At 38.2% G+C, this 64,857-nt stretch overlaps 3 non-coding genes and 3 pseudogenes across 3 annotated transcripts; 4 read left to right on the plus strand and 2 right to left on the minus strand.

Moving 5' to 3' along the window:
- Nucleotides 1-30,670: 30,670 nt before the first annotated feature.
- On the plus strand, nt 30,671-31,530 carry LOC111732439 (annotated as a pseudogene).
- Nucleotides 31,531-32,554: 1,024 nt separating this feature from the next.
- Nucleotides 32,555-32,673, minus strand: LOC111732451 (annotated as a pseudogene).
- Nucleotides 32,674-35,660: 2,987 nt separating this feature from the next.
- On the plus strand, nt 35,661-35,733 carry TRNAM-CAU. The gene has a single exon. It is a non-coding gene; the product is annotated as a tRNA-Met (tRNA).
- Nucleotides 35,734-46,683: 10,950 nt separating this feature from the next.
- TRNAM-CAU lies at nt 46,684-46,756 on the minus strand. The gene has a single exon. It is a non-coding gene; the product is annotated as a tRNA-Met (tRNA).
- Nucleotides 46,757-52,845: 6,089 nt separating this feature from the next.
- Nucleotides 52,846-52,917, plus strand: TRNAQ-CUG. Its single transcript has one exon. It is a non-coding gene; the product is annotated as a tRNA-Gln (tRNA).
- A 1,960-nt stretch (nt 52,918-54,877) lies between these two features.
- On the plus strand, nt 54,878-54,996 carry LOC111732450 (annotated as a pseudogene).
- Nucleotides 54,997-64,857: the final 9,861 nt, after the last annotated feature.

The following is a 64,857-nucleotide window of genomic DNA, read 5'->3' on the forward strand; positions in this document are numbered from 1 at the left end:
TCAGTCCTTCAGTAAGCAACCCCAAATTATTAACTTGAACTCCAAGAATCTTTAGATATTTCTTAAACATTTAAAAATGAACATCGAGAGAAAGTACCAAAGAAATGTCAGGTTTTTAACCTGGAGAAGAAGTCTGTACATTTAGAAGGGATCCTAAACTGAAAAAGATCTGCCATAATGTTATAAGTTTAGTCAGCATAGTATAGAAGGAATTCAAAGTTGAATTATAGAACACGTTCATGTTTCTTCAAACCTTAACATTCATGTAGTTCAAATTCTGAAGAGTTACTAAATGAGAGATTGAGTTAGTTACAATTTACTTAGAAAAATTACCAGGTAAAAACACTTTTTTAACCTAATTACATTCTAAATGCAAGGCTGAGAAAAATTTCATCATGAACATTGATATTATGAGATTGTTTCTCACAAAAGAAGTAGAGAATGCCCATTTCACTCAATGTTTAAAGGGGGGATAAGATACAGATTTCAGAATTAGAACCACAAATGTACAGAAATAGCTTTCTGTACCTTTACCTATAGTTTATTGCTCTAAGGCAATAATTGCAGAACAAGATTAATGCATTGCTCTAAAGATAGTTCTTCAAAATTTTCAAGACAAAAGCTAACTTTTTCACCAGGTAAAATATCTGAAATTTCTTCAGTCCTTCCTCACAATGTTTATTTTAAATGTTCCAAAAGTATCAAAAGATTCCTGGAGTTCTAGTTGTGTGGGGTTTTTTACTACAGAACTAAGAGTCACTTGATAGTTTTTAAAGCACATGTCAAGATCATAGCAACAGGAAGACAATAGTCATATTTAAGATGGGTTGGTAAGAGTAGAAACTAGACGTTTTGGCCATTCTGTTTCATTGCTCTATTGTCTAGACTTACACCAACGCCAAACTTCTTAATTACTATAGCTTTAAAGTACCTTGACATCTGGTAGAGTAAATCTTATATTTGATTAATCATTTGATATAGAAATCTAAGTTAAAAATTATTTTTCCTTTGTATTTCAAAGTTACTTCTCCATTGTCTAATATCTCCAAGTGCTATTTATCTTTTTTTTTCTCATCTGAAAACTTTGAGAATCTTTCCACATATTTTATAATTTCTTATTGAACTGTTTTGGTAAAGATGTTTTGTCATTCATTAATTTGTGTGCTTACAGGCCTTTCCCTCCAGGAAATAAGTTTCTTACTTTCCAGCAAATTTTCTTATATGATTATTTTAATAATTTCCTGCTGTTTTTATGTTCTCATTCTTTTGGAATCTCCACTAATTGAAATCCCTGAATTGCTTCTATAGATATTCTTTGTCTTTTTTAAATTATATTTTATACATTCAAAAAGATATGCATCAAGTATAAAAGTGTTGAAGCATAATATTAAACACTTTTGAACACATCCTTCAAGATCTAGAATTACACTGTCTAATGCAGTAGCCACTAGCTACATGTGGCTGTTAAGCACTTCAAAGGTGGCTAGAATGACCGAGGAATTGAATTTTTAATTCTAATTAGCTTAAATTTAAATTTAAGAGAAGATTCTCTAATTTATTATTGGAAAATTTTTAAAGATGTCTGGGACAATTATACTATGAAAATCCTTGTATATGAATCTTGGTGTTTACGTGCAAGAATTTCTCAGTGTATATACCTCAGAATGCAATTGTTAGGTTGTATAGTAAAGTTCAACTCTACAAGATAATATCTGTTTGTTTTCCAAAGTGGTTGTATCGGTTTATACCACCACCAGTAAATATCATAATTCCACACCCTCATCAAGACTTGGTAATGTCAGTTTTCTTACCTTTGTCAATCTAGTTGGTATCTCACAGCATATTATTGTAGTCTAAATTCCTTGATAACTGAGATTTAACTCGTTTTCTGTGTTTGGTCAACATTCTTTTTCAATTTTTTGTGAAATAATTCTTCATGCTTTTTGCCTATTTTTGAGTTGTCTTTTGTTTTTTGATTTAAAAGACTTTTTATATGAGGTTGAACCATATTAAGTTGTCATCATTTAACACCTAAATGTGACAATTCATATGATACAACCTATTTTAGATAATAATTATTTTCCAAGTATATGTGTTCCAAATAGACTTTTTCAATTCATGAGAAAATTGTTTTCACTTTTTTTACGGTGATTTTGATCAAAGAAATTCTTCATTGTAATCTAATTGAACTTATCAGAAAATTTTCTTTAAAATTAAACTTTCTGGTATCTTGTTTGAGAAATCTTTTCCTGACCTGAGGGCATACAAATATTATCCAAAACTTACCTGCAATAAAATATAATTTTGCCTTTCATAAGTCTTGACTATTCTTGGCCAAGAATTATATTACATTTCAATATAAATTTTAGAATCAAATTATCAATTTCCACAAAAATGCACTCTTAAGATTTTTACTTAAATTGCAATTAATCTATGGATCAATTTTTGGGGGGAACTGACATAGGTATAACACCGAGTCTTCCAATCCATGAACGAATATAGTCTTGGCCAAGAATAATCAAGTCAGCCTTGAAGAGGCAAAGGTAAGCCCCTGATTCTAACTGTGCAGCAACCAGTCCAGACTGGAGCATGATAAAAAAATCTGTGAGGAAGATCTCCAGGGAAAAATAATAACAAATAATTTCAGAGTCTCACAGTAATGTAGGAAAATTGGGGAATAATATGTAAAAGGACATAAAACTAATCAAATGAAAAGATAAGACAACTAACACAAAAAAGAAAATATCGTGGTGTAGTATATATCTCAGTATGAAAAAAATACATTGTACTGAGAGGTTGGAAGATGGGAATCAATTATGGGATAGTGAGTAGCAGAGGTCAATTCTCAAATTCTAAAGTAGAAAAGACAAGTGTCTAAAAGGACAAATAAGGAAATAGCAGTGAAGCTGGAGGACAAACAAGTCCAGGGGTCATGCAGCCTGCCTCAGCCTAAAAATCGAAGCAGGAGTTGGGTTAGATAGAATAAGCATTTATTATCAGAGAGTTGCCAAGTCCCAGAGACACAGGCAGGCTAGCGCTCAAAGGCCTGCTTCTCCCCTTTCTCCTCCCAAGTATCTTGGAAGCACAGATTATATAAGGAAAAATCAGTTGTTATGGAAACTAAGGGAGTTGGTGTTGTTGGTGCTACTGATTGGATGACGGAAGATGAGGTAACTGATCAGTGTGTCTGGTTCTGGAATCAGCCATGGTGCCATCCTGTCTGGTCCAGTGACCTGGTTCCTTTGCTTGTGGGGTTGTAGTTTTGCCTCGATGGGCCTGGGGCTGAAACACATCTAAAGCCAAGATGTTATCCTTAGTCTAAAATCCAACTGAAACCTATTGTCCTCATGATTACAGACGTGAGGCTCTGTTAATCTTATGTCCTAAGTTTAATGATTAAAGGAGCAAGCATACAGAGGATAGAGTAAAAAAAAAAAAAGTGCGATACAATGCCATTATCTGGGCAAAACCAGCTTGAATCAGATGAAAGAAAAACTATACTAAAAAAATGAAGTTTATGTGTGGTTACAAGCTATGGGGTAAGAAGAGATGAGACCAGGAACACCATGAAGCCCATAATATGGGGGTCCTTGTAACAGGTCCTTCTTCTGCAGTAGGATCATGTTATTTTAGCTGACACTTATTTTATGCATTCTAGTATCCTATATTTGTCTTCTTGCAGCACTGTAATTCTTAATTTTGAACTTCAACTTACATGAGTGTTAATTTAGAAACCAATATATAAAAGTGAAAATAATAGTTTATGTCTCCTTTTCTCCACCTGTTGACATGTAACTATCAAGAACTGTGAACAGTTTAATAGTTTATTGTATTTGTAAGGTAACAAATTAGCCTGTCACAGTTTCAATGTTGTTAGTGGAAGACAAGAGACTCCTGGGCCAGAGATATAGGGGACGCAGAATTTTACCTCTACCCTTTCGGGTTTTCAGCTGGGCTTGGCATGACAGATGAACAAGAAAAAAAGCATATAGTTATTTAATGTAAGTCTTACTTGACACCTGAGCTTTCATAAGGAAATGAATACCCAAAGAAGTAGCAAAATTGAAATGTTTTTATACTAGGTTGAACAAAGACAGGCAATAGTGGAAAAGTAACTCAAATAGATGAGGAAGTTAAAGGAAGATAAGAATTATTTTAACAGGGTACAGGATTCTCTCATCTTCAACTTCCCATCCTTAATGATAAGAATATTATTTTCTGGAATTTATGAAACATGGCGGAGTGAGAGGCATCCCCAGATCTCTCCCCTTGAAACAACAATAAGCCAAACATTTAAAACTCAATAAAAAACACCCAAACTGCACACTAGCACGTCTAAGTGTGAGATCTGTGCATAAGAGCTACCACAGATCAGAACCCCAGGTGTCGGGCAGTAAACTGGGAGAAATAAAGAAGCTACCTTTTGCAGCCACCAGAACTCCCTTTAGGGGAAAGGGGAGGGGAGAAGGTGCAGCGAGTTCCATGAACAGCCCTTCCTGAAAGTGCTGTGAGTTCCACGCATATGGCTGCAGGGCTTAGTCATTAGGGTAAAAAGCATAAAAGTGGGACAGCAGAAAGACAACAGTTGATTTTTACTGCCCGAAGTTGCAAAACTGAGGCTGAGCCACAGTCCCCATCCCCCAACCCAGAGGGCCCCTGCATACCCGCCGAGACCCAACACCGTGGAGCCCCAGGGGAATCTGAGCAAATGCTACCGAAACCGTTGGTAACACTGAGGGTAATGAACATGATTAAATATCTATAAGAAAATTAAAAGGCATTATTTAGGCTTTATATAAAGCAGGGATCCAAGAGGCTTAGATGCCACTAATTGGAAGCCAAAAGAAAAGTGCCTTCTTTGCAGCAGGCTAAAGAGAGAACTTTGTGTTGTAAATCTTCCTTTTAGAGAAAAAGCAGAATACATTTCCATTAATGCCCAGGCAGAAAAATAGTCAATTAAACACCATGAACAACCAAGGTGACAAGGCAACTCAGAAATAAAGAGAAAAATCTTCAGAAAATAAGCTTATAGACATAGAAGTATGCAACTAAATAACAAAGAATTCAGGATGGTCTTTCTGAAAAAAACTCAGTGAGTTCCAAAAGGAGTCATATTAACAATTTCAGGAATTGAAAAAACACTTAGTTGAGCAGAGCAAGGAGATTGAAATCTTCAAAAAGAATAGAATAGATCTTCTGGAGATAAAAAAACACACTGCGAGAGTTGAAAAATGAAATAGCAAGCTTGGAAAATAGAGCTGACCAAATGGAGGAAAGGATCAGTTATATCAAAAACAGAAATCCAGAAATAAATCAGAAGGAAGAAGAGAGAAACCTAAAAATGAAAAATAATGAAAGAGAAATTGAAGAACTAGCTGATACCATCAGAAGAGGAAACATAAGAATAATGGGCATTATTGAAGACGAGGAAAAGGAGCAGGGACTAGAAAGCATTTTCAGACAAATGACAAATTTTTCTCAAATCTAAGGAATGACCTGGAGCTTGGAATTCAAGAAGATAACAGAACACCCAATTATCTCAACCCAAAAAGGACTTCACCAAGACACATTGTATTAAAATTATCAAAAATCAACGATAATGACAGAATTCTCAAGGCAGCCAGGGAGAAGAAAACGATAACTTACAAAGGAAAACCCATTAGATTAACATTGGACTTCTCAGCGCAAACCTTACCAATCAGAAAGGAATGGAATCAAATATTTAAATCATTAAATGAAAGGAACTACCAGCTTAGAATAATGTATCCAGCTAAGCTCTCTTTTAGATATGAAGGAGAAATTAAGACCCTTCCAGACATACAAAAGTTGAGGGAATTCTTCACTACTAGGCCTGCACTACAGGAAATACTGAAAGGGGTCAGCTCACCTAAAACAAAATGACAAAAAACAAAAAACCAAAAAAACATAATTAGGAATAAGGTGACTAGCAGGCTGATAGAAGCAGAGGAGTGCAATACTTACTAGGAACAGGGCATTATAAACTTAAAAATAAGAAGAGAATTGCTATAGCAAGATAGTAATGAATGTTCAGCATATATAGGGAAAAATGAGACAACAATAACTGAAAAAGGAAGGATTCAAAGATCCAAATTCACAAAGGGGAATGGAGATAAGGCACGCGCAGAAGAAGATGGACGACTGTATATATATAACTATCCTTTACATATTTGTAATGGTAAACACACACCAAAGATTCAGAACTGAAGTATATAACCTAAAAGAAGGAGGACCAGAGGGAACCCACGAAAGCCAACCAAAATAAAGAAAAGAGAAACACAAGGACAAGAAAGCAATGGAAACACCGAGCTACCAGAAAGCAAAATTTAAAATGGCTATAAGACCTCATATTTCAATCACCTTAAATATAAATGGACTGAACTCAGCAATAAAAAGGCACAGAGTTGCAATTGGATAAAAAACAAAACCCAACCATATGCTGCCTCTAGGAGAAACATCTCATTTCCAAAGACAAATATAGTCTCAAAGTGAAAGGGTGGAAGATGATATTTCAAGCAAATGGCATTCAGAGAAAAGTGGGAGTAGTGGTACTAATAACAGACAAAATAGACTTCAGAATAAAATATGTAAAGAAAGATACTGAGGGACATTTCATTATGATAAAAGGAATCATGCACCAAGAAGACAGAACGCTTATTAATATCTATTCTCCCCAATCAAGGAGCCTCAAAATATGTAAAGCAATTACTAACAGAACTAAAGGGAGAAACAGACCAAAACACTATCGTCTAAACACCATCTGTCTAAGATCAGGAGCAAGGCAAGGCTGTCCACTATCGCCACTCTTATTCAATATAACTTTGGAGGTCCTAGTGAATGCAATCATGCAAGAGAAAGATATAAAAGGCATCCAAACAGGAAATGAAGAAGTCAAACTGTCACTATTTGTGGATGACATGATTCTGTATAGAGAAACCTTAAAGACTCCACAAGAACAGTACTAGAAACAATAAGCAAATACAGTAAAGTTTCTGGATACAAAATCAATGTTAAAAAATCTATAACATTCCTACACTTTAATAATGAAGTGTCAGAAAAACAAGTGGAAAAAAATAATGTCTTTTATAATTGCAACAACAACAAAAAATACCTAGGAATAAATCTAATGAAACATGTGAAGGACCCATATAAGATCCTATTAAAAGAAATTAAAGAAGATACAAAGAAATGAAAATGTATTCTGTATTCATGCATTGAAAGAATCAACATAGTTAAAATGACCATATTACCTAAAGCATTATACAGACTTAATGCAATCCTCATCAAAACCCCTTCGGCTTTCTAAAAAAGAAATAGAAAAAAATAATCATCATATTTATATGGAAGCATAAAAGACCCGAATTGCCGAAGCCATTCTGAGAGAATGAGGCTGGAGGCATCACTCTGCCCGACCTCAAATTATACTACAATGCAACAGTAATCAAAACTGCATGGTATTGGCAGAAAAATAGACACACGGACCAGTGGAATAGAATCTAGAGTCCAGAAGTAAACCCATATTTATATGGGCAAATAATTTTTGACCAAAAAGCCAGAAATATACAGTGGAGAAAGGAAAGCCTCTTCAATAAATGGTACTGGGAAAACTAGAAAACCACCTGCAAATAATGAAACTAGACTATTGACTATCACCATACACCGAAAGTAACTCAAAATGGGTTAAGGACCTGAATATAAGACTTGAAACAATAAAATGCATAGAGGAAAACATAGGAACTAAACTCAAGGACCTTGGACTTAAAAAGGATTTTATGAATTTGACCTCAAAAGCAAAGGAAGTAAAAGCAAAAATAAATGAATGGGACTACATCAATCTAAAAAGCTTCAGCACCACAGAAGAAACCATTAACAAGGTAAAGAGACAATCATCCGAATGGGAAAATATATTTGCAAGCAACACCTCTGATAAGGGCCTAATATCCAAAATATACAAAGAACTCATACGACTCAATAACAGCAAAAAAAGCAAATGGCCCAATCAAAAAATGAGCAGAGAGCCTGAACAGACACTTCTCCCAAAAGACATACAAATGGCCAACAAATATTTGAAAAGATGCTTAACATCCTTATCTATTAGGGAAATGCAAATCAAAACCATCTCGTACCTGTTAGAACAGCTATATATAATCAACAGGACAAGTAATAACAAATGTTGGAGAGGATGAGGAGGAAAAGGAACCCTCATACACTGCTGGTGGGACTGCAAATTGGTACAGCCACTATGGAAAACAGTATGGAGTTTCCTCAAAAAACTAAGAATTGATCTACCACATGTTCCAGCAATCCCTCTACTGGGTATTTACCCCAAAGGCTTGAAAATCTATATCCAAAACAATATGGTTTGCACACCCATGTTCATAGCAGCATTATTCACAGTGGCCAGGACATGGAAGCACCAAAGTGTCCTACAATAGACGATTAGCTAAAGAAGCTGTAGTACATGTATACAATGGAATATTACTCAGCCTTAGGAAGAGATAAAATACTGCCATTTGCAACAACATGGATAGACCTCGAGATAATCATACTAAGCAAAATAAGCCAGAGAGAAAAAGTTGAAAATCACATGATATCACTTATATGTGGGATATAAACCTAAAAGCAACAGATGAACAGGACAGAGACTCATGGACATGGACTGTAGACTAGTGCTTACCAGAGAGTAGGGAGTGGAGGAGGAAAGGGAAGGTAGATGGGGTAAAGGGGATCAAATATAAATATAGAGGGGTTGAGGGAGGGTAAAGTGGGTAAAGGGGATCAAATATATGATAGCTGAAGGAAACTGGACTTTGGTGGTAAACACACAATGGAATATACAAATGTCAAATGATAATGTACACCCGAAAATTATATAATTGTACTAACCAATGTTACCCCAAGAAACTTAATTTTTTTAAAAATGAATATTACTTTCTTCTTGGTATAGGGTGGACATCTTCTACTTGAAGTTTTCACCTCCCACGTTCCAGAAGAAAAAGGGGAGGGTTAGTATGCTCTTCTTGAACCTGTTTTTTTAAGTGCCTTTAGCTCAAAATAAACCTGATGCCAAAGTGGCATATTCTGCCACCCTTCAGAGACGAAGAACATTTTATTTATCACAGCAATAGCAGGAGCCAGATTAAGAGTCTTTGTGTAGATTCCTCAAGCACCAGTTTCTATCAGCATGGCTCAGAAGGGTCTAGATAGATGTCTGCACACAGAGTAGGCAGCATTACAGAAGAGGAACCCTGAGCACAGGGAAGTCAGTAAAAATTTCTGTCCTTTGCTCTGGATGGAGACACCATATCTTCCAAGGCTCTTCTTTATATAAATATTCTTGAAAGATTGTCCAGAACAGAGGGCAGTTAGTGACCCTGTGGGATAGTAAGAAATATACATTTGGTCTTTGTCCTAGTTCCTGATAGAGGTCCTAAATCTCTTGAATTTCCTTGGTGCTTGGAGCCCCTTTTGTTCTAATGAAGCCATGCTTGATGGATACCTACATAGTTTCAGGTCACCAGAAAGATCAAGCTATGATTAGAAGCCTAGAAATTTCATCCCCATCCCCATCCCCAAACTTCCCAGGAGGGGAGAGGAGCTGGAGATTGAGTTAATAATCTGTCACACCTACATGATAAACTTCATAAAACCCCCTAAATGGCAGAATTAGGAGAGCTTTGGAGCTGATGAATGCATAAAGGTGTTAGGAAGGTGGAACAACTGGAGAGGGCGTGGAAGCTCCATGTACCTCTGTCCACCCCCATACCTTGCTTTATGCATCTTTTTCATTTGGGTCTTCCTGAGTTATATTTATTTATAATAAACCAGTAAATGAAAGTTAAGTAAGTGTGTTCCTGGGTGCTGTGAGTGGTTCTAATAAATTATCCAACCTGATTTATCCTCCTAATTTATAGCTGGTCAGTCAGAAGTCAGAGAGGTCTGGGACTTGCAAATGGTGTCTGAAGTCAGGGACAGTCTGTGGGACTGAACCCTTAACCTGTGGAATCAGTGATAACTCCAGGTAATATTAGAATTGAATTGAATGGTTGAACACCCAGTTGGTGTGTGTGGAGAATCAGAGCATTGGTTGTTGGCGAGTGAAAACAACAGAGATTCTCAATACATTCAGAAACTGAGACTCATGAAAAATTGTCTCCCAACATGTGCATAAGGGTCTGCTCACAGCAGAGCGCCCTGACCTCAAGCCACAGAGACATGGGGTGCAGCTGATCCCCAACCGAAAAGCAGGAAGAGAGAGGGCACCTGGTGCTGGTGGGATGTGTCAGGCAGTTGTGAAACAAGGCTCTGGTGCTTTCTGTAGAGTGTCTCTTCTCAGATTCGCATATGGTTCCAAACATGAAAATAAGCACTCTGCAGAAAGGCTGGAGAAAGAACAGCAATTATTCCAAACATAAATTATTCCTTCAGAGGCATTGACAAGATCTGTTTTGAGTTACAAGCAGATTTCAGGAAACTGACATTCCAATTCCTTATTTGTAAAAAGGATTGTATGCATAAAAGCACTTTGTGTCTTTTACTAATTCTTGTACCTAGAATTGTGCCTAGAAAATATTGGCCTCTCAATAGTGGACGAATAGATTAGAATGTTTATTTTATTTTAGGTTGAGCACTGTTCTAGGGCAGTTATCTCTGACCTCTGCTTAAACAGAAATCAAAGGAGAAGAATAGGCCTGACTTTGAAGAATGTGAAAACTGTCCACAGTAGGCATGAAGAAAGGCGTCTATTAGGCCAGGCAGTTGTGAGAAGGAAAAGCCTCACTAGCTGTGAGTTTTGAACCCAGGTCCTCCAGAGAGGTTTGACTGCACAGAGACCATAATAAATCAATTGCTTGCAGGCTCATATCAAAACCCTATCAGTGATTGGCAAGTGACAATTAAATTGCATCTGGTGGCAAGTTTATAGTGGTAAGTGAGTTGATGTACTTCAATTGTACAGCTGCATCTGGTGGAAGGCTTTAAGTCAGAAGCCAACACTTATTTTAGTCCATACATGGCCTGCCCATTATTTTATTTACCACTTTAGGTCCACGCCTCTTTCCCGCACTGTGCACTTGTCTCAGTCACAGTTTTGGTAAGCCCACAAGCTAACTCTAGCCAAAATAATAAAAAACAAATGTCACTGGAGAGCTTCTTTGAAAAGGGAGAAAGACCCGATGATGAGACAGCAGAAGATTCTAAGACTGCCGACAAAAAGAAAGCTGCATTAAAAAAAAAAAATACCAAGAGTTCTACTTAAATTACGAGTACATTGCAACAGGTGATTCAGATTCTCCAAGCCTGCTTTGCATAATATGTGGTGACTGGCTATCCAACGAAGTCATAAAAACTTCAAAATTGTTTTGCCACACGGAGACCACCCTGCATTAGGAACCTGCATTAAAAGACAAGTCTTTGGAATTTTTCAAAAGAAAAAAATGTGAACATGTAGAGCAGAAGCAATTATTGAAGGCCACCACTTCATCAAATGTGTCTGCACTGAGAGCATCATTCTTAGTGGCTAACTTCATTGAAAAAGCTAAGAAGTCCTTTATTATTTATGAGGAGTTGATCTTGCCTGCTGCTAAGGACATTTGTCACGAACTTTTAGGAGAGGCTGCAGTGCAAAAAGTGTCCCACATTCCTCTTTCAGCTAGCACCATAACTAGATGAATTGATGAAATAGCAGAAGATATTGAGGCACAATTGTTAGAGAGAATTTATGAGTCACAGAGATACACAATCCAGGTTGACAAGTCTACTGATGTTGACAACAAGACAACAATGCTTGTTTTTGTGAGATATATTTTCAGGAGGATGTGCATGAGGATATGTTATGCACATGAGGATGTGCATGAGGATATGTTGCCAACTAACACCACAGCTGAATAACTATTCGAGGCTTTAAATGATTACATATCAGGAAAATTGAATTGGTCATTTTTTGTCAGCATATGCATGATGGAGCAGCTGCCATGACTGGACATTTTGCAGGATGTGATTAAAATTATCAACCACAAGTACATGCCCTTAACTCACATTTGTTCATGCAGCTCTGTGAGGAAATGGACTCAGAGCACACATGTCTTCTCTTATACAAAGAAAAGAGTTGGCTTTCTAAAGGTAGATCACTGGTCAGAGTTTTAGAGTTGAGAGCTGCTCCAGGTTTTTGTTTGTTTGTTTGTTTGTTTGTTTGTTTGTTTGTTTTAGAAAAACAGTCACCATTGGCAGCACATTTCAGTGACACAGAATGAATGGGTCACAAAACTTGCTTACTTGTGTGACATATTCAACCTGCTTAACCAACTCAATCTGTCACTGTAGGGGAGAACGACAACTGTGTTCAAGTCTGCAGATAAAGTGGTTTCATTCAAAGCCAACTGGAATTATGGGGGCGACAAATGAACTTTGGGATTTTTGACATGTTTCAAACATTAGCAGAGATTTTGAAAGAGACTGAGCCAGGGTCTTCATTCTCCCAACTGGTACATAATCACCTATCATAGCTTTCAAAAGAGTTTGAGCATAACTTCCCAAACACAAAAGATCCAAAACCAGTAAGGAATGGATCCCTTTTGTGAATAAGCCAGGCAAATCGACATAGTCTGTGCTAGAGGAGGATCAACTGCTTGAGATCACAAATGACAGCAGCCTTAAAAGTATGTTTGAGACAACTTCAAATCTCCATACCTTCTGGATTAAAGTCAAGGCAGAATATCCTGAGATTGCCACAAAAATATTGAAAAGCCTGCTTCCACTTCCAACATCCTATCTTTATAAAGCAGGGTCTTCTGCAGTGATAGTAACCGAAATGAGATAACGGAGTAACCTGGACATAAACAACACACTTTGGGTGTCACTGTCTCCCATCACCCCCAGATGGGACCTTCTAGTTGCAGGAAAATAAGCTCAAGGGTCTCACTGATTCTGCATTATGGTGAGTAGTATAATTACTTCATTATATATTATTACATATATTATCACATATGTGTATGTAATAACAATAGAACTAAAGTGCACAATAAATGTAATGTGCTTGAATCATCCTGAAACCATTCCCCCGACCCCTAGTCCGTAGAAAAATCATCTTCCACGAAACCAATCTTTGGTGCCAAAAAGATTGTAGACTGCTGCTCTACCACTTACCAGATGTTATTTCCTGGGGAGATTACTCTAGGAAAATGACTTTAAAAAAGGGTTCTTGAGAACAGAAACAACATAGTCTCCTCCTACTCTTCCTCCTCGCTAGAGCCTCACTTTTCCCTGTTCTTCCACAAATCCCAAGCTGGGAGCTTCTTTTCTCACTTGCTGTGTCTGTCTGAACTCTCTGCCAGTCCCTCACAACAGCAGAACTCTCCTCTTTACTATCAGGGCTATGTTATCCCCCAGTTCTGGATCTCTGAGGGCAAAATAATCAGAGATTGGTGAAGACTAACCACTTTGTGACAACTTTAAACCCCTGTCCCCCAAGGTACACAGAGCATGAGTGCCCTTCTGCTAGGTCCTAATTGGTTCAAAGCTTCATCAACTTCAATTTTATCCATCTCTAGTGTTTGCACTCTTTATGGTAAACTAAGGGAGGGGAAACGAATCGAAAAAAAAGAAGAAATAATTTGAGAGAAAGTGACTGAATCAACAAGTGGGCATCAGGAATCTGTTCAATAAGTATTGAATGAGTGTCTACTGTGTACCTGGGCACTATGCTGGACACGGGGTATTCAGCAGAAGCACTGACCATTGCAGTCCTCACACTCAGATCTAGCAGGTGGTAAGGCAAACATTCATCAAGTAATTACAACTCGGTGTTGTACAAAATTATATGTGAGGGGTGGGAGAGAGCAGGGAATGTATAATTAATTAGAGAGTTCCCTGCATTTAACATGATCATAAAACATCATATGCCCATCCATTAGTAAAGTAACATCAGGGTCAACATGGTCTTTGGAAGCTTGAGGAGAGGTCATATGCTCATTGAACTTTTATAAGAAATCAGTAGGAAATAATAAGCGATATATCTGTGGCTGCTATTTAGACAAACCAAGTAACAAAGATTCCAGTCCTAATACTGTCAGACTGAAGCCAATTGGCACAGAGGAACCAAACTTTGTTAAAATCAGGAGAATAACAGGGACTGCTTTTTCTCAAGTAGCTATCAATAAATTTCTCAGGTGTGCATTCAGAGATGCTGATCACGTCGTTGCCTGCTTCTTAGTTTTGGGACAGCACTTTTCCTTTGATGCTATGATCTTTTCTTACTCCGTATCTTGGAAACCCCAGACAAATTGTAAATTCATAGGGTAAGGCAGGAGGAGGCGCTGGAGAGGTCACGCAGTCACGAAACTGTTTTGGTTCAAGATTAACTTACTGTGTTTGCATTTCTATGTTATCCCCCAGCACCCAGTTGGAACAGTGAAAGGAGAAAATCCGGGGGAGAGCGAGTGTGTTTCAAAATTCCAGCCGCTCTCCGGGATTCAGAAACTCACGCACAACCAGCTAACGCAAACCTCCTGAAAATGACTTCCCGATTTCTTCTCTCTCATCTTAATAACTATATTTTCATTGTGTTATGCTAATTCCAACCAACTCGTAAAGTTAATCAATTGCTTCCAAAATTTCCCGCTCTCTGGATCATCCAATTAATGAGTTAAATTTTAAAGCACTTAGAACAGCGCCGAGCACTCAGTAAATGCCAGGTTATGAGCTCATTAACAAAATTCTAAAAATAATTGAAAAATACATTGCTCGTCATTTTGCACTTGAAATACCAACACTGCTTTAGAGTTTCTCAGCAGTAAACGCCTCATATGAAAATTAAAAATTAGTTAAAAGAAAATTAAAATTTAGACTTCAATAGTTTTCTTCTTCGCTGAAACAAAACAAAACAAAACAAAACAAAACAAAACAAAACAAAACAAAACAAAACAAAACAAAACAAAACAAACCAAACCAAACCAAACCAAACCTTCATTCTCTGACCGAGAATGGAAACCAGGCCGCGCCGGTGAGAGTGCCGAATCCTAGCCACTAGACCGCCAGACCACCAGCAAGGATTGAAAATGCTTTCGGAGATAAATTTATGAGTCAAATGCTCCATACGCAAAAATGTGGCCTCTTTTCCCTATTTCCCAATAAGTTAGTGCAAAATCATATTTATTTACGTTTAACAGCCTATTGCATACCAACCAATAAAAGCTGGATGAGGGGGAGGTGTGGCAACGCCAAAGAAGAAGAAATCAGAAGGCACGTAGCTGGATAGGGACTCTTTTTCTGCTCAACCCGGAATAAATTGTAGGTTTCACTAAAATGTTCCGGTAGTTCCTGTGACATTAATTTGTAATTGTGTTCTTGTCTTTCGTCTCACAAATTAGTGAGTCAAGACAGAAACCGTTTTTTAAATTTATTTTTGGTTTCCCCAAAATGCTTGTCGTGGTTTTTATTAAATAAATATTTAACATCTAGTGAATAAAAGACTTAAGTGATAAAGCCGTTAAACCTTATCTGAAAACAGCTGGGAGGAAACCAAAGTAGCTCAGATCGGCAAGCATCAGACTGAAGATCTTAAAGGGCCCTGGCTCTGCCGTGGAGAAGAGCGCAACGTTTAGATAACAAAAATAATCGAGCCGAAAAAAAAAGGGACAACGTCTTTCTCAAACTCGTAAAGGAAGACACAGAGAATTGTTCAATAAAACGACGATGGGGTTTCATATCTAACTAGATAAAAGAAGCAGAGCCAAATGTGCTGAAGAAAACACATTTTCCCTTCTTTATAATGTTTAATATCTTCTTTCTTGGTTCTTGCTCTGTTCCACTTATGTTATGTTCCTCTTTTTCAAACCTACCCCTTCTTCCTTCCCATGGAGTTACTCCAGCAACCCTAAGCCAAAGTCCCAAAGGACTCCTCTTTTTCCTGTTCATTTCTATCATTTCTATTTCATGATCCCCGTCCCCCTAATCTTAAATATTTATTTATTTTTTAAAATTTATTGCTGGTGACATTGGTTAATAAAATTATGCAGGTTTCAGGTGTACAATTCAATAATGCGTCATCTGTATATCGCATTGCATGACCAGAACTTCCTCAGGAGTGATTCCTCTCAAGTCTTGGAATCACACATCTTTAAGTACATAAAAGGTAACTAATTTACCTGCCTTACCTGACCCAAAGTAGAAGTTTTGTTTTAATTTTTATTTTTTAAATAATATTTTATTTTTAAATTACGGTGGGTATATGATGTTATATTACTTTCAGGTGTACAACATGGTGATTAGACATTTATGTAACTTGGTAAGTGATCACCCTGATAGATCTAACACTGTACTTAGTTATTATAATATTATAGACTATATTTCTTAGTTACTATTTTGTAACTAACTATTTGTACGTCTTAATCCCTTCCCCTTTAACACCCAAACGCCCCAACACCCCTCCCACCTGTAGGCATCAAAATGTTCTCTGTATCTATGAGTCTGTTTCTGTTTTGTTTGTTTATTTTGTTCTTTAGATTCCACATGTAAGTGAAATCATAAGGCATTCGTCTTTCTCTGTCTGACTTACTCTACCTAGCACAATACCCTCAAGGTTCATTCATGTTGTTGCAGATGGCAAGATTTCATTCCTTTCTATGGCTGTGTAGTATTCCACTGGATATATGTCCACCGATGCAGCGAATATATGGATTTTCATGGCCCTTTGAAGTAGTGTTTTGGGTTTCTCGAGGTAATTACCCAGAAGTGGGATAACTAGGTCCTTCTTTGTCTCTTGTTATAACCTTTGTTTTAAAGTCTATTTTGTATGGTATTAGTATTGCTACTCCAGCTTTATTTTATTTGTTTCCATTTTCATGAAATGTTTTTTTCTATTTCTATACTTTCAGTCTGTGTCTTTTGAAATGAGTCTCTTATAGGCAGCATATGTAAGGGTTTTGTTTTCTTATCCATTCAGCTGCCCTATGTCTTTTTTTTTTTTAGGGTTTTTTTTATTAAGTTTATTGAGGTAATAATGGTTAATACAATTATATAATTTTCAGGTGTACATTATAATTTGACATCTATATATTCTATTGTGTAATTACCACCCGAAGTCCAATTTCCTTCAGCTACCATATATTTGATCCCTTTTACCCACTTCACCCTCCCTTTCCCCCTATTGATAGGAGCATCTAATCAATTTAAATTTAAAGTAATTGTTGATAGATATGTATTTATTGTTATTTTATTATTTATCTTCTTTATCTTTTTTTTTCTTTTCTCTCTTTTTCTTAAAGAAGTCCCTCCAACATTTCTTGTAATACTGGCTTGGTGATGAAGAACTTGTTTAACTTTTTCTTGTCTAGGAAGCTTTTCATCTGTCCTTTGATTCTAAATGATAACTTTGCTGGGTAGAGTAATCTTGGTTGTAGATCCTAGTTTTTCATCATTTGAGTATTTCATGCCACTCCCTTCCAGCCTGCAAAACTCTGTTGAGAAATCAGCTGATAAACTTATGGGAGTCCCCTTGTAGGAAACTAACTGCCTTTCTCTTGCTGCTTTTAAGATTCTTTTTGTCTTCAGCTTTGGCTTTTTTAATTGTGATGTGTCTTGGGTTCATCTTGTTTAGGACTCTCTGTGCTTCCTGAGCTTGTATGCCTATTTCCTTCACTAGGTTAGGGAAGTTTTCTGTCATTATTTCTTGAAATAAGTTTTCAATCCCTTTCTTTCTCTCTTCTCTTTCTGGCATCCCTATGATGTGAATGTTGGTATGCCTGATGCTACCCAAAGGCCCCATAAACTATCCTCGCTTTTTGGTGATTCTTTTTTCTTTTTGCTGTTCTGATTGGGTGTTTTCTGCTACCTTATCTTCTAAATTGCTTTTTCAATTCTTTGCTTCATCTACTCTACTGTCGATTCCTCCTAAGGTAGTCTTCATTTCAGTTATTGTATTCTTCATTTCTGACTGGCTCCATTTTTATGTTTTCTGTCTGTTAAAGTTCTTAACGAGTTCATCTACTCTTTCCCTAAGTTCACTGAGCATCCTTATAACCATTGTTTTGAACTCTATCTGGTAGATTGCTTGTCTCCATTTTAGTCTAGTACTCTTTCTGGAGCTTTGTTCTGCTGATTTGGGACATGCTTTTTTGTCTCCCCAGTTTGGCTACTTCCCTGTGTTTGTTTCTCTGTATTAGGTAGAGCTGCTGTGTCTTCCAGTCTTAGCAGAATGACCTTATGTAGTATGTAGGAGTGGAATCTAATAATCAAATCATTAAATGAAAGCCAAGAATAATGTACCCAGCAAAGCTCTCCTTTAGATATAAAGGAGAAACAAAGACCTTTCCAGACATACAAAAATTGAGGGAATTCTCCACTACGTGGCCTGCACTATAGGAAATACTGAAAGGGGTCAGCTCACCTAAAACAAAATGACAAAAGAAATACATAACTAAGAGTAAAGTGACTAGTAGGCAGATAGAAGCAGAAGAGTGCAATCCTTACTAAGAACAGGACATTATAAGCTTAAACAATAAGAAGAGATTTGCTATAGCAAGATAGTAATGAATGTTCAGCATACATAGGGAAAAATTGAGACAACAGTACTGAAAAGGGGAGGATTCAAAGATCCAAATTTGCAAAGGGGAATGGAATTAGACTACTATATATATAACTATCCTCTATATATTTGTAATGATAACCACATGAAGTGTACAATATAAAACTAGAAGGACCAGAGGGAAAACCCACAAAACCCAACCAAAATTTAAAAAACCAAAAAACAAAAAACAATGGACAAACAAGCACAAGGAAGCAATAGAAACACTGAGCTACCAGAAAGCAAAATATAAAATGGCTATAAGAAGAACTCATATTTCAATAATCACCCTACATGTAAATGGACTGAATTCACCAATAAAAAGGCACAGAATTGCAGATTGAATGAGAAAACAAAACCAACCATATACTGTTCCAGGAGATACATCTCAGTTCCAGAGACTCAAAGTTAAAGGATGGAAAATGATATTTCAAGCAAATGTCATTCAGAGAAAATTAGGAGTAGCAGTACTAATATCAGAAGAAACAGACTTCAAAATCAAAAAGGTAAAGAAAGATACCGAGGAACACTTCATTATGATAAAAGGAATCATGCACCAAGAAGACAGAACACTTATCCATGCTCCCAATCAAGGAGCCCCGAAATATGTAAAGCAATTACTAACAGAACTAAAGGGAGAAACAGACCAAAACACTATCGTAGTAGGGGACCTAAATACCACACTGTAGGATGTGGACAGATCATCCAAACAGAAAATCAATAAGGAAATAACATTGTTAAATGACACATTAGACCAACTGGACATAAATGACATTTATAGAGCCTTTCATCCCAAAACAGCTGTTTATACATTCTTCTCTACTGCACATCTCTATGGAACATTCTCAAGAATCGACCACATACTAGGACACAGAGATAGTCTCAACAAATATAAGAGAGTTGAAATCATACCAACCGTATTATCTGATCACAATACTTTAAAGCTAGAGATCAACTGTAAAAAGAAAGCAGGAAAAACCACAAATACATGGAGATTAAACAACATGCTACTGAAGAATAACTGGGTCAGAGAAGAAATAAAAAGAGAGATCAAGAGATGCATAGAAACTATTGATAATGATAATAAAACATATCAAAACTTTTGGGACATATCTAAAGGGATAGTAAGAGGAAAGTTCATATCATTACAGGCCTATCTCAAAAACAAGAACAAGTCCAAATAAACAACCTAACACTTCATCTTAAAAACTAGAAAAGGAAGAAGAAAAGAAGCCTAAAATTAACAGAAGGAAAGAAATAGTTAAAATTAGAGCAGAAATAAATGAAACTGATAACAAAAAACGATAGAAAAAATAAATGCAACGAAGAGCTGGTTCTTTGAGAAAGTTAATAAAATTAACAAACCCCGGGCTAGACTCACTAAAGAAAAAAGACAAAGGACACAAATAAACAAAATCAGGGATGAAATACAAAGAATCATACAAGAATACTATGAAAAAGTATATAACACCAAATTTAATAACCTAGAAGTAATGGACCAGTACTTAGAAAGACACAACCTTCCTTGACTGAATGAGAAGAATTGGAAAATCTAAATAGACCAATCAGCAGTATGGAAATTAAAACAATCATCAAAAATCATCAAAAAGTAGAAGTCCAGGACCAGATGCTTTCACCAGTGAATTCTACCAAACATTCAAAAAAAATTTAATACCTGTTCTCCTCAAACTCTTCCAAAAAAATCAAAGAGGAAGCAATACTTCCCAACTCACTTTATGAGGCCAATATTACTCTGATACCAAAACCTGGTAAAGATAACACAAAAAACGAAAACTACAGACCAATATCTCTCATGAACACAGAAGCAAAAATCTTAAATAAGATACTAATGAATCGAATACAACAACATATTAAAAAGATTATATATCGCGATCAAGTTGGCTTCATTCCAAGGCACAGGGATGGTCAACATACACAAATTGATTAATGTGACACACTACATAAACAAATTAAAAAATAAGAATCATATGATCATGTCAACAGATGCAGAAAAAGCCTTTGAAAAGATATAGCATCCATTTATGATCAAAACACTTAACAAAATTGGTATAGAAGAAAAGTACCTTAACATAATAAAGGCCATATATGACAAACCCTCAGCCAGCATTATACTTAATGGTGAAAAACTAAAAACCTTCTAAGATCAGGAACAAGACAAGGCTGTGCACTATCACGACTGTTATTCAATATAACATTGGAGGTCCTAGCAAGTGCAATCATGCAAGAGAAAGATATAAAAGGCATCCAAATAGGTAACGAAGAAATCAAACTGTCACTATTTGCGGATGACATGATGCTCTATATAGAAAACCTTAAAGACTCCACAAGAACACTACTAGAAACAATAAGCAAATACAGTAAAGTCTCTGGATACAAAATCAATGTTCTAAAAATCCATGCGTTCCTATACTCTAATAACGAAGTATCAGAAAAAGAAGTAGAAAAAATAATTCCCTTTACAATTGCAACAAAAAGAATAAAATACCTAGGAATAAATCTAATGAAACATGTGAAGGACCTATATAACGAAAACTATAAGACACTATTGAAAGAAAGTGAAGAATATACAAAAAAAATAGAAAGATATTCTGTGTTCTGGGATTGGAAGAATCAATGTAGTTAAACTGATCATATTACCTAAAGCATTATTCAGATTTAATGCAATCTCCATCAAAATCCCATCGGCATTTTTTAAAGAGATAGAATGAAAAATCATCAAATTTGCATGGAAGCACAAAAGACCCCGAATTGCCAAAGCCATCCTGAGAAGAAAGAACGAGGCTGAAGTCATCACTCTGCCCAACTTCAAAATTACACTACAAAGTGACAATAATCGAAACGTCATGGTATTGGCCAAAAAACAGACACACAGACCAGTAGAAAAGAAATTTTTATATGGGCAAATAATTTTTGACAAAAGAACCAAAAACATACAGTGGAGAAAGGAAAGCCTCTTCAATAAATGGTGCTGGGAAAACTGGAAAGCCACCTGCAAAAGAATAACTGCGTCTATCACCGCACACCAAAATTACCTCAAAATGGATTAAGGACCTGAATATAAGACCTGAAATAATAAATTGTGTGGAAGAAAACATAGGAACTAAACTCAGAGACCTTGGACTTAAAGAGGATTTTATAAATTTGACCTCAAAGGCAGGGGAAGTAAAAGCAAAAATAAATAAATGGGACTACATCAAACTAAAAAGCTTCTGCACAGCATAGGAAACCATCAACAAGGCAAAGAGACAACCATCTGAATGGGAAAATATATTTGCAAGCAGCACCTCCAATATATATCCAATATAATATGCAAAATATACAAAGAACTCATACAACTCAATAACAACAAAAAAACAAATGATCCATTTAAAAAATGGGCAGAGGACCTGAACAGACACTTCTACCAAGAAGACATACAAATGGCCAACAAACATATTAAAAGATGTTCAACATCGCTAGTTATTAGGGAAATGCAAATCAAAACCACAATGAGATACCATCTCACACCTGTAAAAATGGCTATTATTAACAATACAAGTAATAACAAATGTTGGAGAGGTTGTGCGGGAAAAGGAATCCTTATATACTACTGCTGAGACTGAAAATTGGTACAGCTATTATGGAAAACAGTAGAGGTTCCGCAAAAAACTAAGAATTGATCTACCATATGATCCAGCAATCCTTCTACTGGGTGTTTACCCCAAAGACTTGAAAACTCATATTTGAAAACATATTTGCACACCGATGTTCATAGCAGCATTATTCACGGTGGCCAGGATATGGAAGCAACTGAAATGTCCTACAACAGATGACTGGCTAAAGAAGCTGTGGTACATATATATACAATGGAATATTACTCAGCCATAAGAAGAGACGAAATACTGCCATTTGCGACAACATGAATGGACCCCAAGATAATCATGCAAAGCGAAATAAACCAGACAGAAAAAGTTGTAAACCACATGATATCACTTGTATGTGAGATATAAACCTAAAAGCAACAAATGAACAGGATAAACAAACAGACTCATGGACACAGACAATAGACTAGCGGTTACTAGAGGGTAGGAAGAGGTTATTAGATGGGTAAAAGGGGTCGAATATGTGATGAGAGAAAGAAATCTAACTATTGGAGGAGAACACACAATATAATATATATAGATATGTAGATATCTATCTATCTATCTATCTATCTATCTATCTATCTATATATGCCTTACTGTTAAATTTTACACCCAAAACTTAATGGATTTTCTTAACCAATGTCACCATAATAGAAATTAATTTTTTTAAAAAGAAAGAAAAAATATACATATATCACTACCTATATATTGATGTTAATAATGTTAAGATATACAACTTTTCCATCACCATTAGAATCCCTCATGTTGCCCTTTTATAGCCACACCCACTTTCCTCCTGTTCCTCTCCCTCAATTCTGGCAAATACTAATCTGCCTTCCATTTCTACAGCTTTGTAATTTCAAGAATGTTATATAAATAAAAACATAGAGTGTGTAATCTCTTGAGATTGGCTTTTTTACTCACAATAACTCTCTGGAGATTCATCCAGGTTGTTGAGTGAATCAATAGTTCATTCCTTTTTATTGCTGAGTAGTATTCTGCCATATGAGTTTGAACATTCCCTCAACAAAGGACATTTGGGTTGTTTTTTACTATTATGAGTAAAGCTGCTATAAACATTTGCGTACAGGTTGCTAATCTAAAACTAGAAGACCTTTCAAAGTGAGAGGTAACATTTATTTAAAAATTTTTTAAATAGCTTTTCAGGAAGCCCAGATTAAGGCAGAAGCCCAGACAGTGTTTCAATTAGGAGACAAATATTTGTGAGAAAGAAAAGAGGAATAGTTACATCAATAGAAGGAAGACATTTCTATTGGTGCAGATAAGATAACATAGTGATGTTAATTGTAAAGAATGTTTTTAATTTTTAGTCTGGTAGTCATCAGTCTCCTTAGTCATAATATCTGCTTTCTTGTTATATTCTTGTTATGCTTGAAAATAATTCTTTGGGACACAAATTTATAGGCTTTGCTTAACCCACCTTTTTGCAAAGATCACGAGGACAACATACATGATAAAGGATACTTATTCACATCTCTTCCACTGTTTTCTGCATCTCTTCAGCTCAGTTCTATCCAGCCACTTCGGGCAATCTAGAGTGAGCAATGGGCTGGAGATACACAAGTCACTATGCGGGTAGAGCTACCTTGCTCTATGGTAGGCCATAGCTACCAGGCTATGCCGTGCTGCCAGACCAGGGACTAGCTCAGTGGTGCGCACCTGTAATCCCAGCTCGGAGAAGCCTGAGACTGGTGGTCCGTGGGTGCCTGGGAGATTCGGAGCTACAGATTTGTGTAGAATGGGCTCCCGTACCGGGCCTCGCACCAGCATGGGGTTCCTGGGGAAGCCACCAGTATCAGGTTGTCTAATGAATCGGGGACAGGGCCCAAGCCCGACCAGAGCAGGTCAAACTTGCCATGATGGGCAGCGGTGGGACCACGCCTGCGAGCAACACCTGCAGTTTCATCTGGGCATCCTACTGAGACTAGGTCTCTCTTCTTTTAATTTCTCTATTTTAAAAGCATTATTCCCCAGCACTAGTTTTGCACACAGCAAACCTGTGTACATACTAATGTTAAAAGACAAAGTGATACATAGTAAAACATTTCAGAGTTTATTCGACCAAAAATAGATTCCAATCAGGCAGCATCCAATCTAGCACATAGAAAGAAGTTCGGAGGAGGAGATGTAAAAAATAAAAGACTTATAGACAGAGAGTACGAATGAGGAAATTATGCTACTGCACAAAAAGCATAATGGCTATTGTAAGGTATTTTTCTTTAAGGGATGGCAGGGGTCTATCAGGCAATTCCTGATTGATTGGGAGAGCCAAAACTGTAATTAAGTCTTGGTTTGGTGGCTTGGGGCTTAGCATAACCTACTCCTTTTTGGGCTCATTGTCTTCCTTTATTTTCTTTCTTTCTTTTCTTCTTTTTTTAATTAAAAAAATAAACATTACCATATGCTTGATCTTCAGGTTTTGCACACAGGGAAAGATGGTGCAGGAAGCTGGCATCAGCAGAAACTCTTAGTGGCTTAGTGGCATCAAAAGAAACTCTATTATCCTGGGGATTTCTCCACCCTGTGCTCAGCCTTTCCCCAAAACAGTAAGACTATATTGCATTTTGAAAATATTGCTGCATAAGGATTGCATTGTATGACAACTATACAATTCAAGATACATTTGCAGCAGGTCTGAACTTCAAGTTTTTTCAGGGACTTTTCATACAAAAACCTGTACACAAATATTTTATTGGATTGAACAAAAGACCTAAAGAGATTTGATAAAAGAAGATAGCAAATAAGCACGTGAAAAGGTCTTCAACATCATAAGCCACTAGAGAAATGTAAATTACGACCACAGCGAGATGTCGAGATGTCGCTATATACCTATTAGAATGGCAGCTGATAAAGTTTAAGACCATATCCTAGTGGTCTCCTGAACAAGCAAGCAGATTACAGAAGTGGAAGTTGGCTGTTAGCATATCTTTGCCTGGAACAACACCCTTAATTAACAAGTAAATGAATTACCGAAGCAGACATTGGCCATCTTCATATCTTATACAATACACTTCCTAAACCACACACAAGCAAGTAGGATAACTTCTGATATCTAAAGATATTTCTTCCCTGTAGCTGAGTTAGCTAGTTGGCTCACTTGAAAATTTTCCACCCTTAACAGAAAGTTTATTAGAAAAGGGATTATTAACACTCCACAGACAGAGCATGGCCTTCTCACAGAGGCAGAGAGTGAGAAGGACCCTGAGTGTCCAGGGAATTCAGTTTATATATCATTCTTTAGTTTCCATTTCCTTTGATATGGACATACAGTGAGGAAGTGGAAGGAGAAGAGTATATAGCCTGAAAGACCTGCTGGCAGTTTCTAGCCTTTAATCCATAGCTTCCTCCATGGTTTTAGCCTTAGGGAATGAAAGATTTTATTGGTGTAGGGCAGCCACTTGAAGATTGTTTTTCCTGTTCCTCTTCCACAGGTATGGGGGAAATGGGTTGTTAGCAATCCCAGTAGAAATCTTCCTTTGTTCTGAAGGTGTCCTCCTGGCCTTGCTGAAGGGCTGATCAGCATATTGCAGTCTCTGAAAGTAGCTTGATTAACATTTTAATTTTCTTGCATCCTTCCTACATTATTCCCCCTCAGAGAATTTATTCCCTTATTCTTAAAGGGATGTTGACCGGATGGAGGTCTGCCCTTTGTAGCTTCTTCAAAGCTGAGATAGGGCTGTAGTTCCTGCCTTCTGGGAACAAAAAATCTCTGGATGCCTATCCTAAGGGCCCTGGAGGCAGATAACATGAGGTTGTTCCAGCCTTTGAAAGTTGCATGAAGCCTTGCAGCCTAGAAGATATAAATTTAGCAAAAAGATTGAAAAGGCAAAAGTCAAAATTAATGCTAGAAGTAATTGGCAATGAAGTTACTTATTCATGGCAATTTGTTAATTCAAGGTAAAGATATCTAGTGAAAAGAAATTGAATCATTTTGAAGAGAGTAGCGGTCTAGACACTGGGCTAAAAGAATAATTATTCAGAAAAGTTCCCTGATTCCCTGGGACATGTAGACTTATCTATTTTCTAGGACAAGAGCTTAAGATCTTCCATGGGTTCAAAGGAATAGGTTGCACTTCCTGTTTCATTTTCTGGAGGAACCTGTGAGGACTCATAAGAGACTGGTTTAATTTGAGACATGAAGAGAAATTTCCCATTTAAATGGCCAACATTTCTAATCAGTTCTTTGTTCTGCTTCTGTAAACGATGTTTGCTGCATTGGCCAAAGCTCTCGGGGTCAACTGAGACCTCACACTCCCCTTAAGCTGTATTGCTTTAGTGTTTGTTTGAAAAGATATATTGCTTTAGTGCTTTGCTTGTTTGAAAATCCCATGCTCTGTAACTGCCCATAGCCCATAGCAATTCCAGGGGTCTGTAAATCAGCCCATGTCAACTGTAACTGCCCCTAACCTCAGCGCCCAGATTTTCAGAGCACTAGCTCTTCTGGGACCGCTGGCGTAATAAACCTGAGTTTCTCCAACCCTCTGGGTACTGCTTGATTTCTCGCTGGTCTGAGTTTTTGCAATTTTTCTGCAACAGACATATATACCCAGCGGTTAATTCCTTGTAATTTGACAGCAGTTGGGGAACTTAACAAAACTTGATAAGGCCTTGTTTGCATTGAGGGCTTTCAATAGATCGTAGAAAAGGAGGTGCTCTGCTCTGTAGAAAACCCTGACATAGAAGCAGGTTGTCTACAAATGGTTTAGCCTTAGGTTTTCTACAAACATGCATTGTGTGATGAGCAAGGGGGCTGCACCCTTTTTGGCTGAGCCCCATTTCCTGGAATGAGGTGCTCTCCTCACTAGACCTTGGTCCTGACATGTAGTGGGGAATTTCATCACTAATCTCAGTCTCACAATGGGAAAAGTAAATTATCTTATGTTAGACTGGCTATTTATTCCTGCCACTGTGCAGTTAGCACTGGAGAGGCCCGTGGGATGGGTCAGGACAGAGTAGTAAAATTCAGTTCTAGTAAAAATTTAATTTTTCCTTTCTGCTTTGTCGAGGCTGACCTGAGGCTCCACTGTCATGATTGCAATGGATTTCTCTAGAACTAGAGCCACAGAGTGCTTGGGCTTCTCTTGTTGGAGGAGGGAGCAGCTTCTCTCAGGAGAGCCTTGCTATTAATGTAGGGAGGAGGCAAGAGAATTAAAATGTTAATCAGACCACAATCACAGACTGCAATATGCTGATCAGCACTGCAGCCAGGCCAGGAGAACACCTGCAGAACAAAGGAAGATTTTAGATGAGATTGCTAACAACCCATTCCCCACACCTGTGAAGGGGAAGCAGGAACCAAGAGTCATTCTCTCTGGCTAAAACCATGGAAACCTATGGATTAAAGGCTGGAACAGCCAGCAGGCCTTTCACTCTATGTAGTCTTATCTTTTCACATTAATACTCTTCCCTTTCTTCACTATATATCTATATCAAAGGAAATAGGAACTATTGAATGACATATAAACTGAATTCCCTCAACACTCAGGGTCCCTCTCAGTGACTTTACTGTCAATCACTGTCTCCCTCTCACTCTCTGTCTCTGAAAGAAGACCACACTCTGTCTGTGGAGTGTTATCCCTTTTCTAATAAACTTTCCTTTTGACTCTAACTTTGGTGTATGTGTTAAATTCTTTCTTCACTCTCCACCAAAGGACCCTCTTCTCTCTTCTTCTCTAGGTACCGGGATTGGTCTCCCCTTCACTTGAGGAAATTTGCCCTGTCCTTCATCACTATGAAGGGAGATGGCTTATGAGGTCCACCCCTCCCCAACTTCCCAGGGTTGGATAGACACTTGCCCTTCTAGTGCCTTTCCTTCTTGCAGTTTGCACACTGATTATGCTCCAGTCTCTATGAAGCCAACCATTGCCAACCAAGTTCGAGGCCCTCCAGGCCCGAAAGGTTTTTATTGCCCAAGGTCACCTCAGGATGATCCCTGTATTATGGCAGCTAGAATTTGCACCTTTTTTGCACTCTGCTTCCTTCTCTGCCCGGTCCCAGCTGTTGGACGCCTTAAAGACCTCTGGCACCAAGGCAGCCTGCAGGGTTTGGAGTCCAGGCCCCAACTTTGGGAGCTTCCTTTTGAATATTGGGCACAGCCCAAGTTATGAAATGTATAGCCAGGAGTGCCTGGCCCTCAGGCTTTGGGCCAACGTTAATATATTCTCTAAAAACCTCAGAAGACTTGTAAGGTAATATAAAACACAGAAAATTGCTTTGATGAAGTGCAGGATCCTTGTTTTCTACTTGGAAAACTTTTCCATAATATTAGTAGCAGGATGAAAGTCTGAGAAACATTCTAATTTTGTATTAGCCTACTTTTGACAATCTTGTTTAGCTTAATCATATAAAATTTTCTCTCAGGATTTCTCTTCACAAACCTTCTACAACTTTCCTCATCCCTTCAGTTTGCCTTTTCTCACACATTTAGAAATACCAACTTTAAGACAAACATCTTTCCTTCAATTTCCTTCAAAATATATTTCCATATTTTATATCTTCTGTTACCAAAAACGTACCTTTTCCTTTCCACCATAATTAGAATGCTTAACTCAACCACCATATTACATATAAGACTTACAAATATAGATCAGAGGTCATGCCCATACTCTTATATTTCCCCATCATCAGTATTTGTAACTTCCCTGGGGGCGCATATCTAGTTTCCTTAGGGAGTGATAAAATAAATGGAGTCCCCAGAGAACTTGGTCCTTGCCTCAGAGTCCGAGGGTGAAGGGGGAAGAGAAAATTCCTGATTATTTTGAGATCTCTGGGAAGGCACTCCTATCATTGGGCCATCTAATAAGTCTGGGTCTTGGTAAAGGAGCACAAAAGCTGTAGATACGAGACTTTTTACTTTTCCAGTTTCTTGCAAAGAAGATCTAATTGTAAGAGACTATTACAAGCCAAACTTCTTGGTCTCCCTCCCATTGTTAGTGTAGAGAGGAGGCAGGACCCCTATGGGTCCTCGCTGCTAGCCGCCAGTTGCAGTTCCTGCTTTTCCCTGGGCAGTGTGCACTGAGAAGTGCCCGTGTAGCTGGGGAGAATATTCTTCCCTAACCGGGAATCAAACCTGGGCACCCTGGGTAAAATAAGCACTGAACCTTAATCCCTATGTTGCAAGAAGCAACAGCCAACAGAGGAAATTGGATGCTCAGACAACTTTGTTAGAAGAAGGAGAATTTATTAGCTGGTGGAATGCATGGGGCCTAACAGCACCAAAGCACGAGCTCTCCCTGGTTAGATTTCTTACAGTTTATATACCTTTGCAGTGTCCATGTAAGAGGCATGTAATTTCTTTGTCTGAGGTTTTACGTGTACCTCTTGACTCAGGATGGGGAGGGATAGTTTTGGGTGGGAGCCGCAAGGAGGAAGGAATTTCCAGACCACTGGTTCTACCTATTTACAGATCATTTGTCCTGTAGGTGTTGCAAGAGTTTCCAGAAGGCCATTTAGAGATCTATAGGATGTGGTTAATCTATAACCGGCTGAGTTGGTCATTTCTGCAAGCCCTTTCCTTTGCATTTTTCAGATGCCTCTTCTTCTATCTTAGTAGAATTTGTTAAACAAAATCATTCAAGGCCAAGTTTTTTTTTTCTGAAAGAAAGGGTTTATTGAGACATATGCTAATCAGAAAAAGGGCCAGGTCCTGAGCATACAGTCTAAACCAACAGCAGCACAGCTAGATGGAGAAGACAAACATGCCTGCAGTATTGGGGTTGATGGGGCTCTTTTATAGAATAAATTTGGAGAAGAAAGATGTAAAGTGTTTTTTTTTAAAGAATGTAAAGAAAAAAAGGGGGTGGGGGGAGAATATAAAGCGGAGAAAATTCTAGAATAGGTACATAGTCTGTAAGGAAGAAGTATTTGATCTTTTGGATTGTTTGTGGGCAATGGTCTGGAAAGTTCATGCATACACAGGATGCAGTGGCTTCTGGTGGTCAGCTATTCTCTCTAATTATGAAAATAGCTCCCTGGAAGTTAATTCAAAGTTTCAACACACATTTGGGAACATAAGCAGTATTTTGTTGATTTGTTCCCTTAGCTGTTAACTGGTTAACTCTCCTATCTTCTTCTCATTTGTGGCCTGCTGTAACTTAATTTAGGACATCTTGAAATTTTTCTCTTGTCAAATTCACAGGATCTGGTAGGTGGTGGAATATGGGAAGTAAAATACAGGCAAGGATTAAAAAGAATGCAGAAGTGATAATGCCATTCACCTGCCATCTGAGGAGTAGTAGGTCTTCTCCAAGATGATATTTATCTTATGGAGAAGTAGGATTTGAAAACCAGGGAGAAAACAATTAGAATGACAGACCTTGTATCTGGTGCCTTAACACAGGTGTCGACACAGACACCTTTCCGCACTACCCAGAGGGGCCCATATAGTGTTGCTCTTGGTTCTCATGTAACTTAAAAGGAAACTGTCATAATGTCTGGAGGCCTGGATGTCCTGCAAATGTAGGAGGAGGATGTCCTCAAATTCCTTGCAGCAGGAACCACTTAGGTGGCACCAACCTTGACTTCCAGATAGAACAGTACATCTATAAAAGGAAAAGCGATGGCATCTACATCATAAATTTGAAGAGAACCTGGGAGAAGCTTCTGCTGGCAGCTCTTGCCATTGTTGCCATTGAAAACCTAGCTGATGTCAGTGTCATATCGTCCAGAAATACTGGCCAGGAGCTGTGCTGAAGTTTGCTTTTGCCACTGGAGCCACTCCTATTGCTAGTCGCTTCACTCCTGGCACCTCCACTAACCAGATCCAGGAAGCTGAGACTTCTGGTGGTTACTGAGCCCTGGACCAACCACCAGCCTCTCACAGAGGTGTCTTATGTTAACCTGCCTACCATCACTCTGTGTAACACAGACTCATCTCTGCGCTATGTGGACATTGCCATCCTTGCAACAACAAAAGAGCTCACTCAGTGGGTCTGGTATGGTGGATGCTGGCCTGGGAAGTTCTGTGCATGCGTGGCACCATCTCCTGTGAACATCCTTGGAGGTCAAGCCTGATCGCTACTTCTACAGAGATTGAAAAGAAAGAGCAGGCCTATGCTGAAAAGGCTGTGACCAAGGAGGAATTTCAGGGTGAATGGACTGCTTGAGCTCCTGAGTTCACTGCTGCTCAACCTAAAGTCACAGGCTGGTCTGATGGCATTCAAATGTCCTCTGTACCCATTCAGCAGTTTCCTACTGAAGACTGTAGTGCTCAGCCTGCCACTGAAGACTGGTCTGCAGCCCCCACTGCTCTGGCCATTGAAGGTAGGAACAAGCACTGAGTGGTCTTAAGCTGTTCTTCCACAAACTCTTAAACACTATGGAAATAAGGCTGACAGAAAATAAACACTTTCTAAAGGAAAAAGAAATACTATTGCAAGTAAAATGTTTTGAAGTCCCCCAATGTCAGCAAGACTGGATTTGAAGCTTAATGAAAGGAAGGCTAACGAAATGATGAGGATGCTATGATGGGAATTATCTCCTTAACACACTTGAAGAGAATTGACTCAGAATTTGGGGATCTTGGTCATTGAAGAGGAAGTGGTTACGAGAATAAGGAGAAAATGGAGGATAACAAAAGAATGATAAGAAGAGAGTAACAGAAAATATTTTGGGATAAAATCTAGGATAGTCTTGTGAAAGGGGAAATAAATATGAACAATTTGCTTAATTTGTGAATTGTGTTTTTTTTAATGTTTAAAATCATAGTTTCAGTAAATTTGCCTTCATTATTCTGTCAGAAACCAATTTCTAGGAATTCTCACCAACCCTATGAAACTTGTGAGGAGAAATCCTACAGTGTTTCCCTTTCCTTTCTCTTCAGAGGATACACAGCAGAGCTTCCCAACCCTTGTCTAGCAAATAATCTTCATGTATGCAAAGGAGATGTGAATTTCCTCTGCCCTTACTCCTATCCCACCACACCTCCCCCAGGTCCTAGATTTTTCATTTCTAAAGATTTTTTCTTTCCCCCCTACTCTATTTTTCAAACTTTTTCTAGCGGGATTCATAACAAGAAATACAGTTTGCATCACAACTTGCAATGCTCTCTGACATTTTGTATTCTATTCTCTAATTAAAATCAAAATTCTATTCAAGACCCACTGAATTGATTTTATGACCCACACAAAGGCATCACAACCTGCAATTTGAAAAACACACTACCTTTGACTTTATAATTAACCCAAACTTCAGGCACTATTCCAAATGTAAATTTCTTTTTTTTTTTTTTTTTTAGGCGAGGCAACCCTTGGTTGACCTCACAGATTGCAAAGACCTTATCAGTTTACAATCCCTTATTTTTTTAAATTTTTTACGTCTACAGTACCTGGTCTTCTTAGGTGGTCTCCCATCCAAGTACTAACCAGGCCCAAACCTGCTTAGCTTCTGAGATCAGACGGGATTGGGCTTGTTCAGGGTGGCAGGGCCTTAAACCCAGATATAAATTTCAATCACATCTTATACTGACCACCACTTCTTGACTTTTTAGCTCATTTTCTCTTGCCTACTAGCAAATTATTTAATGCATTCTTTTCCTCCTCACATTTTTACTACCCTATTCTTACAGCTGAAATTTCATGATTAATTACCAGTATTACTAGCTTGCATAACCTTCATCTCCTTTGCCCCATTCCCAACACTTGGTCAAATGAAACACACCACCACTTTCTCCAAATCTGAATCTGAACAGCCAAGTGGGTAGAGACTACTCCTAACTGTGCTCCTCTCTTTAACCAACTCTAAACCAAACTTTTATCCCTCCACTCTACTGAAACTTCTTTGTCAAGTCCCAGCAACTTCCATCTTATAAAATCCAATGGTCAATTCTGAGTCTTCAATTTGCTCAACTTCTCAGTAGCATGTGGCCCAGTTGATATTCTCTTTATGGAGACACATTCTTCACTTGGCTTCTGGAACATCATACTCTCTTGGTTTTCTTTCTACTTAAATACAGTTCCTTCCTTATTTACGCCTCTTTCTAATCTCTAAATGTTGAAGTTCTCTAGGGCCTTGACCTGAGTCCTCACATATTCTTTATGTATACCCTTTCCCTATGTGGGTTTACCTGATCATGTGACCAACTGTACCCTGATGGTTCCCAAACATAAACCTTCAACTCTCTATTGAGCATATCCAGTTACATTACTGATATCTCCACTGAATGTCTAAAAGGCATATAAATTTCTGTTTTACTGTAGTCCTTTTCTCCATTCTCATCCTTGAAGTATTTCCAGATTATAGGACATTCTTCTTATCCCACACTTTGAAAATAAAAATTTTACAGCGAGCCAATATTCTAACTTTTTTTCCCTATGGTCAGCAACAATGATAACCATCTTGTAGGCATATGCTTAAAGCCACTACTCCCATTTCTATAAAGTCTCAAAATCTCATTAAGTGCTTCTGTACATTTTGAAGAAACTAAAAAGTGACCATAAACCTCAAGAAAGCATGAAAGCCTCAATATCACAAGTAAGCAAACCACAATGTTGTTTAGCAGCATTGTGTACAAGGTATGCAGGAAATTTAGCAGATAATATATTTTCATTTTATTTATTAAGAAATGGAATTTGCCAAAATTTACATTTGTACTGTCTGCCAAATGTGCAGATAGATGGGCAAGGTCTGGTTTGTATTTGAATAAGACCAACAATAGTTTGCTTTAAGTATTCAGAGTTTTCATTAACTCTTCATATAAATCAAGAAGAGGATTTTCAATGCTGTGATTCAAATTAAAGTAAAAGCTAGGGGAAACTTCTTGTTGCAGTAACTTGACACATTGCTCGAAGTTGATAGATTATAGAGAGCAAGGTCTTCTGACAGAATCAGCAAGGAGCCAAATATAGTATCAAAATTTCTCCTTTTTGTTTGCCAGCAGATTGCAGCCCCCTGAATCAGGGATTACAGCAACCAAGAAGATAATGTGTGCTCTATTCTAGTATTATGTCTAATGATATTTCTGAGTGAGTGTTGGTGTCATTTTGGAAGACAAAAACCTTTGATTCAGAAGTTCTTTCCTGTCTCATGCGGGACTTGTGAGATTCGGTCTCCCTATGCACTTTCACAAACCCTTCTCCACCATGAAATTCCAAATCCTTTTCTACATATTGTGCAATATTCTCCGTTTTGATTTTTTACCTCCTTATTCCAGTTGTATGTGTCCTTTTATCTGTCATTGAAATAACACAGTCGTTTAGACTTTTTCAGTGATGTCTAGGTTAAGCTGGCGTTTACGTGGTAATTGTTCTCATTTTCATTATCTAAATACAGAAAGCATAGTTATATTCAGAATGTTAAAAATTAAACCAGCGCTTTTTCGACATAAAACAATAGTTAATCTACAGTAGGAACCAAACTGTTAGCGCTCATGACTACAAACTTCTTCACGCATTTAAGTCGCATCACCCAGAGTAATGTAGATTGCCCATTCTTGTGAACAGAAAATTACGGTTGTCATCGTCAGCGGGCAGGGGAAAAACAGCAACTGCAACTACAGAAGTCAGATAATATATTCCATATCCATTTGACAGTAATGTCAATGTTGGTTTCAGCCCTACAGGAGGTGGCAAGCGGGTCATAAAGCTCTGGAGTGTTTTATACTTTCCCCAACCTTCTGCATCCATCACTAACCACAGAAAACCCGGACTTTTCGCGCCCAGGGAAGGGGTTTCCCGAGAGGTGAGACTGAATGATAACACCAAGACACTCCCACGGCAGAGCAAGACAGTAGGTAAACCAGGCTTTTCACTTCTTTCTGTTCCTGCAGCTACCGCTCTCAACTTGGTGCAAGAGTCTGCACCAACAGCACCTTGTTCTTTAAACCACCAAGCCCCATGTGTCCAGGAACCCCCTTTGTGGTCAGGGAAGACTGTAGTCTGTCGAAAGCCTAATGGGACTTGGGAAGCTGTTTTCTTTATATGAGGACAGATGGCTTTATGAGCAATTCATCTGTGACGGAGCAAAGGAGATAGAGCGGCAGCTAGAGACCAAGGCGCCAAGTGAAAGAAAATTTTTTGTTGTTTGAGGCAGTAAATACACTTGAGTGTATTTAAATACTGATGAAAAAGATCCGGTATGGATGGAGAGAGAGAGAGTGAGAGAAGAAGCAGGCAGATTCCTTCTTCCATTGAGACAAAATGGATGGACGCCGGTGCAGATAAACGTGCAGGTTTCTGGGCAGAAAGTTTAGTAAATTTTCCTTCTTTTGTGAAAGGTGGTGATCAGTGCAGACTGAGGGGCTCGAAGGCAGTAGGATCAGCAGCGACTTTTTTCATCTGAATCATGTTTTAGAAGCTGTTGCACTTTTAAGACGTTGTAGGAGAACATTTCATTTTCAGTATTTAAGATGACGGTAATTTATTTAAGCAAAGCGAAATCCAGTGTTAAAGATATAGCAAGAGAGATTTTTTTTTCGAGCACCTGCCTCCTTAGCGCAGTAGGCAGCGCGTCAGTCTCATAATCTGAAGGTCCTGAGTTCGAACCTCAGAGGGGGCAGTTCAGCTTTTTGCTCAGGTTTCTCCTTCAAGAATGTAAGTCCTTTATTTGACAAAAGTCTGACTCCTGGCCATTGAATGACTGGATGTACCTTACCAAAGGGTTAACACTAAACTTCCTCCTGATTATAGATATGTAAATTCTATAAACAATAATATAAAGCGACCACTAGTTTTGTATTTTTAAATTTAGTTTATTGGAGGGAGATTGGTTAATAACATATAAGTTTCAAGTGTACAATTCCATAATATATCATCTATATATTGCATTGTGTACTTATCACCCAAAGTTTAGTCTCCCTCTGTCACCATAATTTGATCCCCTTTACCCTCTTCATTCTCAGCCCTACCCCTTTCTCCTTTGGTAACCACCTTTCTCTTGTCTGTGTCTATGAATTTGTTTGTTCGTTGCTTTTTATTTTATATTTCGCATATAGTGAAATCATATAGTTCTTATCCTTTTCCATCTGTCTTATTTAGCTTTGTAATATATATTGCATATGTGTTCCCCTCCCATAGTTAGATTTCTTTCTGTCATCATACATTTGACCCCTTAAACCTCATCTACCTCCTTCTTCTTCCCGCCACCCGCCCCCCGGCCCCCACTTTCTGGTAACCACTAGTCTATTGTCCATGTCCATGAGTCTCTGTTTGTTTGTCCTATTTGTTTGTTGCTTTTAGGTTTATATCACACATAAATGATATCATGTGGTTTTCAACTTTTTCTGTCTGTTTTATTTCACTTAGCATGATTATCTCAAGGTCCATCCATGTTGTTGCAAATGGCAGTATTTTCTCTCTTATGGCTGAGTAATATTCCATTGTATATATGTACCACAGCTACTTTAGCCAATCATCTATCGTAGGACACTTTGGTTGCTTCCATGTCCTGGCCACCGTGAATAATGCTGCTATGAATATCGGTGTGCATATATGTTTTCAAATATGAGTTTTCAAGTCTTTGGGGGTAAATATCCAGCAGAAGGATTGCTTGGATTATATGATGGATTAATTCTTAGTTTTTTGAGGAAACTCCATACTGTTTTCCATAGTGGCTGTACCAATTTGCAGTTCCACCAGCAGGGTATAAGTGTTCTTTTTTCTCCTCATCCTCTCCAACATTTGTTATTACTTGTCCTGTTGATTATAGCCGTTCTAACAGGTATGAGATGGTATCTCATTGTCGTAATAGCTAGCGATGATGAGCATCTTTTTATATATTTGTTGGCAATTCGTATGTCTTCTTGGGAGAAGTGTCTGTTCAGGAAAGAGTCACTTTAAAATGGAGCTGGAGCTGCCATCCTAAAGGAACTGCCTGCACGTCTTGTACCTCAAATCTTTGGAATGTTAAAACGGTGCAACATAACCTTTGCACTGGGCCTAGGGCAACGATGTGTCCCAAACAACTGTTTGTAAAGATAACAAGAAAGCAGTTATTTTGACTAAATGTATTGATGACTAGTAGACTGAAAATTAAAAATATTGTTTAGAATTAATTCGCTATATTACGTTATTTGCATCAATTGAAATGCCTTCCTTCTATTAATGTAATTTTTCCCCTTTCCCTTCTCATAAATACCCATTTCTTTTGTCTCCTAATCAGAACATTATTTAGGCTTTTTCAGAACTAATGATTCCCTAATAGCTATTCTTATTGATCTCAAATAAACACTTGTTACCTTTCACTTTGAAAGTACTTTTTACTTTTAGGTTAACAATATATAGATACAGATATTCTTCTTTAGTTCTTTGTGTATAATGTATTTGTTATCTTCATCTTTTTCTAATGGATAGCTCTTTTGTCCAAGTTCTGATTTCTATTCCTTCTTGGGAAACTATCCTTCTATTTGCGCAATCTAATTTTTAAAAAAATTATATTTTATTTTTTTAATTATAGTTGACATACAATATTATATTAGTTTCAGATGTACCACACAGTGATTAGATATTTGTACGACTTATAAAGTGATAACCCCCAATAAATCCAGCACTCATCTGACAATATACATAGTTATTATAATACTACCGACTATATTCCCAACGCTATACTCTACATCACCATGACTATTCTGTAACTACCAAATTGTACCTCTTAATCCCCTCCCCCCTTCACTCATCTCCCAACCCTAAGCTGACAACCATCAGAATGTTCTCTGTATCTATGAGCTTTGTTTCCGTTGTTTGTTTGTTTATCCTGTTCTCTAGGTTCCACATATGATATTTGTCTTTCTCTGTCTGACTTACTTCCACTCAGCACAGTACCCTCTAGGTCCATCCATGTTATTGCAGATGGCAAGATTTCATTCTTTTTATGGCTGAGTAATATTCCATTGTATATATGTACCACCTCTTCTTCATCCATTCATCCATTGATGAACACCCAGGATGCCCTCATATCTTGGCCATTGTAAATAAGGCTGCAATGAACATATGGATTCCTTCAAAGCAGTATTTTGCATTTCTTCAGATAAATATCCAGAAGCAGGATAAGTGGGTATTTCTTTGTCTCTTGTTATAGCCTTTGTTTTAAAGTCTATTTAAAGTCTATTGCTACCCTAGTTTTATTTGTTTTGTTTCCATTTTCATGATACACCTTTTCCATCCCTTTATTTTTACTGTATGTCTTTCAATCTGAAGTGAGTTTCTTGTAGGCAGCATATGTAAGGATCTTGTTTTCTTATCCATTCAGCCACCCTTTTGATTGGAGCATTTAATCCATTTGTATTTAAAGTAATTGTTGCTAGATATGTAGTGGTTGCCATTTTTATTCATTTTTTTAAATCTCTCTTTTTTTTTTCCTCTTCTTCTTCTTAGAGAACTTCCTCCAACATTTCCAGTAATACTGGCTTGGTGGTGATAAACTCCTTTAGCTTTTTCTTGTCTGGGAAGCTCTTTATCTGTCTTTCTATTCTAAATGACAGCTTTGATGGGTAGAGTAAGCTTGGTTGTAGGTCCTTATTTTTCATCACTTTAAATAATTCATTCCAATTCCTTCTGGACTGCAAAGTTTCTGTCGATAAATCAGCTGCTAATCTTATGGGAGCTCCTCTGTAGGTAACTAATTGCTTTTTCTTGCTGCTTTTAAGATTCTTTCTTTGTCTTTAACCTTTGGCTTTAATTATGTGTCTTGATGTGGGCCCCTTTGGGTTTATCTTGTTTAGGACTCTTTGTTCTTCCTGGGCTTGTACATCTATCTCCTTTGCCAGTTTAGGGAAGTTTTCAGACATTATTTATTGACATAGGTTTTCAATTTCTTGTTCTCTGCTCTCCTGGTATCTTTATGATGCAAATATTGGTATGCTTGATGTTGTCCCAGAGGCCCCTTAAATTATCCACATTTTTTTGGATTCTTTTTTTCTAGTTGCTCTTCTGATTGGGTGTTTTCTGCTACCCTATCTTTTAATCACTGATTCAATCCTCCACTTTATCTAATCTACTGTTAATTCCTCCTAATGTATTCTTCACTTCAGTTATTGTATTTTTTATTTCTGTGTGGTTCTTTTTTGTTTTCTGTCTCCACTTTTATGTTTTCTATATCTTTGTTCATGTTCTCCCTGATTTCATCCACTCTTCCCCTAAGTTCATTGAGCATCCTTATAATAAGTATTTTGAACTCTGAATTTAGCAGGTTGCTTGTCTCCATTTTTTTCCATTCTTTTCCTGGAGCTTTGTTCTGTTCCTTTATTTGGGACATGTTTCTTTGTCTCCCAAATTTGGCTACCTCTCTGTGTTTCTATGTATTAGGTAGAGCTGCTATATCTCCCAATCTCAGTAGAGCGGCTTTATATAGTAGGTGTGCTGTGAGTCCCAGCAGCAGTCTTCCCTGGGCACCTGAGCTGGGTGCTCCAGGTATATTTCTTGCATGGTTTGTGTTTGACCTCCTGTTATAGCTGAGCCTCAGTTGCTGTTTGCTTGTCAATGGGTGGGCTTGACCCTTGGGCTGATTGGTTGTGATGACTAGCCAAGCTGTTGTGCAGAGGCTGACCCTACAGGGCAGGATTCACTTTAGCAGGGCTTTGATGTCTACCTCATCTGCCCTTTGGGTGTGTCATCCTCAGATGTGACCCCAGGTTGTGCTCTGGCTTAGACCAAAGCCAGCCACCAGGCATACAGGTCAGGGTCTTCTGGGAGCCGCCCTGCCGCACGCCAAGTTTAGCTACAGCCTGTACCCTGCCTGGAGCCACCTGGCATGAGCTACCAAGCAATCCACAAGTGGCTAGCACCCATGCTGGACTTGGAAGTACCTCAAGAAGCCAGCTGCTGCTAGTTCCAGGCTTAGGGCTGCTCAGCAAGAGATACGGGGCATGTCAAGGCCAGATGCTGCTTGTTTAGGTTTTGTGAACTTTTGAGAGATTTTAGGAAAGTCAGCAGCATGAGCTAAGACAGTCTTTTGTATGGAAAATCCATTGGAAGTGGCTTGGGTGGGCCTGCACATTGGGGTGGGAGGGGTTGAGGGAATCACTCGATGGGGACACCAGTATTAGCTACTTTGATGGAGACTCAGATAAGGCACCCATCTGGATCTGCAAGCCTGGTAGGGGAGACCTCAGCAAAGGAACAATGTCTTCTGCCAGCACTTCTGTCTGGGAGAAAGCTGCCCCTTCAGCCCTCGTCCTGAAGCCAGACAACTCATTTCCTCCCTGTATATCTCTGGCTCCTTTCAAGCTGCATCCCCAGTGCTGGAGCTCAGAGCATGTGAGTCCGTCACTAAATAAGTCCATGTGAAGTCACCTTAAGAGAAATGTCTGTGACTTCAGTAGCCCTCCATCTCACTCAGCCACAGTCTCTGCTGGTTTTTACAGTCAGAAGTTGTGGAGACTTCTCTTCTCAGCATTGGAACCCTGTGCTGAGGAGCCTACTGTGGCACTGGGACCCCTTGTTCTTCTAGAGGGACCTCCATAGCTAAGATATTTCTCTCAATTATCAACTGCTACATGTGGGTGTTGGACCAGCCTGTTTCACATCTCTGCCCCTCTTACCAGTCTTGAGGTGGTATATTCTGTATGTTCCCAGTTGAAGGACACTATTCAGCTAGACTTCAGGTAACTCCCAATGATGGCAGTTCTGTAGTTTAGTTGTAATTTTGATGTGGCTGTGAGAAGAGGTAACCACAGTGTCTATCCATGCTGCCACCTTGACCAGAAACCTGGTGCAACTTAATTTATTGAAAAAATAAATGGACAGATAGATGAAAACCTGATATTCAATTTTCCCATCAAGTCTTGCTATTTCTTCTTCATGTGTACATACAATCTCCTTGCCTTGGCCTCCCTATTCAATCTGGTCCTAACTGGTTTTCCATCTGTACTATGTTGAATTGTGTTCTGCAAAAACACAACTCCACCAGAACCTCAGAATGTGACCTTATCTGGAAATAGAGTCTTTGCAGATGCAATTAAGTAAAGTAAGATAAAATCATACTGGATTAGGGTAGGTCCCAAATTCAGTGGCCGTTGTCCTTATAAGGAAGCCATGTGAAGACAGAAACATACAGAAGGAGAAAGGCCATGTGAAGATGGAGGCAGAGACTAAAGTTATGCTGTCACAAGCCAGTGAGTACCAAAGATTGCCGGCAACAACAAAAAGCTGGGAATAGATAAGAAAGTATTCTTTCCTAGAGACTTCAGAGGTAGTACAGCCCTATCGATACTTTGATTTTGGACTCCTGGCCTCCAAAACTCTGAGAAAATCAATTTCTGTTGTTTTAAACCAACCCAGTTTGTGGTAATTTGTTTTGACAGTCTTTGAAAACTAATACACCATTCCATCTCTCACTCTCCAACCTCCCATCACATCACCTCAACCTGTTTTGGTTTTTTTTCACAGCACTCATTACTATGTGAAGTTGTCTTGTCCTTTTCTTTAACATCTTAATTGTCTATTCTTCCCCCGGCCTTAGATTGTAAATTCCATGAGTGCGATCACTGGGTCTGTTTTAGCCACTCCTGTATTTCCAGTGCCTAGCACAGTATCTGACAAAAAATACAAATAAACCAATGAACTAATTAGCATATAAAATGTTATTCTTTTCCTTCCATATTCCCTATCACTATCTTATTCCAGGCAATCAACATCTCAATTTTGGATTTTTGCAGTACTCTCTTCAGGAGACACCTAGTGAAATGCATCTTGCAGGCCACACCTCTTTGGCTCTGCTGTGTTGGAAAAAGAGAGAGCAATGATTAGAGTGTTCCTGAAAGTTGCCAGAACCTCTAGAGAGTATATATTTTAGGATAGCTCCCTCAACAGTTCATTCTGGTCCCGACTTAAAGAGGCATGTAATAGGGAAAATCTTAACAGTGTCTTTTGGACCCTCAGCCTCTGGTTCCAGGAGCCTGCATTTGATATAGTTAAGGATTTGGGAGAAGTCGAAGACCTGGATGGCCCGGTTATTCAGGCAGTTCCTTAGGAATACTTGATCCTTGTTAGAGCTATCACCATTCAGAATCTGTTCCTCTCCTTTGTAGAATCAGAAACTATTTTTTAATTCACCCAGAGTTATGCAGGCTTGTAGGACTGACTCACAATAACCAAATGTCTGAGGCGTCCCAAGCCAGAGTGTGGATGTGGATATACTATAGCCATAGCAGTGGTTGATTGGCATATTCTCTTTTATATAAAATAAACTCTACATTGGAAAGCAAATAACATTAGATGGTTGCTCTGTGCAACTGTAATATGGGTAATGAGAGTAATAAAATATTAATGACTATGATTCAAGCAGTGGTGGTCTGGTGCCAAGCCAACCCAAACTGACTTAAAATTATGTTGGCTCATGTGATTTCCCTTGGGCAGAGATGGAAACATGGAGTTCTGATCATAGCATGCTATTTTCCTAAACAAGGTTTCGATACCATTGGTTAGAAGAGATTTTTTTGGTTCTATTTAATTTTTAAACTTGGTATATGTATTAAATTTGGATATCCAGAAAAGATTCCTCAGCCGCTCACTTACCAACCAACTCTTGAGTAGATTACTTCTACTTCATTCAGAAAATTCTACAAATGGCCAACCACATCCTTTACACAGTGAATGTAGTAACTCCACTCTGGCTTTATTTTTTTAGGTAAGTGGGATTAACAGGCAAAGACTATGTTTCTGACACAAAGTCTCATACTCTGAGGTGCTCCTTAAATATAAATAGTTCTCTTCACAAAACCTGAGGACATCTTACTCTAGAAGTCCCATGTATTTACCTCACTATCTTTCTTTGGTTTGTATGGGCATCATTCACTGATGTGGGGGCAAAAGTACTTGACCCTTCATTTTGCTCAAGTGGACTGGAACCCTCAAGGTTTGAGAGTCTAGGGTTTTACTAACGGAAGCATCTAAGATAAAGTTCTTTCCTGTATATTCTAGTGTAAAGAAAATACATGGACAAAAATGTCTGTCTTTTTAAATTCTATCCAAGTTCCTTTTCCTAATTCCTGACTCCATTGTTGCACCCATTGAATATAGTTCAAGACTATTTCTGCCCTCAGTTCATGGTGAAAAAATAACTCTCATCCTTATATATTGTAACCTAAACAATTATTTCTAAAAGTTGTATATAATCAGAGAATTGCCCGGCCCATTTGTTTTTGGTCTTCAAAATTTGTGCTCTAAGCTCCCCTTGCCCAGACCTTAAGAATGCCTAGCACAAAGAGCTCTCAACAAATAGGTTTTCAGAATGTATTTTGACCAAGGAGCTCTGCTTTGCCCTGGATTTACAGCAATGGAAAACCACCACTTCAGTCCTGGCAGTTTACCCTTTAGAAGGGAGAGTCAGCCATTAAATGATGAATTATACCATAAATATTAAAATATTTAAATTGTGATTAAATGCTCTCGAGATGAAGTACAGATTAAAGAATGTTTAGAGAAACAAACATGTATACTTTCATGACCCAAGGTTCCAAATTAAACGAGATAATGCAAGTAAATTCTTGGAATAGTGTCTGTTACATGCTAACAGTTCAATGAAATTTTGGTGTTATCATTATTACTGTTACTATAAAAATAGAAGATCAATTAGAACATTGTATTTAATGGTTTTTGTTGTGCCACCTTAGACAAAGGATTTACTCTCTCATCCACTTTTCTTCCTTAAATCCACAAAAAGAATTTCTTCTTCAAATACTGAGTTTAACACAATTATTGTCACATACTACATTCCTAATTATGTATTTATTCATGTCACTCTTTTTAAAAACAAATTTGAGGTAGTCTACACAACTACACTACAATAGATAAAATGGGAAATGTTAATAGACTTAAATCAAGATAAAAGCAGCATAGAGTTGAAAATTACAAGACAGAGAGAAAAAAATGGCATAGATGATAGTGGTTCAGTTCATCCCTCTTGCAACCAAATCAAAGTTGTGACAGAAATAAGGAACAAACAGCGAGGAAAATCACCAGGGATTTAGATGAATGAGCCCTACAACTATGGACAGAAATAAAAAATCACCCTGCAACAGGAGGAGGTAGGATGGGGCAAGGACACGAGGCCGCCTAGTTCCAAGCAACTGAGCAGGACAGAGGCCATAGCAGTGGCAGCTGTCTGCTGCAGACATCTCTTAAAGGGGCCGTGTTCAGTAGTAGACTTTGTGGTGAGGGACCTTACTTGCTCTGAGCACCAGCACTGGGTTAGCTACTTATGGGGCACCAGAACTTACAGGGGAACACTGAGTTGTCAGAGTGAGGGCCAGAGGCGAGACTCACTCTGTACAGAAGTGGCAGTGGAGCCCTCCTCCCTCCCAGTGTGTGGACTCACTGAGACATGATCAAACTGGAAAACAGAGGTCTCTTTGCCCAGAGGAGTCCCTGAAACTTGCCTCCACCAACTCAGGGCCACACCCAAGCCACATTCAGTTGTGTCCTCTGTGAGTCAGGTGCTCCTTGCTGAGCAGTGCCAAGACCCACACTGGTGGCAGCTGACCTCGGTTTTTGGTGGGGCCTCTTGAGGTAACTATAAGCACATCATCTATGGATTGCTTACTCAGTCTTATCAGGTTGCCCCAGAGGGGCACAGGCTGGGGCTAACTTTGGCCTACAGCTGAACCCCTCTCTGAAGTGGACACCTACTTCATAAAGCCTCACTAATAAGACCTGGAGACTTAGGAGTTTTGCTAGTACATAGAAACGGACACAGAAAGGCAGCCAAACTGGGAAGACAAAGAAGCAGAAACCATCTGAGAGAACAGAACAGAGATCCAGAAATAATGGAGTCAAGCAATCTAACAGATGCAGAGTTCAAAATACTGGTTATAAAGATGCTCAATGAACTTAGGGGAAGTGTAGATGAATTCAGTGAGAACTTCAACAAAGAGCCAAAAAACATAAAAATGGAAATTGAAATTATAACAAGGTGGCAGTCAGAAATGAAGAACACATTATTGGAGATGAAAAGTATATTCAATGGAATAAACAGAGTGAATAAAGAAGAAGATCAAGTGATCTATATAGAGGATGGGGAAGCCAAGGACACTCAGTCAGAATGGCAAGAAAAAAGAAGCTGGGACGATAATAATAATTTAAGGAGCTTATGGGACACTATAAAATGTAAAAATATCCATGTCATAGGGGTACTGGAAGGAAAACAAGACGTTGAAGAGCCATTTAAAGAAATAATGATGGAAAACTTCCCTAACTTGGTGAAGGAAATAGACATAAAACCCCAAGAAGCTCAGAGTCCCCAAAATCAGGAACCCAAAGAGGCCCACACAAAGACACATCATAATTAAAATGCCAAAGGTTAAAGATAAAGAAAGAAGCTTAAAAGCAGCACGAGAAAAGAGTTAGTTACCTCCAAGGGAGCACCCATAAGACTGGCAGCTGATTTCTCAAAAGAAACTATGCAGGACAGAAGGGCATGGCACAGAATATTCAAACACAGGATCTACAACCAAGAACACTTTATCCAGCAAAGCTGTCATTTAGAGTTGAAAGACAGAGAAAGAGCTTCCCAGACAAAAATAAGCTAAAGGAATTTATCAGCACCAAGCCAGCATTACAGGAAATGTTAGAGGTACTTATTTAAGAGGAAAAAGTATGTATCAAAAACGTGAATAAAGAATGGTAATAACTACATTCCTATCAATAAGTACCTCAAATGGAAAAGGATTAAGTGCTCCAACCAAAAGATAGAGTGGCTGAATGGATAAGAAAACAAGACCCTACATATGCTGCCTACAAGAGACTCACTTCAGATTAAAAGACACACAGATTAAAAGGAAGGGGATGAAAAAGATATTGTATGATGGACCTAGAGGGTATTACGCTGAATGAAATGGGTCGGATAGAGATAGAGAAATATCATATGATTTCACATACATGTGGAATCTAAAGAACAAAATAAACAACAACAAGAAATGGAAATAAACTCATAGATACAAAGAATATTTTGAGGGCTACTAGATGAGAGGAGGATTGGCGGCACAGCAAAAAAGGCACAGGGATTAAAAGGTACAAATGGATAGTCGCAGAATAGACATGGAGATGTAGAGAGTAGCATGGGGAAGATGGTTAATAATGTTGTAATAAATATGTAAGGGAGAAGAGAGTACCAGATTTAGTGGAGTGATCACTTTGCGAGTTATGTGGATCTCTGATCACTATGCTGTACAACTGAAACTAGTATATTATTGTATGCCAACTACAATTGAAAAAACTCATTGAATTGTACAATGTAAATAAAAGCAAGTAATTGTCTATTATATTTTAATAAAACTGGAAAAGAAAAAAAAGAAGAAAATTACAAAACAAAACTAATGTACGCTGTAAGTGCCCCCTACCCCATATCTCTATATCTGGCTTAAACGGTAAATTACTCATATAATCACACCTAAGCAGTTTCCTCAGATTTTTCTCTTAAGTCATAGTGTATACTTTCGACGGAAAAAAAATTGACATAACAAAGATTTGTTAACTCCATTTATTGTCGAGTTTCTTTAAGCAAGGGAAAACATAATGCCCCTTCTGAGGTTCGAACTCAGGACCTTCAGATTATGAGACTGACGCGCTGCCTACTGCGCTAAAGAGGCAAGCGGTCGAGCAGCTTTTACTAAGCGCCCATCAACATCATTATAAGAAAGATTCATTTAAAAATTTAAATAACTGTTTCAAAATAAAGAGGAATTGATTTGATTCTCGTCTAAAATAGCCAAAGTTTGGATGACAAAACCACGCAGAACAGGGCAAGGGCCCACTAACTAGCTTGACTCCATTTCCCGCGCGGACTTTTCTGTGGACTTCAGGTGCTTTGAGGGCAACTGAGCTCGGACTCTGAGGAAGTTCTGTTCCAGTATGATTAGGACCTGAGGACATAGGGAAACCAGACAAATAGCAGGGACTGCAGTCTTTTGCTCCCTCCTGAGGTTCTGTGGAGGCTCTCGGTCCCCTGAAATAGATGGAGGGTGGACAAGGGAATCTCAGGATTCTTAGCAGCCGCTGGGTTCAAACCAAATGCCCGAACTTGCTCACTCCTGAAGTTCAAAGATTTACTTCCTGCAGTCCAAGCGTATCTAGAGTCCACAACATCCACTGGAACTCTCGGTCTGCAGAGAGTCAACGTGGGAGGTGTGAGAAAGAGAATTGACGGTGGTCGGGAGGGTCAGAAGATTCTTGGGCTGAGCTGGGAGTGAGGGAAGGAGAATGCTGGAGGAAGGGTGGGCATACAAGACGAGGAGCGAAGGTGAAGAGGAAGAGAGAAAAAAAAATGGTAAAGGAGCGACGTTCAGCTTTGGCGGCGCACAAGTTCATCAACAAGGTATAGTGGCGGAGCGGACTAGAACACCTGACTTAATACTCGAGTCCTCCTAGGTGCTGTGGGTTCTAATCCCCATCACCTTTCCTCCGCAGTATTCGACTTTAGGTAGGCTTCTCAATTCCTGCTGCTTCTTCCCTCCGGCGGCCGCACCTTCTCCAAAACCAATCAACGACGCGAGATATTCTATTAGTTGTTTCAATTACCGAAAAGTTACTGAGCACGTGCTTGTGTGCCGCATTCCCTTTACTATTGTGTTTTCACTACCTAGGAGTATCCAATATATATTGATTCGGCGCCTACTATGTTCTAGATGCTTACTTAGGATCCGTTGATAACAGCAGTACTTATTTATTACAGTGTTCAGTAAATGACACACGAATAGTTGTCCATCTCCCTGAATCTTCTTGAATCTGAGTCCTGCCCCATCGCCGTTCTCAGCATTCCCACGGCATTCTCCTTTCGCATTTATTAACCCTAATTATGCTGATCTGAGCTGCAGCGATTCTACTCAGCTGCCCTTCACATCTCACCAACTAGAGGCCCTCTTGCTCCTCTGCGCGCGCGTCTCTGAGTTTTCGCTTAGGTTCCCTGGGTCTGCTCCAAGCGTTTCGACTTCACTGCTTCTGATCCTTTAGGTCTCAGCTCTGAAGTTGCTTTCTCCTGGAAGCCTCTCTTGATCTCTCCCTCTAGAATTACAATCAGGCAATGAGGATATGGAGAGGAACAAGATAAAGGGCACCAGCCCTGGTGCCTAGTGGAGAAGACAAGCATAATGGCCCCAAGATATTATAACTTCTACTGCAAAGAATGAAATTGAACTACGAATAGCATCTTAGATACATTGTTATCAGATTAAAGAATGTAACCGGATGGTACAATAGTACAATGTATAGGACACATTTCAAATTGCCCCCAGTGATGATAGTGTCAGATGAGAGAAAAGGGGGAGATTATAAGTTTTACTTTAGATACTTCAATCTGAGTTATTAAAATGAGTGGATATTTGTCATAAGTCGAATGAGTGAATTCACCAATTTGTAAATGAATCTTTAAAAATCTAAATCTGACAAATACAGCAAAGGAGAAATGCAATGAGCTGGGGAGCTTGCAGCAGTCCTCAGCTCAGCCATCCTTTCCTCTGGCAGGCTTTCCTATTGCTACCAGCCCTTAATTAGGTATTCCTGTTGGTATACATTGGGTATGCTCTGTTATCATTCATTCCATCACTTAGCATTTACCATAATTTTGGAAATTTTTGAGGGATTGTCATGCATCATAAGCCTTGTCAGATACAGAGCCCTATTTCTCTTGCTTCCCCACCTCATGAAACCTAAATAAATATTTGTGGTCAGTTTCAATGAATAAGTACATGAAAGAATATCTTTTCAATTTGTGAAGTGAGCAAGTTATATAGAGCTGAGGAGCCAGCAATACCCTGAGATTTTCAGTTTTAGGTAGGGTCATGTGTTCTGAAGTCCCCTTTCTATAGGACACTCCAACGAAATTTGTTCCTGGACTGCTAATTATGCTGCACTGAATTGCTCTTTCTGGATTCAGCCCTGCTACCAGGTAACTGCAAACCACCAGTGCTCAGATTACCAGAGAATAGATTGTTTCTGTGTTATGGAGCCCAGTCGTCTCTTCCCCTACTCATTCCTCAGTGGGGTTGATTTGTTTGCATTCACCTTGCAACATCGCTGAATCAACCATAGGCAATTCCAGTGAAGAGGTGAATGAACTCCAGACTGAAGAACAAATCAACCCATAGCTATCTGCCCTATTTTCCAGATCTTTACCCACTCTCCTTTCTTGGGGGGTGGGGGAGGGGGTGGGTAATGTACAAAGGTTGAAAAAACGGTTTCCCCTTGCCTATCCTCAGAGAGAAGTTTAAAGCCAGTATTTGAACAGTGGATTTTTGAGATTCTGGTATTTTAAACCATTGGACATTTTTCTTTTTCTTTAAGAAATAAGGTTGTGGCTCATGGAATAAGAAGTATGCCACCTGTGCTGGAGAAGAAAGACTCAGTCCATTATTCAGCTGTATTTGCAATAGCTTAGATAATCTTTTAAGGCTAGGAGATTTGTGAAGGTAGAATGAAGAGTTTATCTGTGTGGAGGGAAGGGACAGACACTTAGAACTTTATAGTCACCTGGCCCAAAAGTCTTTTTTTTTTTAAATTAAGTTTATTGGGGTAACACTGGTTTATATAATTATATAATTTTCAGCTCTACATTATTATTTGACATCTGTATATTCTATTCTGTGTTTACCACACAAAGTCCAGTTTCCTTCAGCTACTACATATTTGATCCCCTTTACCCACTTCACCCTTCCTCTACTCCCCTATCTTTGACCCCCTTTACCCTGTCTACCTCCCCCTTCTTCCCCAACCCCACTAGTAACCACTACTCTATAGTCTTCGGTTAACCACAAGTCTATATTTCATGTCCATGAGTCTGTTTGTTCTGTTCACTTGTTGCTTTTAGGTTTATATCCCACATATAAGTGATTTGTGATTTTCAACTTTTTCTGTCTGGCTTATTTCGCTTAGCATGATTATCTCGAGGTCCATCCTTGTTGTCACAAATGGCAGTATTTCATCTCTTCTTATGGCTGAGTAATATTCCATTGTATATATGTACCACAGCTTCTTTAGCCAATTATCTATTGTAGGACACTTCGGTGCTTCCATGTCCTGGCCACTGTGAATAATGCTGCTATGAACATTGGTGTGCAAATCATATCTTTTTGGATATGGGTTTTCAAGTCTTTGGGGTATATACCCAGTAGAGAGATTGCTGGAACATATAGTAGATCAATTCTTAGTTTTTTGAGGAAACTCCATACTGCTTTCCATAGTGGCTGTACCAATTTGCAGTCCCATCAGCAGTGTATGAGGGTTCCTTTTTTCCCACATCCTCTCCAAATTTGTTATTATTCGTCCTATTGATTATAGCTATTCTAACAGATGTGAGATGGTATCTCATTGTGGTTTCGATTTGCATTTTCCTAATAGCTAGCGATTTTGAGCATCTTTTCATGTATTTGTTGGCCATTTGTATGCCCTCTAGGGAGAAGTGTCTATTCAGGTCCTCTGCCCATTTTTTTGATTGGATCGTTTTTTTTGTCATTGTTGTTATTGAATTGTATGAGTTCTTTGTATATTTTGGATATTAGGCCCTTATCAGAGGCATTGCTTGCAAATATATTTTCCCATTCAGACGGTTGTCTCTTTACCTTGTTGATGATTTCTTTGGCTGAGCAGAAGCTTTTTACTTTGATGTAGTCCCATTCATTTATATTAGCTTTTACTTCCCTTGCTTTTGAAGTCAAATTCATAAAATCCTTTTTAAGTCCAAGGTCCTTGAGTTTAAGGTCCTTGAGTTTAGTGCTTATCTTTTCTTCTATGCATTTCATTGTTTCAGATCTTATATTCAGGTCCTTAATCTATTTTGAGTTAATTTTGGTATATGGTGATAGACAACAGTCTAGTTTCATTCTTTTGCAGGTGACTTTCCAGTTTTCCAAGCACCATTTATTGAAGAGGCTTTCCTTTCTCCACTGTACATTATTGGCTTTTTTGTCAAAAATTATTTGCCCATATAAATATGGGTTTATTTCTGGACTCTCGATTCTGTTCGACTGGTCCATGTGTCTATTTTTCTGCCAATACCATGCCATTTTGATTACTGTCACTTTGCAGTATAATTTGAAGTCAGGCAGAGTGATGCCTTCAGCCTCGTTCTTTTTTCTCAGGATGGCTTTGCTGGCCCAAAGTCTTTGAATTTCACTGTTTCCTCCCTACTTCTCAAAAGATATATTCGCTTCAACTCATATTTATTGAGCAGCTATTTTGTGATAGGCATCTTGCTTGGCTGGAGATATAACAAAAAGACGAATGCCAGAAAATAATGCAGGGATTCCTTAGTCATACAGGCTTGGGAGACTACATGCATTAACAATAGATGGCCAATAATTAATATTTAGAGTGACTAAAGTAGTAATTAATATCTGAGTAATTCTTCCTGCTATGCTTCATATATGATCTTTTTTTACTTGTTATTCTTACAGTAACTAGGTAAATATTTATGTTATCTTAAAGTTAAGATTTATAAAAATAAATGACTATTTATAAAAATAAATGACTGTGATATCCTCTCTTCGTCACCCATATCCAAGGACACCTATTTATGGGGCCATGTGAACACCGGTGCTAACCTAAAAAATAAAAGACATTTCAAAGTGAGAGGGAACAAGTATTTTTTCATGATCAATAAGAATGGTTATTCAGGATGCACTGATTAAGGCAGAAGCCCACATAGTGTTCAAATTAAGAGACAAAGGCAATGGAAAGAGGAACAATTACATCGATAGAAGGAAGATATTTCTATTGGTGCAGATAACATGGTGATGTTAATTCTAAGAAATGTGTTTAATTTTCAATCTAGTAGCCATCGGCCTGGTAATCATAATACCTGCTTCTTGTTATCTTTGCAAACAATTTTTTTTTTTTTTTTTGAGACACAAGGTTGCACAGGCCCAATGCAGAGGTTATTTTGCCCTTTTTAACATTCCAAAAGTTTGAGACTCAAGACGAGCAAGGCAGTTCCTCTAGCATGGCAGCTCCGCCTCCATTTTAAAGCGTCTACGTTTATGTTATTATTTACCCTGAAATGTCTACCTGGGGAGCTGCGACCTGGGGAAAAAAAAAAAAAAGATGTAAGTTATCCCTTTAGAGTTGTCAGATTTAACTATGAAGTGGCCTCTCCCATGGAGTATTTATTTATTAACTCAGTCATTCGTTCAATAATCCTTTCATTTATGCGTTCAGGCAATAAGCATTGATTAAGCTTCTACTACGTTTCAGACCTTCAGGTGTCAAAGAGGAATGAGATCTGGTCCTGCATTTAAGGCATTTTGGAATGGGACGACAGATTTAAAAATTTCAAGCCCACCATTACAGCTGAGCGGAAAGTACCAAGAAACGCCACAATTGCTCTAGAGGCGTCTTCAGGTATCCTTGAATGAGTTAGTGAAACTGTAGAAAGATGTTATATTTTTATTTTGGCAAAATCTCCCTTCTGAACAGTGAGATTAAAATCCAAGTTGCCCTTGCGTGGGTCGGAAATGAAGGCAAAATCAAAATCGCCAGGGGTAACGATATTCTCGGATCAGGACCGTGCCCTGTCCCTGACATCTAGGAAAGAAACCTGGGAAGGAGGCTCAGTGAAAGCAATCAGTGATAACCACTTCCCACATTCATTTTCCATCCATTTATATATCTTTTGCTTTTAAAAAAGCAGGAAAGAGATAGTAGGGGAATAAGGGGAAATACTACAGTGAAGGACACCTCCACCAAAGTCGGTTCCATGGTGTAATGGTTAGCACTCTGGACTCTGAATCCAGCGATCCGAGTTCAAATCTCGGTGGAACCTTTCCGTTTTCTTACTTTAGAACGAGTCATACGGCTTACAATGCCAGCACTTTGATCTTTGAGGGGCTCGGGCAGTGAGGAAACAGGAGACTGCAGCCTATCTGGCCGGTAACCGCAAGGACCACACTGTAAATCACTGAGTCTGTGTCCGTTCTGTTTCCACCAGAATAATTTTTCTCCCAGGACACCCCAAGGACAATGAACTTTCGGTAAACGAGCGTTCAATGAATAAACCAGAACACAGAGGAGAACGTGATCCGTGATTAAGTAGCAATCAAAAGAAAGGGGACAGACCTCACTGAGCGTCAGTCGTTAGGGTCGAAAAGGAAAAGGTAGAGAGAAGAACGAAAACAAAGAAAAGACTGAGAAAGTGGTTGAGGTTAGAGGGGAGGAAGAATCCCTGCCAGGGCTGGGACTCGAAACCGTGTCTACACACGCAGGACCGTATCCTGCTGGGAAAGCAGAATTTAAACCTGGCGCATATGACCACTCGGTCACCTTCACAACTGGAAGAGCGGTTTTCAAGTTACTAAATCTTCAATTGCGATGCATGTGCGCCCGCTATAAGCCATTAAATTTTCTCATAGTTTAAGGTTTATCCAATAAATAAAATGTATCTTCTCACTGAAGTCAGGAACTTTGACTGAAATCCGCGAGGCTTTCCTCTCAACCTGGGATACAGTTCGGCATTTCTCTCCTTTCCCTTCCTTCTGCCCCAGGGCACTGGAACTACAGGAGCCTGACAACCCAGAACCGACTCCTGTGGCTGGACAAAAAAGAACTCCCTTTATCCGTGACGATAAAGAACACTTAGCGCAGACGCTGTTCCCATTAAGACGCCTGGCAAACCAACCAAATTGGCAGGAGTTCAGGAGGGAAGAAGTGAGCGAGCCAGTGAAACTCTGGGGAGAAAACCGGTGAGTTAATATAGACCAAAGAGGGCGAAGTCAGTGGCCTTTAGGAGTCGTGCGCGTGAAGACTGGATGCTGATGTGACATTCAGGAGCTGGCTTGCTCAGGAGTTGAAAGAGGGCTAAGCGCGAGAGTGAAAATGCAGCCAGACTTCCAGAACCCCACAAACAGACTCATCCCCGCTCCGTTGGACTTTTTTTCTTTTTTTTTAATCTTTCAGAACATGTTTATAATTGGCATGCGTTTCTATTACCACGTATGGACCTGGGTGAATTGTACAGTGGATGTTATCGAAATGGTTTTGGTCGTTGTGGGAGTTTTACCACTCATCATTCTCGTGATTATTCCCTTGGTTTTCCTCTATTTCACCATACAAGTAAGTACATGGATTTTTCTGTGTACTAATAACTTAAAGTTCCCACTCAAATATTGTTTCAGACCCACTTAATCTGCCTTTTAGTCCAGATACTCCAAGATGCAGACTCTAAGAAATGATTAGGTATACTAAGAGAGTTACTGGCTGGAAAGGCCTATAACAAGATAATGGAGAGGGGGCAAGAGAAGGCCTGGTGAGCCCTCAGCAATGCAGGTCTGAATCCATTCCTCTGGAAGCTCTAATGCACAGACTCCTCGCTCAGACATGCTTGTGAGCAGGTTGGGTGTTATTTGTTGAGTTTTAGATATTCAGCTTATTATTATTTCAAGGGTGGAGATCAGGGGACATCTCTCACTCGGTAAGGTAAGAAAATATATTGTCTTCGTGAAAGAGAAATGAGTAGTTCTTAAAATTAGTATTATGATGGCAGAAAAATTTTTAAAGAATTTCAAAATAAAGTTGAAGAAATCTCCTAGAAAATGTGGGGTGAAGATGGAACATAGGAGAGAATCAATAAGAAAATAAAAGGGTGTATAGTAAAAGATATGCCATCAAGCTACCAAGGCTTTCAGGAAGAGAAAAGGAGAAAATGAAAGAAAGCAGATAAGGACGTAACACAAAATTGTTTTCCAAAATCGAAGACCATAAATCTCCAGATTTTGAAAGATCTTCCAGTCCATGGCCATGCCACCCTGAATGTGCCTGATCTCGTCTGATCTTGGAAGCTAGGCAAGGTTGGGCCTGTTTAGTACTTGGATAGGAGACCACCTAGGAATACCAGGTGCTGTAGGCGTAAAAAAAAAAAAAAAAAAAAAAAAAAAAAGCCTAAAAGACCTTCCAAATGCCCTGTATGTGTGACAAAAGCTCCATATCAAAGCGTATCATCATGAAATATCAGAACCTTAGGGATAAAGTGAAGATTCTAAAAGTTGCTAGAGAGAAAACAAAATACTTGCATATAAAGGATTAGGATTAGGAATCAGAATGGCATCTTTCTTTTCAACAACACTTGATTGCTGGAAAAAAGTGAAGCATTGCCTTCCAAATCATTTATATGAAGGAAAATAATTTCCACACTAGATTTCTGAAACCCAGCCAAACCCACCCAAACTCCCAAAATATTCACTTAGAAATGTAAGTGAATATTTTTAGTCTTGCAAGCTCTCAAAGAAATTTGCTTCCCATGCCATTTTCTCAGAAAGCTTCTGAGGAATTGTTCCACCAAACAGGAAATAGGAAAGAAGGAAAGAAGGAAAGAAGGAAAGAAGGAAAAGAAAGAAGGAAAGAGAGAGAGACAGAGAGAGAGAGAGAGAGAGAGAGAGAGAGAGAGAGAGAGAGAGAGAGAGAGAGAGAGAGAGAGAAAGAAAGAAAGAAAGAAAGAAAGAAAGAAAGAAAGAAAGAAAGAAAGAAAGAAAGAAAGAAAGAAAGAAAGAAAGAAAGATGTAAAATCCAGTAATAGGGCACCTAACACAGGAGAAAGGTAAAGACAACCTCCAGGGTGCCTGCTGCTTAGAAAGCAATCAGTCTAGAGTATAGCAGAAGGAAGGAGGACTACAAAAGGAATGTTTCCAAGGGAGAAAATAGACTAAAATATTGCTTCATGGGGTTGAACATAAAATGTGTCAAAAAGTTGGTGTTGAATTTAAAATAAATGTTCAGAAAAGTAAGCAAAGACACAAGAGACAATTCTTTTGGAAAATTGTTTGGCAATATCTAAGAAACTAAACATACCTATCTTGTGATCTATCAGTTCCACTTCAAGAAATGAGTGCACTTGTCCATCTACAGACATGTATAAGAATGTTCAGGGCAGCTTTATTCATAATAGACCAGAACTGAAGGCAACTCAATACCTATTGATGGCAAAATTGCTGCTATAGTTAAGAAGATTCTTACAAAGATGAGTAAAAAAAGCCAGACCCCAAAAAGTGCTTACCGAACGATTCTATTTATATGACATTCAAGAACAGGCGAAATTAAACAATATTTCTAGAAATTTGGAGTAGTGATTTCTTCTGAGCAACCTCCAGAGGGTGGGTGTTAATGGAGAAGAAGTATGAGAGAGCCTTTTGGGATGCTTCATTTTTATCTGGATGATAGCTACATACACGTAAACAATTCATTAAGCTCTGTAGTGAAAATTTGTGCACTTTTTGTGTATTTTACCTTAATAAGTTTAAAATTACAATGTGAGAATTGCTTTTTCAATGTCAATTAAATACTATCCAGTGTGAGCTCTGAAGATATTAAATATTTTTGTAATCTTGGGAAGATTAAGTTTTATGAGAGGCTGATACTGGAGGAAGTGAGTCATCTCCAAGGAAAGCAGAGGTATCTGCATGTTGAAATTTAGCACAAAAAGGGAAGAGAAATAATTTCAGAGCTCATAAAAAAGGCATTGTAATTTTTCTTAGGCCCAAAGTACTCTGATTCTTCGACAATTTCTCAGGATGCCATTACTACCCACACTTTTATTCTTTTTCATAGCATCCCGTCTCTTCCTTTATAGCACTTGTCATATATTGCCATATATTGATTTGCTTAATAACTTGTTGCTACTTCTTATTCTAATTATTTCATACTAGGTAACAAACTGCCCCCAAAGTTAGGGCTCCATGTGGCATTGACTAGCAACTCAAACTGTATCCATGTGGCAATTGTGCTGCTCTTCATTCACATACCTGATGCCTTTGTCAGAGAATGGCTCAAAGGATGGGCTCAGCTGAGCCCCTCTATCCCTCTATAGAGTCTCAAGGTGGAGTAATTGAATATTGTTATGGACTGAATTGTGTCTTCTCAGAATTCATATTTTGAAGCTCCAACCCCCCATGTGACTGCATTTTGAGATAGAACTTCTATAGAGGTAATTAAGGTTAAATGAAGTCATAAGGATGGGGCCCTAATCCAATAGGACTGGTGTCCTCATAAGAAGAAGAAGAGATACCAGGGGTAAGTGTGCACACAGGAAAGGTCATGTGAGAACATGGAGAGAAGGTGGCTCTCTGCAAGCCAAGAAGAGAAGCCTCAGGAGAAACCAACCCTGTGACACCTTAATCTTGGACTTCCAGCCTCCAGAAAATAAACTGAGAAAATAAATTGCTGTTAAAGCCACCCAGTCTGGTATTTTGTTATGGCAGCCCAAGCAGACTAATACAGACATCTTCCACGGTGGCCAAGGACTCTGAGACACCAAGAAGGATGATGTCAGTCCTCTAACAGTTCAGGCCCAACACTAGTATAGAATCATTCTGCCATATATTATTGGTCAGAGCATTAATAGGGCTGCCCAGATTCAAGGGAATAGAGTAGACTACACCTCTTGATGATGCAATGTCATGTGCATACAAGGAGGGAAAAAACATGGTGACCATCTTGGAGAGCGCTATCATCCCTGTCTCCGCCATGCCTCCAGTGGCCTGTGTGCTCCATAAGGGAAGGAATCTTTTTTAGAGTGTTTACCAGACACTCTGCTCATACCCAAATGCCTATAACCAAATCCTCCAGACCCTTGGTGTTTGAAAGGATTGGTCAGATTAGTTTTTCCCTCACTGTCTCCAAAGATTTGATCTTCAAGACATAGAATACAGTTAAATGTTGAGAAGCAAATTACCAGTTGAAAAAGAAATATTTAAAAGACTAAAGAAATCACATTTTTCAGTGACAGTATTACTTGAGTATGCCTTGAGTTCTTATATCCTGTGTCTTCTCCTAGATTGTTCTATAATCTGGGACTCTATGCATCTTTCACTAAAAGTAATAACCTACACCAGAGAATGTTGTCCTGAGTAATAAATAGTCCAGCAATACAAGTATCTGGTTAAAAAACAAACAAACAAACAAACAAACAAAAAACTGGCAGAAACTTGAGTTGATTTAAGAGAAGCCTTTTGTGTACTGGTTAGTGCTCAGACTCTGGAGCAAGTCTATTCGAATTCCAGACGTGGCTCTGTCTTTTTGACCTTAGACAATTTACTTAACAATTTCCTCAGCCAAGATCTAGAAGGATTTTATGCCTTAAAGAACAGAGCCCAGTATATAATAGCTTTTAATAAGTACCTATTACATAAATGGCTCATATCTCCTTCTCCAGAATGAGAAATAGAAGGATTGGTGCAAATCAATTATTCTTATAAGTTTGCTGATTTTCTTCCTCCCATTTATTCTCAGTCCTCCTCTAGATCCATAGTAGTCCATTTTGAAAGTTTGCTATTTGAGTTCTGTCTTGCTGGGGTTGCTAGGAGATAGTCAGAAAACTACAAAGCCACACCTGTTCAAAAGAACTTCTATCTTTCCACAAAGTGCAAGCAAATCCCTTTCCTTAATTAGATATTTTCCACCACTCTCTTGCTCCCCCTGCCCCACCCTCTCTGTCTCCTCTCTTCTAGCTCACTTCATTACTACATGGCTCTTAATTTCTCTACTTTAAGTGTCTCTCTCCTTGTCTGTTTCAGCTTCATTCTGCTCAGAAATAGCTGAGAATAGCACTGAGTATCCAGATTTTTATCCTGCCCCTTTTCCCATTCTTCTGTTTCTATTAGCTCTTTCCTCACTGATGTTCTCTTGTACCACCACTGCAATAGCCTCCAAATCGATCTTGATTTGTATGTCTTATATTATGACCAGACGATCAATAGGCCACTGCTCCGCTCACAAAGCTTCAATGGCCCTCCCTCCACAGCCAATTTTATAACCATTGCTTTTTTTCCCCCCACAAATTTGGCCATATTTATCAGTATTGCTTATCTAAATTTTCTTCCACATATGCACTCCTAAACTTATTGCAAGTCAGATTCTCTCAGTTTACCAATATCCTCCCAATAGATTACTTATTATTGCTCTTATAGACAGCCACAAAAGATTTCAGGTGGCTGAAACAGTACTAATCATATAATAAAACATAAGAGTTTTCAATTTTGAAAAAACAAAAAGTCTGAGAATAGAATATGTCTTGATTTCTTTGCTTGTAACCCTTTGCAGTCTCTTACATAATTCTAACTATCCCTCCCTTTTTGTGACTTTTAAATTATCTGTGCTGTATTTTCTGTTTATAAAATAACATATGCTTATAGTAAAAATAAAATTTATATTGTAGAAATAGAAAGCCTAGAAAGTAAAAGTCACACATAATCTATCTTCTCCCAGTCCTTCCAACATATCACATCTTTATTCATTTGGTTGATATTCTTCCAGATACTTTTTCAGTATGTACATTAGCATATTACTTTACAAAGAAATTAATTTATTCTATATAATGTACTGCAACTTGCTTTTAATCTTAGTGGGATATCTTTACACACCAGTACTCACATTCTTTTTAATGGCATAAAATGACATAATAACATTGTAGCATGTATCATAATTTTTAAATACATGTTTGATCATTCCTTTTCCTTTGCTGTTTTAACTTCTTTGGTTCTCCTCATTTTTCTCACATAGTCTCAACTAGACCAAAATCTAGATTTGAGTAGTAAGTACATTTGAAAATAGCAAGATAAATGCTGTCTTAGAATGAAAAATTTCAGAGGATGTAGAATAGACTACTATCTCAAAATGAGATACTTTATGATTCTTTTACTGTTAGAAGAAATTTCAGAGCATATTTGTAAATGGATCAATATTTCTCAAAATCAAAAAGCAAATTTCTAAAACAAAACTCATTCCTTTACTCAAGCAAAACCATTTTTAAAGTTTGAAAATTCAAATGGAGCATCCATTTCTCCGCATAGAAAGGAGTGCTTTAATTACTTGAGAATTCATGTCCTTATTTTTAAATTTAATTAGTTTTGCATAAGTAATGCATGAACATGGTACGAAATTCAAATGATACAAAAAGGTGTCTTTTCATCCCCAAAGCAGAAATGCCTCCAGATTACTGGGAGTCCTTTGATCACCTCTCTCCAAGCTTCTTTCATTGTTGACCTGGTGATCTCCTCCACTTTGCTTTCTGCACCCCTCTCCCTAGCCATCAATCACCTCCATTATCAATGAAAGAACAAAGGCAAGAAGCTGAAAAGGAAAGGACTATAGTCTTTCCTACTTTGTCTCCTTTTATAACCTTTCCTGAAATGCTCTTCCAAGTTGGGGTAAAATGAATGATGGAAGAGCAGGCCTTTTTTTTTTTTCTTTTTTTTTTCAATTAGAGTTGACATAAGAGCAGGCTTTTTATCTATACTAAGTTTGAGACATTTCTAATATTTTTATGAAGGTTTTCTCATCTTATGTTCATGGTATTTGTATAGTAAAGAATTTGGCTCCACCTAAAGAGAGTTCTGGTCTTTGTCTTCTCTTGGAAGGAAACCTCTAAACACTCAGAATTTCGCTAGTTATAGAAGTGTCCGTTAATCCCGGTGGGTCCCTCAGAACACCTGACTGTTTATGTTAATGAGATGACTCAGCACAGGGGTACATATTTCTCAGGTCTGTTTTGTGGGGACTTTTGATTTTTGACTAAGGAACGATATTGGAAAAGGAAGGAGAGAGGGAGAAGATGAGGATCAAGGAGGATTTGGTCCCAGCCATATTGCACATACTATTTTCAGTGTCTTTGGAGAGGAGGATAAAAGCTAAGCGCAGTCAGAAACTGCTAATGACCTATCCAGTAGTCATTCTCACCTTCCTTCCATGTTTACTAACCCAGATTTTTATCTTGATTAGTAATGTGCTCAGCACAAAAGACTATATTTACTAACCTCCTTTTGCAGTAGCCACACTTAAGTGGAAGCTGTGCAGTGGAAGAGCCTTCTGAGTAGGATCTTCAAAGATAGGCTGGTGATTTGTCCCATTTTATCTAGAATACTTCTTATTTCTACCTGTTATCTTTGTATAATCATCAAAAGCACACTCTTTCCATCTCAAAGGTGTTCAAGTTTGAACAATGAATTAAATGGCCACCTTTTTAAAAAAGTGAGTTCATTCACTTGGGAAAAGTGACCTTTTGCCCTTTCTACATCTTGTCTGGATTATGACACTCCAGCTGCCATCTTGGACTATGAAATGGCCTTGAGGGTAGACACTTGCCCAAAAATTTTGGAGCAAAAAATAGAAAGAGACTGAACCAATGAGGATGATGAATCTACCATATTAGTCCTGAACCACCTTCATGTCTTTTATGTGAGAGAGATAAAATCTCTGTCATATTTAAGCCTGTTGTTTGGGTTTCCCATCATACCTAGGAGAACCTAATTGTAAAGAATATAGAGTACAAATGACTAAACAGAGTAGAGGAAGGTGACATAGCCGACCTTGTGGATGTTTTGCCAGCATCCAGTTCAGTCCTCTCGATAAAATCCATGAAGTTTGCAGAGTTTGACTTCTATGGTGGATCTTGATGGGCTTTGACCTGTGAGCAGTATCTCAGCCCCTTTGTCACATTAATTGGCTGAGGGATGGGTAGTAAAACCAAATGTAAGCCAAGCAGCACATAGCATTCTCCATCCATGATGATTAGTCCAAGACATGGAAGTTGTAATATGCAGAAAAAATGTTTTTTAATTTTTTATTTTGAAATTATAATAGAGTCACATATAGTTGCAAGAAATAATAGAAATTTAATATACTCTTCACCCAATCTCTTTCAATGGTAACATCTTGCATTCATAATATCATAGCCAGGAAACTGACACTGATATAGTCCACTAATCTTATTCATATTTCACTAGTTTTTATATGCAGTTATATGTAGTTAGTTCTATGCAATTTTATGAGATGTGTAGATATCATATGACCAACATCACACCAAAAAGAATGAGCTATATCTCTATATACTAATATGGAAAGATGTCTGAGATTCATTCACTCATTCAACAAGTGTTTGTTGAGTGTCCACTATGTGCCAGGCTCTCTTCTAGGCTCCAGAAAAACAAAGTTTCTGGGATCACAGAGTTCCTTTCTAAAGGGAAAGATGAACAATAAGCAAACCAGGAAATAAATACATAGTGTGAAAGATGCCATGGAGAAAAATGAATCAGGATATGGAGGATGGAAAGTAATTGGGATGTCTTTCTATACTGGGTGGAAACAATTCCATCACAAGGATCCTTTAAGCTACACTTTTATAGTCATTTTCTTCTTTCTCCCTGTACTGTGCAACCAAGAGTCTGTTCTCTATCTTGATAATTATGTCATTTCAAGAATGTTATGAATGGAATCATACAGAATGTAGCCTTTTGTGATTGACTTTTTTCACTCAGCACAACTCCCTTGAATCCATTCACATTGTTCTGTGTTTCAATTCAATAGTTCATTTCTTTTTATTGCTGATAAGTAGTCCACAATATGGATGTGCCACAGCTTGTTTAACCATTAACTACTGAAGGACATTTGGGTTGTTTCCAGGTTCAGCTATTATGAATAATGCATTGGGCAGATTTTTGTGTGAATAGAAGTTTGCATTTCTCTGGGATAAATGCCAATAACCTATAGATGTGAGGCTCAAAACTGTAGCAGCCATTTGGCTACTTCATCAGAGAAACTCTCCCTGACCATCCAATATAAAAAGACATCCCAATTACTCTCCATCCTCCATATCCTGATTCATTCTTCTTCATGGCATCTTTCACACTATGTATTTATTTCCTGGTTTGCTTATTGTTCATCCTTCCCTCTAGAAAGGAACTCTGTGATCCCAGAAACTTTGTTTTTCTGGAGCCTAGAAGAGAGCCTGGCACATAGTGGACACTCAACAAACACTTGTTGAATGAGTGAATGAATCTCAGACCTCTTTCCATGTTAGTATATATAGATATAGCTCATTCTTTTTGGTACCTGCAAAGTATTTCACTGTATGCCTAAAGAGTATTTTCATCAACTTATCCCCTACTGAAGCGTATTTATGTTGGTTCCAGTATTTTACAAAATCAAATAATGCTATAAATGACAATCCTATGTAATCAATCATCTTTGTGTAGATGGAAGAGAAGTGGAATAAATGATTAAAAAGTTTGTGCACTAAAAAAAAGTAGCCATTGCCAAACTGCTCTCAATGTTCTCCCAATTTACATTCTCTTAGTGTAATGAAATGCCTATCATCTCACATTCTCACCAATACTATCATTGAGCTTTAATTTTTTACTAATCTCACAAATTAAAAGCAATATCACATCATTTTATTTCATTAGTAGTTAATTTAATCTTTTTCACATGTTTATTAACCACTGTTCTCTTTCCCTGTACCATCTGTTCATATTCTTCATGCTTGCACCTCTCTCTCTGCCTTTCAGATTTCTGAAAGTATTTTATCTCTCAAAAAAATTCATCCTTATTTGCTAAAAATGACTTTTACCAATATTTATTTATCATTTGACTGTTTAGAAGTACTTTTCTGTATAGAAGTCATTTAATTTTTACTTTTACGTAATCAAATTGATCTATTTGTGGCTTCTGGGTTTGGGGTCATGTTTAGAAAGAACTTCCAGACAACAAGAGTTTTTAAAAATCAGTTTTTAAAAGAACTTTTATAGAGTCATTTTTTTTAAAATTTAAATCTTTCATCGATCTAGAATATATTTTGATATAAGAAGTAAGATGGGATCTTTTTATCTTTTTCTCCAAATAGCTAGCCAGTTTTCCAGGATCACCTACTGAATGTGCAACACCAATCTGTTATTTCTCTTTCATCTTTTACTAAATTCTTATTCACATTTGAGCCTACTTCTTAGTTATTATTCTGTCCCATTGAGCTATTAGTTTGTTCTTATTTTAATTATTGAAGCTTTCTGTTTTCCTATTTTTTATTTTCCCAAACTAACTTTAATATCATTTGATAAAGGCAGATAAGAGGAGATAGAGGAAGCAGAAATACCAAATGCCTCAGAAACATTAAGATGAAGACTGAAAAGTGTCTTCTGGATGTAGCTAGTACCCTTAAAATCACTGGTACTCTTAGGTTGTATAGAGAGGGTAGGTAGGAATTAATTTTAAAATAAAACATTTTATTAATGAAAATTGTACTTTATCAGATAGGTTTAGTTTCTGTTTCATATACAGACAATCCAAGAAAGTGGCTTAAATGAGATAGTAGCTTCAGTCTCTCTCACATAAATGAAGTTCGGATGCAGTCACTCTGCAGTGAATAAGGACCCAGGCTTCTTTACTTTTCACTACACCATCTTAGTGCTGGTTACCATCTTCAAGATTGCCTCATGGTCCATGATAACTGCTTGAGCTCCTATTATCATGTGCACATTCCGAGCTGGAAGAATTAGGAAGGGGGAAGGTCATACTTAAAAGGGCATACTTTCCCAGGTGAGGAGCCTTCCTTTTAGAAACTTTCTCAGAATTCCTATCCAAAAACTTCCATGTAGATATAATTGGCTATCCACCATCTTAAGACTATGTGGAACTGTGAAAGAAGTACTGGATGAGGTAAGGGTGTTCCTAGTAACATCCATAACCAGCTGAACAAGGTTTCAAAGTGTATCATTGCCTTCATGAATTTACTACAATATTGGCAGCAAAGGGGCTTGGGAAGCACCTTTTAGCTGGACATATTGCTACCTGGAATAAAATTTTAAGTAAGGAGTGAAGATTCATGTTGTATTAAGATCGATAAGAAAAAAAAAAGATTGATAAGCACTTATTAAAATGAACAGCTGTACCAGAAGTCCAAAACTGGAGGTCAGGAGGCCAATTTCATCTTGCAGAGATGATTTTACAA

Source organism: Pteropus vampyrus, unplaced genomic scaffold (assembly GCF_000151845.1).
Source record: "Pteropus vampyrus isolate Shadow unplaced genomic scaffold, Pvam_2.0 Scaffold461, whole genome shotgun sequence".
NCBI classification, from domain to species: domain Eukaryota; kingdom Metazoa; phylum Chordata; class Mammalia; order Chiroptera; family Pteropodidae; genus Pteropus; species Pteropus vampyrus.